Genomic DNA, 65,075 nt, shown 5'->3' on the forward strand with positions numbered 1-65,075 from the left:
ACAGGCCTGCATTTTCTTTCGCCCCTGCGTGCCCGTGGCAATCCACAATGTCAAGCAGCCATGATAACTGCAAGCCCAAAGACTTGCTCCTGCTCTCCATGGGAAAGGGCCAGCCCAGAACCAGGGACAGTAGGACATCCTGTCACAGAGAAACTGACAAGTTGAATCTGACTCTGGTGTGAATCCTGGAGAGACTGGCCAATTTCACAATAACAGTTAAGTTCTCCACAACTCCACCCCTTCCACGGAGCCCTGCCAGCTCTCCTCAGCCCATTATAGCCAGACCCATTACCAATAACCACAAAGACTAACATTTTCAAAAGTGGCCTTTTGTTGTGTGTGAGACTGGTTTTGGGTGATCAGCCTGAAACACTTGAAGCCTGATTGTCAGAGGTGCTGAGCATTGAGTTCAACTGCCATTGTGGTGCTCAGCACTTACGGAAGAAAGGCCTTCGACATCTCAGGGTGCGCACCCAAAGGCAGTAGCTACTTTGTAAAATTGTGGCCTAAATGTCTTCTGGTGAGCTGCTCTGTGGCCTGGAGGGCCCTTCCCCTTCCCAACTCATTTTGGAGGAGTCCGGGGGCAGCTCCTCCCTCTTGCAAGGCCTGCTCCCCACCCCAACCCCCTCACCTAAGCTACAAAAGTCATTATTATGGTGCCACACAACAGGTCTGACCTCTCATTCTGCATTGGTGGGCCAAGAAGTAGTCTGTGCCCCATGGCTGCTTCTGCTGCAGAACCAAGAACAGGGCATAGAGCCTGAGACATTGCAGATCTCCTTGCAGCAAGGGGCAGAGACTGACCCGTTACTGTGAAAATCTGGAAGCTTGGAGCTGATGTGTAACTCTCCATGTCACCAGATGGTGCTGCAAAGTAGTTTTCCTTCAGGATAAGGTTACCGTTTTCACACATGGTACGTAAAGTTAAGCACCTAAAGCCACTGGATTCTCCGAGATGCTGAGCACTCACAAAACACACTGAAGTCCAGGGATCTGTGGGTGCTCAGCACCAATACAAATCAGGCCTTTTTAGAGTACATTCCTAAATACAGATTTAGGTGCCTAACCTTAGGACTCCGCTTTTGTAAATGGTGGTGGTGACCCGTAATCGCCTTAGTGTCCCTGTCTGTGAAATGGGAATAACTCTACTTACCTACGTCCCAGTGATGTGATGACACTTGTGACACACTTTGAGATACTTGAACAGAAGGTGTATTCCCAAAGAAAGATTTTATGTGCTCATTGTTCAGGTTCCTAAGTGCAGTTCAAGACAAGACAAACCACTATAAGTATCACTAAACAAAAACAGAGAGCCGTTAAAATCCATAGAAATCACAAGCTGTAGCTGCATAAACAATTCTGATACCACCTGTTCACACACAGAACAATTCTCACCGAGCAGGCCCAAGCACCGATGCCAGGTCCCCTCGACTGCAGCATCTGAACACCTCCCCAACGAACTACTATCACAATTTTACAGATGGGGAAATGGGGCAGTGAGAAACTAAGTGACTTGCCGAAGGTCAGACAGGAAGCCCATGGCAGAACAGGGAACTGAATCCAGACCTTCAACATCTCAGCTTAGCACCTAACTACTGGACCATCCTACCTTTCACAAGGGTTCACAAAACCAAGTCTGATTAAATATCTCTTCCCCTCCCAATTGCTCAACCTTCGGTCTCAGATGATATCACAATCCCTCTAATTCTTCAGTCAACTGTATAATACTCTAGCAGAAGCAGAGTAGACAAGACCTGATACACCTCTACCTCGATATAACGCTGTCCTCGGGAGCCAAAAAATCTTACCGTGTTATAGGTGAAACCGCGTTACATCGAACTTGCTTTGATCCACCGGAGTGTGCAGCCCCGCCCCCCGGAGCACTGCTTTACCGCGTTATATCCGAATTTGTGTTATATCGGGTCGCGTTATATCGAGGTAGCGGTGTATTTCTAATACAAAAAACAAGCCAAAAAAGGTATTTTAAAAACAGTGAGCCAGGACTTCCTTGTACATTACAAAGAGCAGGGAAGAGGGCATTGGAATCTAGACAAATTGGAGGATTGGGTCAAAAGAAACCTGATGAGGTTCAACAAGGACAAGTGCAGAGTCCTGCACTTAGGACGGAAGAATCCCATGCACTGCTACAGACTAGGGACTAACTGGCTAAGCAGCAGTTCTGCAGAAAAGGACCTCGGGATTACAGTGGCTGAGAAGCTGGATATGAGTCAGCAGTGTGCCCTTGTTGCCAAGAAGGCCAACAGCATATTGGGTTGTATTAGTAGGAGCATTGCCAGCAATGCTCTTACCTTAAGAATCAATGTGCTTGCTTAGACAGAGCTGGGTGGTACCTTGTACCTGCTGGCAATACACTGTTCATAGCTTTGGAGAGAAAGCAAAGCGCAGGCGCTGCCTCTAGGCAGACTGGCTTGCTGGGGGTATCACAGTGTAAGGCAGGCAGCTGTGCAGCCTTAAAACCCTCATCAGAAGGGAGAGAGAGACACAGGTCTCCACCCAAGAGAAGTAACAGCTGGGGGCCAGAAACCTTAAATGCCCTTGAGGCTCCATGGAGAGCGAAATACAGGTGCAGTTACCCTGAAACTATGACAGGAACTAAACTCTGCTAGATCCATCCTCAAAAATCTTGTTTGAGGGCAGGAGGTTTCTTCTCCCAGTTTAGGGAGGGATCTGAGAGGGAAGAAGTGCTGTTAGGGGCTATATTTGCTTGGTCCTTGGTGGGGGGGAGGCAGATGTACAGCAGACGGGTGAATTTGTCATTGTGTTTCCTTATTTCCCTCTTAAATGGTACCCTACTTGTATCTCAATACAGCTGACTCCTTTTACATCTCCCCTTAGCAAAACGCCTCCTCATGTTGCAGCGTCTGAGTCCCTGGGATGGAGGTGCCAGACACTTCCTCCCATTAGCTTCACCTTCACGCCAAACAGTCATTTGTTATTTACGGAACTGTCGCTTCCTTCACGCAACAGCCCTTCCCCGGGGCTAGTGCTGACACAGAAGTTGTATGGAGGTCCCTCAGTGAGAAGATTAACAGGCAGGTGGTGATATTCCTGGCTAGCAAGCCTGACTTTAGGACTTTTGAGTCCCCATTAGAGTTGTTCTTGGAAGGTGGCATTCTCTCAATACCTGTCCTTCACCCACAGCAAATCCCTCCAGTCTCTTCTCCCTTGTTTCCTTCCACCCTGCATTGGTAATGTTTAAGAAACAGCTTGCAGGACACTGTGCGAAGAACACACACAGCTGCAGACCCTACATCCCCACAATAAAATTGTGAGCTACCTGTGAATCCAGAACTCCCTGAGCCATAGAGCAGCCCAGATCGTGGGCTGTGCTGTGGCTGTTTTACACTACACCAGTGGTGCAATGTGTCCCCAAAGTCAGCACAGTCAGCCACAGGAAAACCACTTGAGTGTAGCCCTGAGCAGTGGCGGATAAGCCACTGGGCCAATGCGGCCTGTGCCCAGGAGCCCTGGCCAATTGCAGGGTTCTGGAAAAAATCTTCCGCCAGGCAGCAGAAGCCTGGAACGCTGGCCACCGGGCGGGTGGGGCAGGGGAAGCCCTCCGTGGCAGCAACGCCGGGTAGGCATGTCGTGGGAAGCCCTCACGCCCCAACCCTGTCTCCAGCAGAAGCTGTGGGATGGGGGAAGCCCCCCCTCCAGCATCCCGCACCCATCCCCAGCAGAAGCACTGGGGGAGCAGGGCAGGAGAAGCCCCAGCACCCCAACCCTGGTCCCGCACAGAAGCACGGAGGATGGTGGGGAACCCCCAGCAGCTGGACCCCTGCTACGGCCCTGGGACTGGAGGAGCTCTCATGCCCCGCTACGGCCCTGGGGCTGTGGCACGGGTACAGAGCTTCTCCTGTCTTGGTGGCTGCAGCAGGGGGCAGAAAGGAGCAAAAAGGGTTGCAGGGCTGCAGTGGGGGGAGCCAAATGAGGGGGGACCCTGGGTGGAACAGGGGCGACACCCCTAAGGAAAGGGCAGAAAGGGGTCGGGCTGTGGGCAGGGTCGCAGGCAGAAGGGGTGGAACTGGGGCAGGGCCACAGGTGGAACAGGTGGGGAGGGGACCCCCACTTGCTCTGGCCCAGGGCCCCACGAAATCTTAATCTGCCTCTGGCCCTGAGAACATGTGGCCAGAGCAAAGGGTGTGTGGCCAGGATGCCTCTACACTTTGTGGATCCCTGGTTGCCATATGATCTCCTTGGAGACACTGGCAGCTGCCCAATTCAAAGTAACCTTCAGACAGCTCTAACTTACACCAAGGAACCACCCTAGCTCACAACCACCTTTGTATCCCCCGCTTCAGAGTTGCATTGCCTGCTCCTCAGCTGCAGCTGAGTATCTGGTCCATTACCTTTATGCACCACATTGGTGCTAATCATGTCATGTACAGAGCTGGACAGAGTGCATCACTTATTGGTTTTGCCAAGAGCAGAGTAGTGTCCATCTTGACAGAAAAGCATTCATTCAAGGAGCCACCCCGCATATCTCTGTGAAGCAGCGATGGCTGCTCTCCTTCCTGGCACTCCTGTGAGACTGCTCCTCTGACCACATCTGAGGAGATCTCTGCAGGAAGGAGAAGGGATTCCTGAAGGAGGTTAACTAACTGGAGGGGAGAGAGCCTTGTTGAGGTGTAAGAGGGAGGCAAAAGCCATACGTCCGCTTCCCTCAGCACCACTCCTCCTTGATCAGATGGTGACATGCTGAGTGGCACCATTGGTGGGCTGTGTTCTATGCTGTCTGCCAATCCCCAAATATTGAGGCTTGTATTCCCATGCTCTCTGCCTAGGCCCCCCAGCTTATCAATTACTGAAGTTAAAGAGTGATTGGGAAAATATTATTCTGGAAAAAGGCAGCATGTGTTCTCTGAAAAGAAGACAATCCCTGGAGTCAAGTATCAGAGGGGTAGCCGTGTTAGTCTGGATCTGTAAAAGCAGCAAAGAGTCCTGTGGCACCTTATAGACTAACAGATGTATTGGAGCATGAGCTTTCGTGGGTGAATACCCACTTCGTCGGAGGGTGAATACCCACGAAAGCTCATGCTCCAATACATCTGTTAGTCTATAAGGTGCCACAGGACTCTTTGCTGCAATCCCTGGAGTATGTCTGTATTGTTAATGCTGAGTCCCTCCTATTATCTTTCTCCTCCATGTCCTGGTCTTCCCTCCCATGACCTTCATGCCCATCTTTCTGCACAGGAGTGACTGCATTATGTTAGCATCATCTCTTCCAGAAAAGATCTCCCTACCATGAGTCATCCTCAGATGACTTTTCCTCTACAGATACCCGACCTCTTCTGCACCATCCTGTAACTGTACCACACCCTCTACTCTCATAAGGGGCCACCAATCCATGGCTGCTTAGTTTTCCCAGTCAAAGCATGGACAATAGACTGGTACTGCCTGTCACAGAGTTCACTCACTGCTAGGGCACCTCCTGGCTGCTCTGGGGATTAGCTCCTACCAGATCCGATGCCCACTTCTGTCACTCATTCATGTGCCCTGCCATCTCTCTCTCTCGCTCGCTGTGACTCAGGGTGCTCTCTCTTCATGGCTTGGCCCTCTGGCCAGGACACTGTGTGCTTTCCCCTTCTGGGGGTTATCAAAGTCTCTCCATCCAAAATGGGAGTCTTCTTCCTCACTGCCCAGACTGTGTCACTTCCCCAGTGGCTGGTACGGAAATCTGGGCCTGTCTCTTCTCCAGGTTCCAGCTCAGGGACCTTCTAATCAACAGCCAAGGTCTGCAATGTCCCACCTTGATGCCATTTCGCTGAGCCTTTTCCCACTCTGTCTCTCTCAGGCGTTTGCTCCGCCACACTTCTGGATAAACCCTTCCCTAGGGCCTGGATTCCCTGGGGGTTTCCACTCTCCCTCCTGAGTTTCCTTCCTTCCCCCATAACATCCCAAGAGTGGATGCAGGCTCCCTCACTGCAGCCTTTTCTGCTGCCAACTTCCTGGCTTTATACCAGCAATGCCTGTTCCTTCTCAGCTGAGGTTACTTAGGCCACCTAATTCCCCTCAGGTGTGGCCTATCCATTTAATTGGCCCCTTCTCAGCCTCATTAACCTTTCCTAGGCTATTGTGGGGTGAACACCCCATCACACTACCATGCTGTAGACTGCTGTATGCTGCCACTGGCACAAGTGTCAAGGGAATAGGTGTTAGCAGAGCGGGAAAATGTGAGGAGTAGGAAACTGTAGAAGATAATCATAGAATCATAGAATATCAGGGTTGGAAGGGACCTCAGGAGGTCATCTAGTCCCACCCCCTGCTCAAAGCAGGACCTAATCCCAACTAAATCATCCCAGCCAGGGCTTTGTCGAGCCTGACCTTAAAAACCTCTAAGGAAGGAGATTCCACTACCTCCCTAGGTAACCCATTCCAGTGCTTCACCACCCTCCGAGTGAAAAAGTTTTTCCTAATATCCAACCTAAACCTCCCGCACTGCAACTTGAGACCATTATTCCTTGTTCTGCCATCTGGTACCACTGAGAACAGTCTAGATCCATTCTCTTTGGAACCTCCTTTCAGGTATGAAAGCAGCTATCAAATCCCTCCTCATTCTTCTCTTCTGCAGACTAAACAATCCCAGTTCCCTCAGCCTCTCCTCATAAATCATGTGCTCCAGCCCCCTAATCATTTTTGTTGCCCTCTGCTGGACTCTTTCCAATTTTTCCACATCCTTCTTGTAGTGTGGGGCCCAAAACTGGACACAGTACTCCAGATGAGGCCTTACCAATGTCGAATAGAGGGGAATGAACCCCATGGCAAAGCACCCTGTTCGTATAGTTTTTTTTCTCTGTTGAAATTTATGGATTTTGCTGGGTCAATTTCTGACCGGTTACTTTTTAATTGGTGTAAACATTTCAATACATCTCCAAGAGGGTCATCCTGTCCTGGTTTAGATTTAATCAATTGTCCTTAGTGGTGCCAGCCTTCACCTCAGGGTCGTTAATCTGCCCTTTCTTTATTATGGATGCGCATTGATGGTGTCGTTAAGTCTCTTCACTCCTTTTTCCTTGACCATTTGGCTATAACAATGGCCTTCACATCTTATCTTTTCCTGATGCATACATTCCTCATTCACACAGTCTTTTACAATTAAAAGTATACAGCAGTTGTTATGTTGAGCAAGAAAAGGCATTGTAAATTAAGCCTTCCTAAATCTTATAATTAAAACAATTTACATTGGGACCCAGGCCTTTAACGTTCCTCTAATCTCAACATGGACACAATAAAGATCCTGTCTCTTACTTTCTAAACCTTAAAACAAAAAAATGTACGGTTAACTAGAGTGCCTAATTTGTAATACACATAGGAAACCATAGTAGACATTATAACTTATCCTAAAACAAAAGGGTGACCATAATCAGTCATAAGGATTGTTCTGGTCTGTCATTCCTTTCTGCTATTCAAAAAGGGTGGCTGACAGGATAAAATCAAATTATACATTAATTCTCATAGTACAATTATAAAATCCTGCTCCTACATAGGCGCAGTGAGAAATCAGGTGGTGTAGCCTGATATCATGACCATAAACCCCTGGTCTGTGGTGACAGAGGACCACCAGTCCCTGAAGAGGGTTAGATGATTCCCAAAAGATAGGATCGGTTCTAGATCTGAAGAGGTGGGCTCATATCTCTCAACAGTCCCACCAAAATTAATGCTTCTGTGATGCTGGTAGTGACGGGTGGGTTGCTGAGTGTGGCTGCTTGTGTCAATGAATATGTCCTTTTTAGAGGCTCCGTGGACCTCTAATGGAAGAAGGGTGGCGGAGCATGAGATTGCTGTCTAAAATGCTCCATTTTAAGGGCCAGAGTGTAGACAGAGATCACAGAGTTGCTCTTCTTCAAGGTGTGAAGAGCCTCATCTCTTCTTGCACTAAAGAACTCTGAACCTTTGAATGGTATGTCCTCAATGGTGGATTGTATTTCCCAAGGGAAGCCAGAGCCTTTCAACCATGAGGTGTCCTCATGACCATCACTATGACCACTGATCAGGAGGCACTGTCTGCAGCATCCAGCGAAGTCTGGAGACTGGACTTTGCCATGAATTGGCCTTTGTTGATTAAAGAGAAGAGCTCTTCTCTGGTCTCTGGGTGGCTGTCTGTAAAGGCTGCCAACTTTTTGAAGACTTGGAAGTCATATCTGGCCATTAGAGCATGATAGTTTGCACCCAAAATTATAGTCTTGCTGAGGAATACGACTTATGGTCAAATAAATCAATTCATATTGGTACTCAGTCTTTTGGTGTGGCTTGGTTTTGCTGTGACTTCTTGTGTGCAGAAGTCATGACCAGTAAAGATGGCACAAGGTGCGTATAGAAGAATTCAGCTCCATTAGGGAGGACTTGGTACTTTTTGTCCACCTTGCAGGAAGTTAGTGCTGCTGTGGGTGGTGTTTGCTGGGTCCATGTAGAATGTCCATTAACTTGTGGATTGGCCTCCTGGATCTCTTCTATGGGGATCTGTAATGCTGTTGTGATTCTCCTAAGTAGGTCCTGAACCCCTTGAAGTCATCCCCTTGAAGTTGGGGAGTGCTGGAAGGACAATGGCCTTGTCAGGAGAGAATGAGGATAATGTCAGCCAGCAGTGGGTGCAACCTCTTCTGGTACCTCCTCAGGAACAAGTGAAGGCTGATCTGGTGAAGGTTCCAGAGCAGCCAGGATGGCCAAGACTGTGGATGGAAGTGTCCTAGGTACACAGGGTCAGACCAAGGTCCCCAGTACAGCCACATTGGCATTGAGAGTTATGGACCAGTGGCTCCACATTCCATGACCTGATTGATGGGTGTCCCAGTGCCTGTCTCCAGAAAAGTCTCTAGACCATCTGTAAGAGACTGAAGATCTAGGGAAGTTCATGTGCTGCAACCTCTCCGAGTTGTGACTGTCATCTCAGGCCATTGAGGAAGAGTATGTCAGCTCCATAAGTGGTGTTGTCAATCTTGGAGTGGTAAGTAGAGTCACTGAGGTAGTCAGTGCCACAGTTGCTGAATGTTTTGGCACCAGCAGGGAAACTGATGTAGACAATAGAGGTGATTCAGGCTCCTGCAATATAAGCATATCTGCCAGTGCTGTAAATCTCTCTGATGCCATCTGGTGCTGTAGACAGTCTATATGGTGCTGTGGTCTCTTCAAGTAGCAATGTCATCCCAAACTGCTGGGGTTGCTGAGCCTGATGTAGCAATACCACAGAAGCTTTTGCTGGTGCCAAATGTGACATCAAGAAGAAAGAGCCCCTGACTGAAAGCAGCTTCATCAGTGACAATTGTGATGATTCCTCAGTGTGCCACTTTGGTGCCAAGGGAGCTTTGGTGGGAACCACACTGGGCCACAAAATCTCGGTGGAAGAGTGGTTTGGGGGAGGAGATCTCCTTTTGGATTAGCTCTTTGTAGGGGATCTGTCCCGGAACTCCCTGAGCCATAAGGGAACTCTGAAGTTCTTTTATTGGGCTTAGTCACTGAAGCTGAAAAGGGAGCCCCATGAGTCAGTGAACCCATGCTCATGCCTGAGGCGCCGTCTTTCTAAGTTGCTGGGAGGTGCGCGACCCCCGCTCCGCCCCAGGCCCCACTCCCCCCTGCCCCCAGGCTCCCCCCCACCTCTTCCCGCCCCCCCCACCCTAATGGTCCCCTGCCTGCGCTCTGTGCCGCCCGCCCAGCACCTCCCGCACGCGGGGGATGGGGGGGGGGGGGGACGAGGAGCTGATCAGTGGGTGCTGGTGGGTGCTGAGCACCCGCTATTTTCCCCTGTGGGTGCTGAGCACCCGCTATTTTCCCCTGTGGGTGCTCTATCCTTGGAACCGGGAGCCAAGCAGGGCCTGCCCAGGGTGATGCCAGCTGGGTACCCTCTGGGGCCTGGCCAGGGCGGAGGTTGGGGCCACGTCTCTCTGCCCAGGGTAGGGAGCGGGCAGCACTGACACCAGCCGGGCGCCCTCATCCCATGACGTCATGCAATTCACATTCATCGTTCAGTGCCGGGCCCGGCCCCGCGGGCAGTGGCCACGGGCCGTGTCACGGGTCGCGGCAGGCGCTGGGGCAGCGGCCTGCTCGGGCTGGGGGGCTGCAGCAGGGCCCTCACCTCACAGCGCTCCAGCCCTGCTCAGCTAGGCCCCGCCCCGCCCCGCCCACACGGTCCTGAACCGATTGGTTCGGCCGCCTGCCAGCCATCTTGACGCAGTCTCCCATTGGGCGCTGTCTGCGGTGGTCGCGATGTGCCCGCCCTCCGGCGTCCCTGGCGGCCGCTGATAGGCGGCCGCGGGAGCGGTGCTCCCCACCCCCACCGCGCCGCGTCGGTGCCTGGCAGCCAGAGGATCGGCCCCGCCGCCATCGCCATGGGCACCCGGGACGACGAGTACGACTATCTCTTCAAAGGTACCGCGGGCGGGCGGGCTCGGTCTCCCCTCCCCCTCCCGCCCCGCGCCGGCCCCTCGTCCGCCGCCTCGGCCCGTCGCCCGCGGGCGGGGCGGAGCGGGGCGGGTCGGGGCGGCTGGGCCGGAGGAGGCGCAGGCCGCTGGGCAGGTTCGGAGCGGGGCGGGCAGCGGGGCCTGCGGCGCTCGAGGGGCCGCGTACCCCGGGCCTTGGCCGCCTGCGGGGGGTGCGGGGCGGTGTGTGGGATCGGCCGCGGGCAGCGCTCCGCCTATGTCGCCGGTACCTCCCGCCTGCCCGCGGCCGCTCTCTTGCTTCCCCCTGCGGGAGGGGATGACGGGGGTGGCCCGAGCGTGTCCGCTTTGTTTCGCCCAAGTCGCGGGGCTGGTGGCGGCTCTGGCCGGGTGCACAGAGCACCCGTGTCACTCCCGTATGTTCTTCCAAGCCCCTTGGAAAACCCAGGGTTTGTACTGTAGTGAAGAATGTGTTCCTAGCTACGCGCTTGGAAGTAGAGGAAAAGGGGTGAACACATTTTTTCTGTTTTTAGGCTCTGGCTGTCTCTCTGTTTTTAAGCACTTTAAAGTGTGTGTTTAAAGCTTGGCTACCTAAGGCTATGTCTACACTACGCAGCTTTCAGCGACATGGCTGTGCCGCTACATCTGTGCCACTAAAAGTCGGGCAGGGTAGCCTCTGTTTGTTGGCTCTCCTGAAGACCAAAAACTTCCACCCCCAAGGAGCGCACCTGCCAACAACACGCTAGTCACACTGGTGCTTGTCTTTTCTGGGGATGGGAGGTGTTAACACCTCTGAAAGACAAACGTTTTGTCGTTCACTTGTCAGTGTAGACATAACCTTAGAAACAACAGGTTAGCATCCATTTAAATTTTCCAAAAAACTACCTTTGGGTTGAGACCCAGCGCAAGAAACTTCAGCTCAAATGTCGCTAAATAAAAATGGGGGTTAGAGTAGAAAACTCTTATCCACTTTAACTCTAGAGTCGCTGTAATAAGCAGAAATTCCTTTATTGCTATCCCAATAGTGTTGCAACTTTCTAACTACTGGACAGCTTTAAACTGGGATTGCTCAGTATATATTTAATTCCAACATGAAATTAGTACGTTAACGTCATAAAATTATCTGAAGCTGGTTGCTGAGCCTCTGCAGAAGTTTTTAGTATTGGCAATTTCTCTCTAGAGACTGAAATGACTTTGTGCTCTCATCCAAAAAATATTGGTGGTGGATGCTCTGGAGTCTTAAGGGGGTGTGTCTGTGAACACAAATATCTCATTGTCACAACTTCACTGGCAGTAGCAATGATGGTTGCACTAGTGTAGACTGACTGCTGGCCCCAGCAGATCTGTGACACTGGCAACAATGTTGCTACCACCAGTTGAGTTGCAACAGTGTGATATTCTAGGAGAACAAGCTGTGGGTTGATGACATCTAGGTGTGTAGTTGATTTTGGAACTGGAGTAGGATGTGTGTGTTTTCTCTGATGAAAACCTTCCTGAGGATTTGAAGTTGATGTGTATTGTTGTAGGACAGTTGCAAATAGCAGTACTCCAAGTGGTACTCCAGGACTGTAACAGTGTCCTCACAGTGAGTTAGTGTGCTGTAGATTCACACACTGCCTTGCCATGCTGGAACTTGCTATATAGACAAGCACTTGTTCTTTTCATTGGTGTCCATGCATATACATTTTGCTTACCAGGGAAAAAAATGAGTTTTTTCCATTAGCAGCAGTTTACTGTGTCTCTTACTTTCATGTAAAGTTAATATGTATTGCACTATATGACCCACTCATTTTAAGAGCTGCCAAATAGTTGGAAAAACTTTTTCTTTTCCCCCACCTCCCTTAAAGCACAATTGATTAGCTTCCAAAGTATGCTAAGCTGCCAGGCCTGGTACTAAATCCCATCAGCTTTCCAAATGACTCAATATCCTAAGACTTTAAAGCTTGACAGCTGTCTTATTCTTTTCCCTCTCAAAAAGAATTTGATTAAGTTGATGAAAGTACGCCACATTACATGGATCTTGTTTTAAAAAATCTATGCTGTTTAGAACTATCTGAACTTAAATTAGACTTTAAATTTTCAGGGGGGACTGCTTTTGTATTGTAAAGTACTTTCTAACATTGTTTACTGAGGGGGGACCCTGTTCTATGTGACTGAGAGCCTAAATTCCTTAGGGTGGGGACCATGTCTTCTATGTGCCATATGGTGCTGGAAATGCACTGATGTTGCTTAGATATTTTTTTATTATTAATTTATCTCTTGGCCCAGCAGTAAAAAAATCTGTTGTGCTGTTCCCCTTCTAGCGCTGGGATCATTGATACCAGAGAAGGAATAATGTAGTGGCTCATGATTCTGACCTGGAAAGAGATGGGGCTGCCGCTAAGGCTGTGCCCCCAGAAGTAATAAGATAGTGGGTAAGACCAACTTCAGTCCCCACTTCCTTGTGAAACCATATATCCGGTGTTATGCAGGCACTGAAGAAATTATTGGTGTCTGAGTGAATTTTTTGCGGGTATTCTGACCTGCCCTTACTTTTATCTGTTCACTGGCTTTTTGAGTTGTTTCTGCCTCTGTTCCAGCAGCCATACACATGGTGGTCTGAGCAGGAAGGAGATGATTGCATTTCTAGAAGGATTTTTGAATTTTACTCTCTATGTTGAGGGGACAGAATACGCTAACCACTTTCTCTGAAAAGGACCTGGTATTTATCTCCTGGTGCATCTTTAGGGTACAATTTAACTCTAATTTTAGTTTTACAGACACATTTTGCTAACGAAAGATATGTACTAATAATCCTCCCAACTTACACATTGGAGTGGCTCTTAGTAGAACTAATGAGGCTTAAAAACTTCAGGTTTTAGAGGGGTAGTGAAAAATACAGTAAGCAGGTATAAATATACAGCACTAAAATGGGAGTTGTCTTACCAAGTTGTGGTGGGGGGGGGGGGTCAGTGCTAACGAGGCCAATTCAATTAGGGTGGATGTGGCCCATTCCCAACAGTTGACAAGAAGGGGTGAATATCAACATAGGGAAAATTATTTTTTGTAGTGACCCAGCCACTCCCAGGTCTAATTTGATGGTGTCAAGTTTGCAAATTAATTCCAGTTCTGCAGTTTCTTGTTGAAGTCTGTTTCTGAAGTTTTTTTGTGGCAGAATGGCCACTTTTAAGTCTGTTGTTGAGTGTCCAGGGAGATTCAAGTGCTCTCCTACTGGTTTTTGAATGTTACAAGTCTTAATGTCTGATTTGTGTCCATTTATTCTTTTGCGTAGAGACTGTCTGGTTTGGCCAAAGTACATGGCAGAGGGGCATTGCTGGCACATGATGGCATATATCACATTGGTAGATGTGCAGGTGAACGAGCCCCTGATGGTGTGGCTGGGTCACTACAAAAAATAATTTTCCCTCTGGTACTCACACCTTCTTGTCAACTGTTGGGAATGGGCCACATCCACCATGATTGAATTGGCCTCATTAGCACTGACCCTCCTACTTGTTAAGACAACTCCCATCTTTTCCTGTGCTGTATATTTATACCTGCTTATTGTATTTTTCATTCCATGTATCTGATGAAGTGGGTTATAGCCCACGAAAGCTTATGCTCAAATAAACTTGTTAGTTTCTAAGGTGCCACAAGGACTCCTTGTTGGTTTTTTTTTTTTAAACTTCAGAATCACACTTCAACTGTTAAAATATTTACTACTCTAGAACTTCCTTTATAAAATCTTGACTTCAGTAACTTTTTTTGTAGGCAAAAATGGTTTTCAGCAGCTTTAAGAAAAATCATTTAGCAGGTGGAAGAATTTTAAATTGGGCTTTTCTCTCTTCACCTAGTGACCAAGAGGAAAAACAGCAAAGTTTTATGTGAAATTATTGCCTAAACCGACTGTTCAGAATTTGAAAATGGCTGAGAAACTTGAGCATGAACTGTTACAGCCAGCTCACTGTTTGTGTGTTCCCTCACACAAAAGAACCCCACCCCCATCTAACCCCCCTGCTCCCTGTCCCCTGACTGCCCCAACCCTATCCACACCCCCGCCCCCTGGGACCCCGCCCCCTATCCAATCCCCCCTGAACCTCTGCCCCATCCAACTGCCTCCCTGTCCCTTGACTGCCCCCCAGGACCCCCTGCTCCATATCCAATGCCCTGGCCCTCTTACCATGCCGCTCAGAGCAACATGTCTGGAGCTGCGCCTCCGGGCCGGAGCCAGACACGCTGCTGCACTGCCCTGCATGAGTGCGCAGCCCCGCTGCCCAGAGTGCTGCCCAGAGCGCTGCCCGCGCAGCGGTGTGGCTGTGTGGGAGGCGGGACAGCAGGGGAGGAGCTGGGGGTAGCCTCCCTGGCCAGGAGCTCAGGGGCCGGGCAAGACGGTCCCGCGGGCCATATTTTGCACACCTGGTTTAGACTCAAATACAAATACACTCAAATAGTCTCCGTTTTGGGTCAGGACCCCTACAATTACACATTGTGAAATTTCAGATTTAAATAGCTGAAATCATGACATTTACTATTTTTTAAAAATCCTATGACTCTGAAATTGACCAAAATGGACCTTCTCATGGCCAATGATTGGTTAACCTCAAAAAGCTCCATCTATTTAGCTTATCACGATAAGGCATGTTTTCAAATCCTTTACTCATTCTTGTGGCTCTTCTCTGAACCTGCTCCCAGTTTATCAATATCCTCCTTGAATTGTGGGCACCAGAACTGAACACAGGATTCCAGTAGTGGTCACACCAGTGCCAGCCACAGAGGTAAAATAACCTCTCTGCTCCTACTCTGGATTCCCCTTTTATACATCCCAGGATTGCATTAGCTGTTTTGGTGGCAGCATCACCCTGGAAGCCCACCCCAAATCTTTCTCAGAATCACTGCTTCCAGATAGTCCCCCGTCCTGTAAGTATGGTCTACATTCTTTGTTCCTGAATATATATAACTGGTATTTAACCATGTTAAAACTACGGCTGTCAAGCGATTAAAAAAAATTAATCGCAATTAATTGTGCTGTTAAATAATAAGAGAATACCATTTATTAAGTATTTTTGGATGTTCTCCACATTTTCAAATATATTGATTTCAGTTACAAAACAGAATACAAAGTGTACAGTGCTCACTTTATATTTATATTTTATTACAAATATTTGCACTGTAAAAAAAGAAACAAAAGAAATAGTATGTCAATTCACCTAATACAAGTACTGTAGTGCAATCTTTTTATCATTAAAGTTGAACATACAAATGTAGAGTTATGTACCAAAAAAAATGCACTCAAAAATAAAACCATATAAAACTTCAGAGATTACAAGTCCACTCACTCCTCCTTCTTGTACAGCCAATCGCTCAGACCAGGGTCTGCAACCTGCAGCTCCGGAGCCACATGTGGCTCTTTGGCTGCCCCCTCGTGGGCAACCGTTTTTTGAGGGGATGCAAGGTGGAGGCTCTGGCTGGGAGGTGCTTACCACAGACAGCTCCCAGCTGGCAGTGCAATAGGGCTTAGCAGTCTGCCTGTCTGCCCTGGCCCCACGCCGCTCCAGGAAGCAGCTGGCTACTGGCACGTCTCTGCGTGCCCCTTGGTGGGAGGGGGGACAGCGGGTCTCCGTGCACTGCCTGTGCCTGCAGGCACCGCCCCTTCAGCTCCCATTGGCTGGTTCCCACACACCCCCTGCACCCCAATCCCCTGCTTTGTAATCAAGGAAGACTGGCACCTGCATGCAGGGGATTTGGAGTCTATTACAAAGCCAGGGTGAGGTTCACATAAGCACTGCAGCATGGGTATAGTTATTGTGTCGTCTCAGGTATGCAATGCTCCTGGCACTCTATGATTCAGAAGGGCAGAGACCACTCAGCCTCCAGGGAGTGCATTACTGTGACCCCCTGCCAGGATACTGGCCTTATTCAGAGCCTCACTTGAGGGACTATCAGGTTACTTGCAGGCCCTGTAGCAAATGTGTTTTAACAAACCGAAATCTGAATGTATTTGCAGGAGAGATGGGTCCAAACTTGTTTGTATGTCAGTAACATCAGTAGGCCCCAACTGAGATCAGGTCTCCATTGTGCTAGGTGCTGTACAAATGCAGGGGGTGTGCCTACATTGCAATCAGGAGAATGATTGCAGCTCTGCTAGCTTTAGTTTAGCTACCCTGGCTAAAGATATCTGTGAAGATGCAATGGCATGGACCCAGCATGGTTTAACACTGCCCACAGCCTGGGTACGTGGCCGCAGTCTGGTACAGTCCTTGCTGAAGCACCTCGATTCTAGTTGCATTAAAAGTATTGGCGAGTAGTAATAACTTGAATATGTTCAATTATTATTAGTTGATAAATTCTAACTCTACTAGGAGCTTTGCGTGTGATACAGCTCTCGAAATATTTTGGTTAAAGACAAAAACAAAAAAAGGTTCTTCTTTGAAAGGTTGCCAACTCCTGGCTCAGACAAACAAATTTGTTTACATTTGCAGGAGGTAATGCTGCCTGCTTCTTGATTATAATGTCACCTGAAAGTGAGAACAGGCATTCGCATGGCAGTGTCGCAAGATATTTATATGCCAGATGCACTAAAGATTCATATGTCCCTTCATGCTTTGACCCCCATACCAAAAGGACGTGAGTCCATGCTGATGACAGTTCTGCTCGATAACGATGCAAAGCAGTGTGGACTGACGCATGCTCATTTTCATTATCTCAGTCAGATGCCACCAGCAGAAGGTTGATTTTCTTTTTTGCTGGTTCAGGTTCTGTAGCTTCTGCATCAGTGTGTTGCTCTTTTAAGACTTTTGAAAGCATGCTCTACACCTTGTCCCTCTCAGATTTTGGAAGGCACTTCAGATTCTTAAACCTTGAGTGCTGTAGTATCTTTAGAAATCTCACATTAGTACTTTCTTTGCGTTTTGTGAAATTTGCAGTGAAAGTGTTCTTAAAGCAAACAACATATGCTGGGTCATCATCTGAGTCTGCTATAACATGAAATATATGGCAGAATGCGGGTAAAACGCAGAGCAGGAGACATACAATTCTCCCCTAAGGAGTTCAGTCACAAATTTAATTAACACATTAAAAAAAATGAGCATCAGCATGGAAGCATGTCCTCTGGAATGGTAGTCAAAGCATGAAGGAGCATATGAATGTTTAGCATAGCTGGCACGTAAATACCTTGCAGTGACAGCTACAAAAGTGCCATGCAAACACCTGTTCTCACTTTCAGGTGACATTGTAAATAAGAAGCAGGCAGTATTATCTCACGTAAATGTAAACAACCTTGTTTGTCTTAGCGATTGGCTGAAGAAGAAGTAGGACTGAGTGGACTTGTAGGGGCTGAAGTTTTACATTGTTTTGTTTTTGAGTGCAGTTATGTAACTAACAAAAATCTACATTTGTAAGTTGCGCTTTCATGACAAAGAGTTTGCACTATGGTACTTGTATGAGGTGAATTGAAAAATACTATTTCTTTTATCATTTTTACTGTGCAAATATTTGTAAAAAATAATATACACTTTGAAATTTATTAAATATTTTGGATGTTTTTCAATGAGTAGTCTATTGTTTAACAGTGCGATTAAAACGGCAATTAATCTCAATTAATTTTGAGTTCATCACGCGTTAACTGCGATTTAATTGACAGTCCTAGTTAAAATGCGTTTTGTTTTCTTGTGCTTAGCTTACCAAGCAACTTAGTTCACGCTGAATCAGTGACCAGTCCTCTTTATGTACTACTCCCCCAATTTTGTCATCTGCAGATTTGAGTGGTGGTTTTGTTTTCTTCCAGGTCATTACTACAATTGTTAAATAGCGCAGGGCCAAGAACTGATATCTGTGGGTCCCTACTGGACACATACCCGCTTGATGATGATTCTCCACTCTCAAGTACACTTTGAGATCTATCAGTTAGCCAGTTTTTAATCCATTTAATGTGTGCCATATTCATTTTAAATCATTCTAGTTTGTCAATCAAAATGTCTTGTGTTACCAACTCAAATGCCTTACAGAAGTAAAAGTAATTGTGTTCACATAATATACTTAGATCAACCAAACTTGTAATCTCGTTTAATATAGCAAGTTAGTTTGACAGGATTATTTTCCATAAATCCCTGTTGATTTGCATTAATCAGTTATCTCCTTTAATACTTATTAATCAATTCCCATGTCAGCTGCTCCATTATATTGCCTGGGATTGGTCAGCTGACCAGCCTATAATTACCCTGGTCATCCTGTTTACCTTTTTTAAAAAATTCACACAACATTAATTTTCTTCCATCTTCTGGAACTTCCCCAGAATATCGGCATTAATGGTCCAGCAAGCTCCTCAACTTGCATCCAAGAGTTTTAAAAGAGCTGACTATTTTGACCTGCTGATAAATTTACCTTTAGTAGCTGCTGTTTAACACTCTCCAGTGGAATGAAAATTGTTAATCACCATGTGATGAGTCTGTATAATCTGTATTTTCCCCAAATACAGAACTGAAATATTGAAAATTTCTGCCTTTTCTGCATTATTTCTGATGATTCTACAAATAGTAATGGACCAGATCCTCACACTGATATCTTTTTGTTCCTAGTATATTTTTAAAAACTCTTCCTTATTGTCCTTAACTCTGCTGGCCAGAGATTTCCCCTTGTGCTTCTTTGCATCCCTTAGGAATTGTAGAAAATGAATAACTACTGATTTATATTCATTACTGTCAACCTCCCCCCCTTTTTTTTTTTTTTTTAATAGCTGCCTTCGCTTCCCCTCTAACCAGCAAAGCCTTCTTCCTCAATTGTGGCTTTTTGGGCATCTAGTAAAGTGCTCTTAAATGATTCCCAGTTATCATTCACATTCTTCTGATTGGTTGCAACACTTCTTCAGTTAGGAGACTGTCCTCTAAGGTATCTTTTACTTTATGCAAAAATAAAGAAGGTTTTCAAAGCCAAAAAATCCATTTATTGAAAAGAAACACAACTGCTTGGGAAACAGAAAGGGCAAGGGGGTGGGGTAGGGAACGGTACAATCACAGATTTGTGTATGTCCTGTCTGGAGTGCTGTGCAGTGAGTGCTACACTTCAGGATGGCTATACTGCATAGGGTTACCATATTCAAACATTTAAAAAAGAGGACACTCCACGGGGCCCCGGTCCCGCCCCAACTCCGCCCCTTCCCTGCCCCAACCCTACCCCTTCTCCGCCCCCATTCCAACCCATTCCCCAAAGTCCCTGCCCCAACTCTGCCCCCTCTTCTGAGCACCCCGCATTCCCCCTCCTCCCTCCCGCTCTGATCTTGGTTGGGGGTTGCTAAGTGCTTCCCTGCTCCCCACTCGCCCCGTAGCCCCTGCAGCCTCTATGCCCTTGCCTGCCCTGCTCCTCCTCACCCTGCAGCCTCTGCACCCCCCCGCCCCTGCAGCCTCTGCGCCCCCTGCCTGCCCCGCTCCCCCTGCAGCCTCTGTGCCCCCCCGCCCCTGCAGCCTCTGTGCCCCCTGCTCCCCACTCGCCCTGCAGCCTCTGTGCCCCCTGCTCCCCACTCGCCCTGCAGCCTCTGTGCCCCCTGCTCCCCCCGCACACCCCCCCGCCACCTGCCCTGCTCCCCCTGCTCACCCGGCAGAGGGAGAAATGCGGGCTCCACGTGGACTCAAACACTTCCGAGCTGCTCTGTGGGGGAGGAGGGAGCGGGGGAGGGGGAGGGACTCTGGCTGCTAGAGGCCCTAGTGGCTGCGAGCAGCTTTCAATCAGGCCAGGCGTCCAATCAGCCGCGCCGCACTCTGCAGGAGGGGAAATCCCGGACATTTCTACTTCATTAGAAATCCCCCCCGGACGGCCATTTAAGGCTGAAAAAGCCGGACATGTCCGGGGAAACCCGGACGGATGGTAACCCTAATACTGCATGGTGATGGGGGTTGAGTGCAGTGGGTAAGGGTCGTAGTTTTCAGGGTTGGGTGGTGACAAGAACCCGGATGTTGGGGAAAGTGGGTTGGAAGTGAAATGGGGGCACAAGGGAAAGAGTTTTGGGACAAGGGCTGCAGGGGGAGAGGGGGGGCCTGGTACTCCATGTCTACAAGTGCCTGGATAGTCTGCTTGGTGCTCCATTATGCTTATCAGCCAATCCGTGCTTTTCTGCCGGAGCACCGTGCTTTTGTGCCGGCCCTCCTCATTCTGCTGGTGGATCCTCCTTTCGCTCTCCCGCCACTCCTACACTTTTTGATTTTCATTACTTGAATGCTGCATTACTTCATGCAACATGTCTTTCTTGCTTCTATGGGGCCTCTTTCTGATTCTTTGGAGTCTTTCGGCCGGTGATAACACTGACGGCTGAGATCTCAAGGTTGCATCTGTAAAGGCAAAATGCAACACTTAACAGAGGCAGCATTGTTCACACCAGACAGAGCAATGATTCCCCCGTACTTAAGGGCAAGCACAGTTTACACAATCGCATAATTCGCCCGTCCCAAAGCGAGTGCACATAAACCCACGGGAGCCCCAAAATGGTGAGTAAGCCCAGGGTCAAGCGTGACTGATTGTTTCACGGCCATACTGTCCTCTGGGTTTCTGTGCCATGGGGAGAGCCAACAGCGGCAGGGAGCCCCTATACTGAACACTGTCCCCACATTTTCCTCAGGAGTTCATCCTGGAAGATATCTCACTGCTGAGGGTGACCTGGGAAGGAAGGGAGGCTCTTCTACTGCAATGCGGCTTCTGCCCTGGCCCATATGCAGCTTGCCTGTGTGCAGCAATGGTTCCCCCACCCCTCATGGCAGAGTGGTGCGGACAAGTTAGCCTTACTGGGACAAGGACCACAGTGGCTCTCCTGAGAAACCTGCACAAGCACATTGCCCAAGTTCTGGATGAGACCTTTGAAGAGATCACTGAGGCTGATTACCACGATGTGAGAGAGCACATCAATGCCCTATCTAGGCATGCATGCAGCCCTAATCCTCCTCGCCCCAAGAGCCCCCACCGAATAACTTCCTTCCCAAAATAAAAGCCGCTTACCGGGAACCTCCTCTGGTGTTTGTCCTTCCCCCAAGCACCAGCCGCCGCGACAGGCTACCTTCCTCCTGGCTTGAGAACAGCTCCTGGCTGCATACATCTGGGGATTCTGGGGTGCCTTCCTCTGCCTCAGCATACTTTGCTGCTGCTTTGCTGCTGCTCCTCCTCCTCCTGCCTTGTTGAACTGGGCTCTGAAGTGTCCATGGTGGTACTGGGAGTGGAGGTGGGGTTACCCCAAGTATCGCGTTCAGCTCTTTGTAGAAACGGCAGGTCGCGGGGGCAGCACCGGAGTGGTTGTTTGCCTCGTGGGCTTTGCGGTAGGCATTCCGCAGCTCACTTTAATCCTGCACTGCAGTGCATCCCGGTCATGGCCCCTTTCCATCATGTCCCTTGATATCTGCCTGAAGGTATCGTAATTCCTATGGCTGGAGAACAGCTGGGACTGGACAGCTTCCTCCCTGCAAACACTGAGGTCCAGCACCTCACCATTGCTCCATACTGGGGATCGCCTGGCGCGTGGAGGCATGGTCACCTGGAAAGATTCGCTGAGAGCACTCCATGCCTGGCTGAGCAAACAGGAAGGGGATTTTCAAAATTCCCAGAGAATTTAAAGGGCAGGTCTGATGGTTGGTCACCTGAGGGCAGGGCAGTAGAATTCAAAGTGATGACCAGAGTGGCTAGAACAGGCATTGTGGGACACTTCTGGAGGCCGATCAGAGCGCATTAACAGGACAGGTCGTCCATGCTGGCGCCATGGCACTCCAGCGGGGGTGCATCAAACGTTATTCCACTCGCCGAGGTGGAGAACCAGGAGCGCTCTAGCCGCGGAGTCAGAGCGCTCTACGTGCCTTGCCAGTGTGGCAGGGGAGTGAGCTAGTGCGCTTGGGGCTCCTTTATTGCGCTCTAACTTGCAAGTGTAGCCAAGCCCTCAGTGTCTGACTACTCTGGTTTAGTAAATAAAAATAATCAGAACTGAATGTATTTTAAAAGCTTTTGTAACTTTGTCAAGACTTCCCTCACTCCTTGGTTCTTACTCTGCATCCCAACTATTGGGGATATTTCATATACTCAGTCACTTAAATTGTTTGAAACTGATTAGTGCAACTTTCTTTAATTAATAGTCGTTTTTTTTTTCCCCCCATCCAGGCTTTCGAAAAAATAGTACATCAGTTCTTGTTCATGTCAACTAAATAAAACTTGGAATTTTTAGGCAAAAACCACTTTTAAGTGGCATTCTAAAAATGTGTATGTATAGTCTTGTTTCCCTCCTTCCCCCTTCAAATTTCCAACATCTCAGTTGGCAGAGGAATATTTGGCAAACGTCAGGTGGATTAGTGCTGAGTTTTGGCAGTGTTTTTTGTGGGATAGGAGCCAGGGAAGGGGGTAGCTTCAAAATAGGGTTTTTTCAGTCACTGATTAGTGAAAATTTTAAGGCAAGAGGAGGCCATTAGATCATTTCATAGTCTGACCTCACATATAACATGATCACATTCTATTTCTCAAATGACAAATATCTATAGTATTACAACCTTAAATACACATTTATCATCTTGGAATACCTTTTTCAATTTTTGGCTTCTGTGGTGTGTAGCAGGGTTGTCAACAATATTTGTATGAGGCTCTTAGGATCAACAAACCCTTTTCTCTTCCAACTTCTTTACCAGAGTACTGGTGGGACAGGCCTTCTCTAGAGGATGGAGAGGGCATTTCTTGCTAGCTTGATCCTTTCTTGGTGTAAGAAGCAAAGACCAGTAGTTTTTTGTCCAGGTGAGTGAAAAAGCATTCGTCCTCCTGTCCTTCCCATCTTAGGCTTTGTCTACACTGCAAAATTTAAATCATCCTAAGTTAAGTCAACATACAGCTCCACACTTGCTCCTTCTGTTGGCGGTGTGCGTCCTCCTCAGGAATGCTTCTACTGAGGAAACTGACAGTGTGGAGCAATGACAGCCTGGAGCCCCCACGCTGGGGCTGACAGTCCGGTGGGGGAAGAGCCCAAGCCTGGCCGCCTCCCAGTGTGAGGGATTGGGGGAAGGAGAGCCCAAGTCTGGCTATCACCTGGGCTCTCCTTCTCTCCTCCGTCCCCCCCCCCCCCCCCCCCCCCCCACTTCCTCCCTAGTCCCTCATCAGGAGGTGGCAGCAGAACTCTAGGCTGTCGGGAGATGTCAGCCAATGGGCAATGTAAGTAACGCAGTGTCAGCGTAGACGCTGCGTCATCCTAACTACATCAACCTAAGTGCTCTGCCTCTCATGGGTGTGGAGTTAAGTCGGAGACGCAGTCACTTTCATAAAGGGAACACAGCTTGCTCCTAAGGTAATCATGGACCTGATATGTTTCTATAGACTTCATTTCCATGTTCAGATCCAACCTTTGACAGTGAGGTAATCCCTTATTAGCATATATCGGCCACTGTGACTGAATTTAACATCCAAAACAACCCTATCTGTTACTGGGGTCTTCCGGTTCTTCAAAAAGTTTGGAATGTTTGTCACAGAGGGCTGATGCCCTCATGTCACAGAGTCTCAAGGATCCTTTGCTGCTGCTGTAGACAAGGATTGCAATGGTGGGGATGAAATATGATTCTATGATAAGTCGATGTAGTGGGCGACTTGCATTGGCAGGAGCAGCATTGTAGTGTAGACAATTAGAGCTAGATCAACATAAGCTGCCTTATGTCAACTAACTCTGTTGTGTAGATCAGGCCTTGGAAATATCTGAACCACCACTCCTTGCGGGGGGGTCTGTTATCTAGGGTTGCTTAAAAATCTATGATTTAAATAAAAACTAGATTTGTTTAAATTGGATTTATTTAATTTTTTTCTTTTTAAAAATCTGTTTAATTTTAAACTTGAAATAACAACCTGTGCTAAGTCTTAAACCTCTTATAGTATATTTATGTTAAATAAAAAATAATTCAAGCAGTACATGTTTACTGCTGAAGTTTTAAAGAAAGTCAAATCACCGAACTGGTGGAAGTCACAGTTAAGCACCTGGAACATGCAGGAAGAATATTTTCTTTATTTCAGTTCATTCAAAGCTGTAAAAGCAGGAAAGCTTATTTTCCGCCTCCAATCTCTGAATTAAAGAGAACAGGAGTACTTCAAGTACTCCCGTTCTTTTTGTGGATATAGACTAACATGGCTGCTACTCTGAAACCTGAATTAAAGAGGTCTGTGACGATGAAATTAAATTTTTATTTCTAAAATCTTCAAGGGTACGGGGACCAGAAACAATCAGTTCAATTCACTGATTACAGATAATACGTCCTTTAATAAATTAAAGTACAAAATATGTTCTCAAACTTCTTATGTATCCAGAAATATTTACTAAACTAATGAAAAGTTTTTTAAATGTCTTGTGCATTTTTAATTGAATTTAAGTTACCATCCAAATGCAACTTAATACATATCATGAGTAGAGAAATTAATCATCTAATAATAAAAAAATCCCATTTTTTAACCATACAAAAAATTAAAAATTAAGAATTTTAAATGTATATAAAGCAATATAATTGCTTAAATGTGTATGGATATGGTGTATGCTCCTGACTAGCAGGCAGAAGTACCACATTTAGTGAAGAGGAAGTCTGTGAGGTGACCTACGACCCACCCACTATAATTCACCCTTGCAATAACGGGATGTCCCACGTGCAGTCTGTCTGTGCCTCTTTGACCCTTCAACTTCAGTAACCTCTTTTGGAAAAGGGGTGCATGATGCTCATATTCTTTGCTGTGATTAGTGAGGGTGGCTTTTGTTAATTTGACCATTTCCATTTATTTATTGCTTGCTAACTTGTGCACTCCCTAATGTAGGGATTTAAAAAAAAAAAGTAGTCCTTGTACCTATAATTTCCCCTCATGGTCCCACAAGAGCATCAACTTTAGGCTCCTCAGCCATCACCTCTCTTGGATGGAGACCTTTGTCTTTGTCCCTCCTAACCAGGGTTTTTCCGGGCTTCATAGTTCCTTGCCTGCACTGAGAGTTGCTCCAGGAAGGCAGACTGCCAAACAGGCCTGTTTCTGCACTTTGCTACCTCCTCAGGCTATAAACAGTGTAATTGCCGCAGTTAAGTTACCACACAGCTCTTTCTAAGCAAGTACATTTATTCTTAAGGTAAAAGCATTAGAACGTTAAAAAAAAAACCAACAACAAAAAAACCAAGCTTGCATGGTTAACAGAGATCATCTCCCCAAGAGCTCCAGTTGGTGTCAGTCCTTTCAACCATTCCCTAAGGATTGGGGCCCTCCCCTTGGACAAAGCTGATGCTGTCCATTTTGCTAGATCAGAACAAAGACTGACTCAGTTTAAACTCGGGCTCTCTAGTCCTTCCTTTGTCTGTTGGCCTCTGGAAAGTCCATTTTGAACTAATAAAAGGGAGCCTCCCGGGGGGGGTGGTACCTCACTCTGGAGGTGTTACAAGGTGAGGGAATTTGCCTAATTACCCCCGCTGTTCGTAGTTCCTAAAGGGATGTGGTTACCCTCCCCCATGGAATTATATATAATCCCTGTCCCGTAATGATACATAAACTTAATATGGTAAGATCTCACAAAGAGATTGTAGGCAATTGCCTAAAATGTCTAAGTCCCTGTAATGTTCTGTTAAAGAAACTTGTGTGACAAATTTGGCTGAGAAAATAAGTTGTTGATTTGGGGGAGAGGGGATTGTATTGGGAGGTCAGCAACTGACCAAAGAATAAAGGAGCAACCTGTTTATCTTCTTCGAATGTGAGCACAGGTGCAAGCCAGGACTGGGTTTATATCTGAATACATGTAATGTTCAGTGTAGCTGGTCCCAGATTTAGGAAATGGCATTGGGAGCTGGCATTTAATTTTCATCTAATTGCAAGTATTTTTGTAAAATTGATAGCTCTGCTTGTAGTAAAGATCTCTTCAGTGCTGTTTATACCAGTGGTTTGCAACCTATTTACCACTGTGGTAAGTGTTTTATGTGGGCCATAGCCAATACAACCTGTATGGCCCTGAGGATGTCACATGGACCGCAGCTGTGTGCTAATTGGACCCCAGGTTAAGAACCGCTGGCTTATACCATTTCTCTACAAAGTTTAGTTGGAACCTTGCCATGTTCAGATGGAGACTTTCTAATGGTCATTTACCAACAATGATGTAACCTACCAGAAACTGGCTGCTGGATGAATTACAATTTTACACTATGAAACATGAGTTTGTTTCTTTCAGATCTTGCTCATAGTGGTAAGTGTCTGACTTTCTTTCTTTCTTTTCTGCCTAACTTTATGTGAAGCTCTCACTTATGCCTAAGGATACGTCTCGGAATGAAACCTGTACTGAAGGGATTGCAAATAATTGTTTGTTTTAGGGGTTTTGTACTCCGCATCTGGGCAGGCAGTGAGTGGCTGATAAAATTGTGTTGACTGGGAGTAGGGACGAGTAATCTTTGGTCACGTTTCACATGCAATGAGTTGAAGTTTCCCAAGTCATAAAATATTATCATTAATTCCTTCCGCAAATATCAAGATAAAGGATTAATTTTGATATCTTCCAGTTGTGTTGATTGGGGACTCTGGAGTAGGGAAGAGTAATCTTCTGTCACGCTTCACTCGCAATGAGTTCAACCTTGAGAGTAAGAGCACCATCGGGGTGGAATTTGCCACCAGGAGCATCCAAGTGGATGGGAAGACGATAAAAGCCCAGATCTGGGACACTGCAGGGCAGGAACGATATCGTGCCATAACGTCAGCGTGAGTATTACCCAGCACCAGCTCTCTTCTGCTCCACTTCTACTGTGGGTGGAGATGCATGAGAAGGAAAGAAACCAGTTTTACTTTCTACTCCCATGATTAATCTGCAGACTAAATCTGCAATCAGTGAGGCTCAATAGAGCAGTGGTTCTCAACCTTTCCAGACTACTGTACCCCTTTCAGGAGTCTGCTTTGTCTTGAGTACCCCAAGTTTCACCTCACTTTAAAAACTACTTGCTTACAAAATCAGACCTAAAAATACAAAAGTCACAGCATACCCATTGAAAAATTGCTTACTTTCTCATTTTGTTTGTGTATGAAATGTTAGTTTGTACTGACTTCGCTAATGCTTTTTATGTAGCCTGTTGTAAAACCGTGCAAATATCTAGATGAGTTGATGTACCCCCTGGAAGACCTCTGCATACCCCCAAGGGTATGCATATCCCTGGCTGAGAACCACTGCAGTAGAGAACCACTACAATGCTACTTTTACAGTCACTTTTCAGAGTACAAACACACTATAAAAAGAATGACTATATTAAGACTTGGGGGTGGGATGGGGAGGAGTCTAGATGAATATGGTGGAAAGTATTGCTCAGTTGGAATGATACTGTATTTAAAGTAGACTATGCCATTTAGGGATGTAAGAGTTTAACCAGTTAACGGATAAGGTTGATGCTTATTGGTTTCTGTTAATAATTAAACTCTGTCCGGGGTCCCTCTCGGCTGCCAGCCACGTGTGCCTGAGGAGCCGTGGGCCTGAGGGTGGCAGCAGGGAGCCCCGTGTAAAATGTGGGGGTGCTGCAGCACCCCCTCAGCCCTAGTTCCCCAGGTAAACATTTAATTGTGTAACTGATAGAATTTTAATTGGTTACACAGTTACCGTTTTTACATGTTATTTACATCCCTAATGCCCAGGGCCGGCTTTAGGAAGTGCGGGGCCCAATTCGAACATTTTTGGCGGGGGCCCCGGCAGGGATGACTTTAAAAAAAAAAAAAAAAAAACCCTTTCATTTCTTCCATGTATTATTTACTTTCCATAACTATAGAAATAATAACAAAATTATATATTATGTACATTGCTGGCTGGAGGCGGGGCAGGGGCTGGCTGGAGGCAGGGCAAGGGGTGCGGGGCTGGCTCCGGGCAGGGGCTGGCTGCCGCTGCGGGCAGGACAGGGAGTGCAGCAGGGGCTGGCTGCGGGCAGGGGGTGCGGGGCTGGCTGTGGGCAGGGCAGGGGCTCCCCTGCTTCTACTGCCCCGGTCCTTTAAATAGCTGCCAGAGCCCTGGGGAAGCTGCGGGGCTCCAGCGGCTAGTTAAAGGGCCGGGGCGGTAGAAGCAAGGGGAGCCCTGGACTTTTTAAATAGCCCCCAGAGCCCCGCAGCCCTACCCCAGGGCTCCAGAAGTGGGGCTCTGGTGGCAATTTAAAGGGCCTGGGGCTCCAGCCCCTGCTGGGAGCCCCAGGCCCTTTAAATTGCCCCCTGGGGAAGCCGGCCACTCCGGTACGGCATACTGGCGGCGGCGGCAAGGGCACGGGGCCCGATTCAAGGGAATCGCCTGAATCGGCCTAAAGCCGGCCCTGTTAATGCCATTAGGTAACCCAGAAAGTTCTGTCTGATTCTCTCGCTGCCTAAAATGTACTACCTTCATTAGGTGTTTTAGTCACATTAATAGTAGTCTCTCTTAATAAATGGGCATTATTTGATCCTTTAGTCCAGGCATGCAGGCCCAAACAAATTTAGAAGTGCCCATTGACTTGGTTTCCAATTTGAGACAACTGGGATTTGGTTTTCAGAGGTGCCAACCATCACAGATTCATTTGAAGTCCGTTGGAGCTGTGGGTGCTCTACACCTCTGGAGTCACTGAGTTAAGCACCCAAAAACTGGAAGCCAGTTTTGAAAATGTTGGCTTCTAAGCATTGAGCATGTCCCTCTAGACACCTAGTTCTGAGATCCTTTCAAATAAGAGGTCTTCTCAAAAGTGAAGGATGTCTTGATATTATCTGCTGGCATTGCTGAAGGTTGCACACTGCTGAGATAAGTGCATGGTTTATCCATTCACATTAATTTACAGATTTGTATTGCAATAGCTCCTAGAGACCTAATCAGGCATTAGGCTCCATTGTGCTAAGCACTGAGCGTGCACGCACACAACAGAAGATGGTCCCTTCCCCATTGAGCTTACCTACCATTCCCTCCCCCAAAAGACAGGCAGCATTTTTTTGTATTTTAAAAAGAGGATAAGTAAAAATTGTGCAATCTGCTTGGAGTTTTTTCTTATAGTGGTGGTTCCTCACATGCCCCAAACTAATGCAATCTGTAGGCCTCGCTATAGAAACTAGATCCTGACTACTGCAGAGAATGCTGCGCCTTGGTGGAGTGTAGGCATATACTACTCTTTTTTGAAATAGAGCATGAGAGAAACAAGTAAACTCAACCTGAAGACTTAAACTTGAATCTAATTGGGGAAAGAAAATATTGTGTTTTAAAAAGTAGACTGTTCAGATCCCAATCTCAATTTGTCTGTCACATACAGGCAGAATGCTGACATCCCAAAACACAGGACTTTCCTCTTTTAGAGGAAGACAACTAATGTGGTTGGGAGACGGGTTATCTGAAGCCACATTCTGATGAGCTGATTGGACCTTTCTGATGTCATCAATGGACTTTGTCACTGAATTGTGGACAAAAAGCATCCGTGTCCATTGTGTTAAATTGGATGGGTGTGGGGCTGAAATGTTGACTATTGCGGTTATGGCATTCTTTGGGGACAGGTGTGAAGAGAGGAAGTTGCAGGAGCAAAGAACCCCTGATTAAAGGAGAGAGTGACTATTTTAAACTACCCCACCCCAACTGCCAGGTGGTGGCTGTGGGGGTGTGTGGGGGGGTGTTTTGTTTTTGTTCCCTTTTAGCCACTCAAGTCACTTGCCCTGTAAAAGTTAAATGTTAAAGGAATTGAGTTGAAATTGGCTGCTGTGACAAACTTGTTGAAAGGGCAGCTCAGGTTCTGGGATAATGGGCCAAGGGGAAAAGGGTCCAAATACCCCAGAGAATCTCTTAAATAAAAAAAGAAAAAAAAAAGATGGGGAGAGGTTAGTCAAATGTCCATATTGGTCCTTTTTTTTTTCCTAGTAACTTCTTTTCATAGATCTTTCCACTATGAAATGTAACTATTACAGAAACTCAGCAAAACTTTTGAACAGAAGTCTCCTGTTTTTCTTATTCTTTGAAACAATACTGAGTTTCTCTTTATGCTGCTAATATGTCCTGCTTAAAATAGCCTCCAGATTCGTCAGTGTTTTATTAACTACATTTCAGTTTTCTGAAAATCCCATTTTTAAAGTTTAAACTGGCTTTTCTCTTTTTAAAGAAAACAAACAAACCCTTAGTGCCCTTTTTTGAAAATAAACATTAAAATGGGAAAACTAACTGTAAAATGTTTGTGTAGATCCCTGAGCTGAATTCCTTCTAATGCAGTGTAATCTTTATGGTTTCAGCTATTACCGTGGTGCCGTTGGGGCCCTCCTTGTCTATGACATTGCCAAACATCTCACCTACGAGAATGTTGAGCGTTGGTTAAAGGAGCTCCGGGATCATGCAGACAACAATATTGTCATCATGCTGGTGGGAAACAAGAGTGACCTGCGCCATCTGAGAGCTGTGCCCACCGATGAGGCCCGGGCTTTTGCAGGTTTGTGAACTGCGTGTTTTATCTGTTAAGCTGGTGTTTTACCTTCAGCATATGGTGTGTGGCAGACTCAAGTACTCCATCTCGGACAAGGGGCAGCCTTCCATTTGGAAGTTCTGACTTGAGGGGTGATTGTTTTTTTTTAAAAATAACAACAACCTGGCAATGGAAAAAGTGCACTTAAAGGTCGAACAGCAGTGTTTGGTTGAACTCTTTTGAGACCCAGAGCTAGGAAGATGTCTTGCAAACCAGTGATGATCCTGTTCCAGGGCTGCCTGATACCTGAAGCACAGACTCTTCCTATTTTCTTGTCAGGCTGGGAAGAGTAACAAAGATCTGGATGAAAAATGTTGCTAATGTAAAAACCAATCCCAAAGGATCTTGAGCGATGAATAAAGAAGAACATAAAACACCAAAAAACTAAACTTTCTCTGAGTATTACATTCACTAAAGAGTGAAACGTTTGGGTTGAACAGAGATTTACCTTTGGCTGTGGAATGGTTTAAAACCCTCCCTGCCTTGGTGTTGGCTAACACAATGTAACTGAATAAGTCACAAATCTCAAGAGACTAAATGGGTCTTTCCCCTGCGTGTGCTACTGAAACCCAGTGCAATATGGAATGAGAGGCTGCAGCTCCTACTTCGGCTGTTCCATCATAATTAATGATGGGGGCAGGGTCTGCAATGCAAACTTCCAATTTAAGGTCTCACATTTTGGCAGGCAGTACTGTAACGTCGTATGTGCAGCATTTAAACGTTGATGGTGGCAGTGGTACATGATCTCTGTGGAGGGAAGGCACTCCCAAGGGCAGCGAGTTGTATGGGCCCGTGGTCCCCAGGCTCCAGCAAATTCAGGGCCCAGAGGGGCCCAGCTCCACCAATGTTAGGGGCCGGGTCTCTCCCCCAGCCTCACCTGCCGCCCCTGTGTGCTTTTCCCCAAGCGTCCCTGCCTGCCTGGGCAACTGCCCTGCCGCTCCATGCTGCGCTCCCTCGCCAGCTGCTGCCGGCTACAAGGGAGCGGTGCCGGGGGCAGGCTGAGGCGGCTGCTGCGCCTGTGGAGGGAGGAGGTGCATGGCGCATGCCTCTTGCAGGCAACTCTGGGGGTGTAGGGGGATGGGCTTATCCTGGCTGGACTTCCTGAGCAGCAGCCTGGGGGGGCTTGGGTGAGTGTCATGCCAGGGAGGGCCCCCCCCTTCCCCAGAGTTCGCTGCTGCCGGTGGGGAGAGGGCTGGGGTGTGTGTGTCCTCTCTGGGCCCCCACCAACCCCAGGGCAGCCTGCCTGCTGCACCCCAAACCCCCTCCCCATCTCAGCCTAGAGCCAGCACACCTCCTGCAACCAACCCCCGCTCCCAGAGCCAGCACCCCAAACCCCCCTGCATCCAATACTCCAAACCCCCTCCTGGACTCCAACCCCTTATCCTAGCCCAGAGCCCACACCCCTCCCGCACCCAAACTCCCTCCTAGAGCCTTAGGGGAGGTGGGGTGGGGGGAGGCACTTGGACCCGTTCTGGGTACCACCAAAAATTATACAAAGCTGCTGCCTCTGGGCACTCCTGTTTCATTGTTTCCTGCCCTTTCTAGTGTGCTGTCTCCAGGGAATTATTGGATGTGGGATAACAGAAGTCCTGCTTTTTTCCAAGTCAGTCTCTCTGGGAGTGGAGTGAGGATGAATCTTGCAGTTGCACAGTCATGTAGATGGGTCTGTGCTATTGCTCAGAGGTACTTCTGTGTTGCTGGCAGCTGCATCACACTGGTAGTTTCAAACTGCTGTTGGCAACTGTAGAGGAATAATAATGGGCAGGGCAGGGACCCTGTTGCTTGGCAGCAGAGGGACTGAAAGGAGGGAGATGTGCTCAGACTCTGGGGGTTGCTACTGTTAATACGACTATAACTAAATAACATGGGGTGCCAGATTCATTTGAGCAAATAGTGGAGCTTCTCCTGTCACACAGAAAACAAGACTGGAGCCAAGGCCGTCTAAACCAAGAAATCTAAGCTAAGGTCTAGAATTCAAAAGTGCTGCTAAAGTCTTTAACTGAATGATCTATTCCTTTTTACAGAAAAAAATAACTTATCTTTTATTGAAACTTCTGCCCTGGATTCCACAAATGTCGAAGAAGCCTTCAAGAACATCCTCACAGGTATGGCTTTGCTTTTTGACTTGCATGTCTGCAGTATGACACACTAAAGGGTTTTATGTGGGGAAAAGCTCACGAGAACCTCTATAGGAAAGGCACCTATCAGCTGGATCCAAGACTGGAGTCTTGCATGATGGTGGGTACAGTGGAGACAGACCATTAGGGACAGCAGGTAACTTGTGGGGGAGGGATAGCTTAGTGGTTTGAGCATTGGCCTGCTACACCCAGGGTTGTGAGTTCAATCCTTGAGGGGGCCACTTGGGGATCTGGGGCAAAATCAGTACTTGGTCCTGCTAGTGAAGGCAGGGGGCGGGACTCGATGACCTTTCAAGGTCCCTTCCAGTTCTAGAAGATGGGATATCTCCATTTCTGAAGCCCTTTTGCTGGTTTATGATGCCAAGAGGACCTGGCAGGGATTTGTGCCCTTGCAGTTGCTGCCGATGGATACCAGTGAACAGAAAGGTTCTTGTTGTTTTATTTTAAATCGGGGCACTAAGGGCTGGATTTGGTTTTGCTTGAACTCGGATATGTGATTTTTTCTTTCTTTAAGGGGACCCACCAACTGCATTTCCTCTTCTGGAGGCCCACCATTATATATACACTGAGTGTGCCGGTGCATACACACGCCATTGTCTTTAAATTTAATCTGAATTTAATTGACTCTTTTAATGTTTTTTAATTCAGACACGAAAGAAAAGGACAACTATGTGCTATCCACACGAATACTGTACATGCTGTCATACAGGGCTGCGGAGCCCCATTTAAAAGGGGCAGTGGGGCGGCCTCCAGCTTAGCCTTGTCCCTGCTCAGCTCCTCCCAGCTCCCTTGCTCTTGCTCTCTCAGCCCCGCCCTCTCGTGAATAGAGAACTCTGTTAGGGCTTGTGCTACTTTCTTTACGGGGGAGTGGAGGACAGGCTACATACAGCAAAACAAAGGAGAACACAAAACATCCTGCAGGCTGTTCTTTTCCTGGCAGAGAATTAGCCTCTCAAGATCCTTTTTATGTCTGGGGGACCCAATTGAAACAGACACCAAACACGGATCCCCTCCCGGCAAGGAGGGGGGCACACAATGCCAGTCTTCCTCCGCATCAAGGCGAGAACACTCCTGCTGCCCTGCTCCCAGACCCTCTGCTTGGCTCCCCCCAACCCTTTGCTCTTGTTCTCCCAGCTCTGTCCCCTTCTGCAGTTCCAGTCAGCACCTCTGTCTCTGTGGCTGGGTCATGATCACTGCTGACTGTCCACTTGCTGGCTCTGGCTGCATGCTCCAAACTGCTGCTGCTGCCTGAATCCTGCTGCCCAGGTGGAGTGAGAGTGGGCTCCAGATGACGACAGCAGCAGCCAGCGCAGAGGAAGCAGCCAGAGCTATCTACCAGACAGTCAGCAGTCTCTGCATGCCCTGGAGGCACTTCCTCTGTGCTGTGGCTGCTGCCATCCAGATCCCACTCCTCCCGCTGCTGCCTGCTGCCCAGGGGAAGCGAGAGTGCAGTGGGGGAGTGCCTCTGGGGCACATGCAACCCACCTAGACCCTTCCCGCCACCCACTGGCGGGTTGGGAAACACTGCACTAGTGAAACGGTGGAAGTGTTGAATCTTAGACCAGTCTACACTAGAAAAGATTTTCTAAATATAGCTATACCAGCAAACCCTCTCAGTGGAGACGCAGCAAAAGGGTGCTCTTGCTGGTGTAGTTCACCACATGAAATAAGCTATACTGCCAGAAGCACTTCTATGCCAGTATACATGCATCTACTCTAGGGCTTTTGCTGGTATAAAAAGCCACTGTTGCTACACTGGCAAAAGTTTCTAATGTAGACCTGGCCCTAAACAGGAAGTGATTAACGCTGTTTAAGGTGAGATTTTTAACAAAAGCACCTTCCCAATCATGTTTCACTCCCATTTTAGGATAATTCTACCAGTTCTGTAATTCAGCGTAGTTGATGAGACTTGAATTTCTAACAACAACGTTCTTTCATTAAAAGCTTTTTGGAAAGGCGGGACAGGCCCAATTTTGTTTTCCTCTGCTGTGCTGGTGACTTTTAGGACCCCCTGCATTCTATAAAATGTCAACATTCCTGGCACATTCATAAAATATTTCGTGCCTGCAAGTGCTGCTAATCTCTCAAGTGCTCTAGTTCCATACCAAATTGGGATTCAGGTTTGCTATTGTAATTGGGAAGCTGGTGAAGATCAATGTCTGGGACATGAGACATATGAAAGGGAAGCCAGAAGAAGGAACACTAGTAAAACAACATGAAGCTGTCCTTTACATATAAAGCTGTCCCTCCTTTTAATAATAAAAAAAAATTGTATCTGGTAGGGCTCTATCTACCACTTATTTACCTTGCTGCAATTGCTCCAAAGCACAAGTTACTCCTGGGGGAATTCTGCACCACTGCACAATGCAGAATTTATGCAAAATTAATGTTCTGTGCAGAATTTCACTTTCCCCCCAGAGAATTTGTGCTGCAGAGCTGCTGGATGCCACTAGGGGCTGCTGGACCCTGCAGAGCCTGGCTCCCCAGCTTGCAAATAGAGGCCATTGTGGGGGATGGGGACTGGAGGGTTCCCAGCAGCTGCAGTTCCCAGCATGCCCTGAAAGAAGGAGGTGGTGTGTGGAGCACCCAATCTGGTGGGGGTGGAGGCCCTGTGGAGTGTCAGCCCTGCACAGCCCAACACTGAAATCACCACAGGGTACTCCATATAAGTCCCGTCTGACCATCATCAGGCTGTCTCTCCCTCTGGATCTCTGGGGGTGTAGGGGGTACAGGTGTCTGGGTCGGGGGGGCACCCCACAGCTGGATCTCTGCAGGGGGAAGGGGGTGTGGGTGTCTGGGCCGGGGGGGGTACCGTGCAGCCCCCCCCCGTTCCCCCCCCCCCCCCCAACAGTGTCCTCTGTTTGGGAACCTCTATATGGCAACACTACAGGTGCAGGGTGAAAAAATGAGATTAGACTAAAAGACTGGAGGGGCAGAGTGTTCCCCCAAGATGTGCCCAGCTGCCGCATGTGACGTACTCAGACTGAGGCACGTGACAAAAGCATAACAGAGAATCAGGAACTGGGTTGTCGTAGGGGTTTCTTTAACTCGCTACTCCGGGGGAATTAAAGGCCCCGGGGAATTAAAGACCCCAAGGGACTAAGTGTGTGTGCAGCAGAAAGAAAGGAAGGAGACCAAGGGAGTCTTGCACTGGAAGCTGCTTACCAGTGACCAGACCTTCCTGGTGCCCATCTCTGAATCAAAGGGGGAAACATGAGAGAAGGAAATACAAACTTCTACAGATCTGCACAAACTTGCCTATATTCTGGCAGTACCATCTCTATGCAAGGGCAGGTTAGTGGGTGACCAGAGCTAGCTGAACGCAGTGAGAACAACCTGAACAAGCCTCCGCCACTGTGCCACAAAGAGTAGTGTCAGGATCTGGCTTCGTGGAACATATATGTGGATCCTCAGCCAGGACAGTCAATAGGGAACAAACTTTGTACTAAACCCTTTGGGCTACAAGCCAAACTCTAGGAAATCTCTCACACACAGATGAAAGATCATACACCAGGGGATGAAGGGCGTCTGCCATATGTAGAATATAGTCCCCTGTCCTTAAAGGAAGGACCTAATAACCACCTACGTCCTTTTCAATCATGATTCCCGAACTCTTTTTTTTGCCATAGCATCACACTGGGCTAATGTGATATTTGTATGTATAAAGAAGGAAATATCAAGCGGGTGTAGAATTGTTCCCTATAGCGTGTCTCAACAATCTCTACTGCAGGGGTCTCAAACTCAAATGACCACAAGGGCCACGAGGACTAGTACATTGGCCCGAGGGCCGCATTTACTGACACCTCCCCCCTGCCACCCTTGGCCCCACCCCCACTCCACCCCTTCCATGAGGCCCCACCCCTTCCCTGCCCCCATTCCAACCCCTTCCCTGAAATCCCTGCCCCCAGGGGGTGCAGGAGGGGTGTGGGGTGTGGCGGGGACTCAGGGCAGGGAGTTGGGGTGAGGGGTGCAGCAGGGGGTCAGGGTGCGGCAGGGGGCTCAGGGCAGGAGGTTGGGGTGTAGGAGGGGTGCGGGGTGCAGTGGGGGGTTCAGGGCAGAGGTGCAGGGGGCTCAGGGTAAGGGGCTCAGGGCAGGGGTGCGGGGTGCAGGAGGAGTGCGGGGGTTCAGGGCAGGGGTGCAGGGTGCAGCAGGGGGCTCAGGGCAGGTGGTCAGGGCTCAGGGCAGGGTGCAGCAGGCTCAGGGCAGTGGGTTGGGGTGCAGGAGGGGTGTGGGGTGCAGGAGGAGTAGGGGTTCGGCTGCAGGAGGGGTTCGGGGGGTGGGCTCCGGCCCAACGTGCACAGGGGGCAGGGCAGGCTGCCTGCCTGCCTGCCCTGTCCCCGCGCCGCTCCGGGAAGCCGACGGAACCTGGGGAAGGAGGGGTGCAGGGGTGTGTGTGGCTATTGCTTTAGGCACCGCCCCCAGCAGCTCCCATTGGCCATGAACGGGGAACCGTGACCAATGGGAGCTGCTGGGGGCGGTGCCTGAAGCAACAGCGCCACACACCTTTGCGCTCCTTCCCCAGGTTCCGTCGGCTTCCCGGAGCGGCGCGGGGGCAGAGCAGGCAGGCGGGGAGCCTGCCCTGCCCCCGGTGCGCATCGGGCCGGAGCTGCTCTAGGTAAACGCTGGGGGAGGGCGGGGTGGGGGGCTGCAAGGAGCTTGCGGTATTGCAGGGGAATGGGCCTGGGATGTAATCTGGTGGGTTTTTAAAACCTGAATTTCTGTAGCCTTATTGAATTACACTCAGGAGCTATGTGTAGAAGCTGATGGGCCATTTGGATGGGTTCAAGGTTCCCAGTATATCCAGCATAGAGACCCTGGTGGGCTGCATGTTCTAGAGTCTTTCAAAAACCCAGCAGGGTTTGGTGGTCCGTGGATCAGTTTGAGAACCTCTGGCACAGAGAGTACACTTATAAAGTTTGCGGACGATACCAAACTGGGAGGGGTTGCAAGTGCTTTGGAGGGTAGGATTAAAATTCAAAATGATCTGGACAAACTGGAGAAATGGTCTGAAGTAAATAGGATGAAATTCAATAAGGACAAATGCAAAGTCCTCCACTTAGGAAGGAACAATCAGTTGCACACATGCAAAATGGGAAATGACTGCCTAGGAAGGAGTACTCTGGAAAGGGATGTAGGGGTCATAGTGGACCACAAGCTAAATGATTGAACAGTGTAACGCTGTTGCTTTTTGTTTTTTGCAAACCTCATTCTGGGATGTATTAGCAGGAGTGTTGTAAGAAAGACACAAGAAGTAATTCTTCCGCTCTACTCCGCTGATTAGGCCTCAACTGGAGTATTGTGTCCAGTTCTGGGCACTACATTTCAGGAAAGATGTGGACAAATTGGAGAAAGTCTGGAGAAGAGCAACCAAAATTATTAATGACCTGTGAAGGAAGATTGAAAAAACTGGGTTTGTTTAGTTCGGAGAAGAGAAGACTAAGGGGACACAATAAGTTTTCAAGTACATAAAAGATTGTTACAATGAGGAGAGGGAGAAAAATTGTTCTCTTTAACCTCGGAGGATAGGACAAGAAGCAGTGGGCTTAAATTGCAGCAAGGGCAGTTTAGGTTGGACATTAAGAAAAACTTCTTAACTGCCAGGGTGGTTAAGCACTGGAATAAACTACCTAGGAAGGTTGTGGAATCTCCATCATTGAAGATTTTTAAGAGCAGCTTAGACAAACACCTGTCAGGGATGGTCTAGAACAGGGGTCTCAAACACACGGCCCGCAGAGTTATTTCCTGCGCCGCCACCCCCCCCCCCAAGCGCGCCCCATCCCCACTCCTCTGCCTACTTCCCAGCGCTTCCTATCGCCAAACAGCTGTTTGGCAGTGCTTAGGACTTTCCAGGAGGGAGGGGGAAGGAGTGGGAATGTGGCATGCTCAGGGGAGGAGGCGGAGAAGAGGTGGGGCTGGGGCGGGGATTTGGGGAAGGAGTTGGAATGGGGGTGGGAAGAGGTGGGGCAGGGGGTGGGGCCTCATGGAAGGGGTGGGGGCGGGGCCTCATGGAAGGGGTGGGGCAGGGTGGGGGGCTTTTGTATTTTTATATGAAAAGGTGTCAGTGATGCAGCCCTCGGGCCAATGTACTAGTCCTCATGTGGCCCTCGTGGTGATTTGAGTTTGAGGTCCCTGGTCTAGAAGATAACCTCATGAGTGCAGGGGACTGGACTAGATGATCTGTGTCCCTTCCAGTCCTACAATTCTATGAATCTATAATAACACAAACAAAGAAGCTTATTTCTAAAAAAGCTTGTAACTTGACCATGTTCCTTCCAAAGTGTTACGAGGCCATTAATCCTCCTGCTTCAAAAGGGTCTGCTGTGGGTAAACACTAGGGCTGGTCAGACTAGATTACCCTTGAAACTCTTCAGTACTACATTCTACAATATCCTTTCTGTGGAATGTGCAAATACCTTGTTGGAGCAATGGGTTTGTCTAGGCTCTCGCTAATGAGTCTGTTCTCATTTACAGAAATCTACCGCATCGTCTCACAGAAGCAGATTGCAGATCGATCTGCACACGATGAGTCTCCCGGCAACAATGTAGTTGATATCAGTGTCCCGCCAACCACCGATGGACAGAAATCCAACAAACTCCAGTGCTGTCAGAACCTGTGACCTGTAGATGCTGTCTGTGCCCCTTGCATCGTCTGTGCTTCAGTTAGAAACTTGTGTGGGCTTCTTTCAAATATTTCCTGTGATTCAGTGACTCCCTGTGTTCTTCTCCACACCCCTCCCCAACTCCCTTCTTTCATCTTAGAGCTTGAATTGTAGGGCTAACATTCCCTTGCCTCTGAAATTCCCTTTTGAATGTGATGACTTTTGGGCTTGAAATGTAGGCACTGATCTGGTAGACATATTTGTTGTGGAATATCTGCTGCTGGATGTTATCCCATGAAGCACTCTCCTCAAATGTATATTTTTGTGTGGGAGAGGAGGCATGGGGACTTGGTTAGAACGGCCGAAGAAATAACTCCATTTAGGTTTTCATTTATCTCATAGTCAGACTTTTTCACAGTCTCTTATGTTTCTGTAAACATGGGGGAGAAATTAAAAGATAACTAGTCTACCAAATGTTCTGTTTTCTGTCCAGATGAAGTATCAGTGAGGTTTTTAGTGGCTGCACACGAGTGGTGTTGAAAATAACCTCACTTATTATGTAATTCCCCTGAATGCAGAGTTAATCTGGCTGTGCAGTTTACTGTTTCTTGCCTGGGAAATCTTCTCTACTCTTAATTTGTTTTATTTGGGATCAATGAAGTATGTCTGCATTGCATTATTTGCCACGATGGATGCCTGTTCAGCTCTGGGCAGGCAGTATGAAGTGGCTTAATATTTATTCTTGGCTTTGTTAATGAACATTAATGTACAGTAAGTGCCAGCATATTAATTTTAAGGTCCTTTTGCAAGCTGTAGAACTAGGTTCATTTTATACTGTAGATCAGTGTCTGGAGGAGAAATCCTCTCTAGTCCCAGAATTTTTTTGCATGCTGCTTTCTCACTAGGTCTATCCCTAAATCCGTTTGAGTGAGAGTAAAGCAATATTTTCCTGTCATGTACATACCTGCACTCGTAAGGTTTTTTGGTTGTTGTAGAGAAACCCAATACTTTATACATTTTGTAAAACTTACACAGAACCATAGCATCTTGGATTTTCTTTCCATTATCATTCACTATTGACCTTGTGCTTAATTTTTTTTCTTGACCTCTACTAAACTGTATAAAATTCCACGTAATACACACTGTCCTGCTACTTCACTCTTAGCCTGTTTTTTCTGAATTGCAGCTTGTAACTTCCAAATATGATTGATTATCTGTCATCAGGAGGGCTAACAACTATATAAAACTGGCTGAATGGGAATAATATTATCACAAACTTGTCAGTTGCTTGCTAGCTTGTGAAAATCCTCTGTGGGGAAGGGTTCATCGGTCACCAGCTCTGGTACTGTTGCATCTTTGCAGTAAACAGTGTTGTGTTGAAAGAGAGTACCAGGTGAAATGATCAAAACGAAGCGTTGGGAGCACCCGCTGTTCTTGGGAGGCTAGCTAAAGCAACTTGCTTCCAAATTCTGAGTCCAGGCCTCACTTGACACATCCTACCTTGCATGTCAGTGAGTTGTTGATTTTTATGTTACAAAGTGAATCTGAAATTGTACATTGTGTGCTTGGGGTGGGGTGGAGAGTTAACATTCCAGTCTCAACTGTTTTGTATTTGGTTATGTAATAAAATTAAGGGCAGTGAACTCTGATGGCTTTTCTTTATAAGATGTCCAGCCAAATGCATTGAATTTTACAAATAGAAGGCCAGAGTTTTAAGCTAAGCAGTCACATGGTCTCAGTACTTCATAGTTTTACATACATTATTTAAACTTAACCTGTTTTCTAGTACATTCACCACAGTCATTGGCCAGGGTTCATTTCAGGCTGTGGGACTATGCTCTAGGTGAACGATCCCCATCTCATGGGGAAGGTATTGATCCCTCCTGGGAAGTGGTGGGGTGCTGTCCCAGTGCTGGAAGCACTCTCAGCACATGACACTAGCACTAATAACATCCTGAGAACAGGACTCCTAGCAAGCCTGAACTGGAACCATCTCCTTCTGGTGTGTCTGAGCCATTGTGTGACTTGCAGTTGGTATTTGGAGGCTGGCAGGGGAAGCACATCATGCATAATATATTGAAAACAGTCTCACAAAGGTTTGAAAATATTCCTTTCAAGAGCAGGCAGCCACTCTTGGAGCTGGAGTGCTTGGGTTTTGTTTTTTTAAAAAGCTCTTTCAACAGAACACTTGATGTAAAGAAGTGAGGAGCATTCCCTGAGTACTTTGATGGCATGAGGAAGAATTGTGCTGTTAAGAGGCCTTAGTCCAGGGTAATTTACTAATATGGTGATTACCCTGCAAAGCCTTTGTTTCTAAAGGTGAACTTCACCTGCCTCTCCTCTTGTGAGCTGGTGAGGGCTTTTCTGGCTAGTCTGAGAAGAGTTGAGAGAAGCAGTAGGTGTCATAATTGGTTAAATTCCTAGGCTCTGGCATAGAAACATTTTTACTCCTGGGATTTGTGCAGAGCTCTGGGATTTGGCTCAAAGCTCTAATAAAAAATCCTTGTCCAGGGCTCAAGTACAACCAAGCGTCTTGCTTACTGAAGAGATCTTGTGCTATTTCCACCTGTCTGAAGAGGTCCTGGCATAACGAGCTGCTCAGTTGTGCTCTCCCCTGGTGATGAAGCGTGACTACACTGCCCACGTCACAGCGCTGCTGCGCCCGTGCTGTAACATGGGCAGTGTAGACAGACCCTTAGTTTTCTGGCTGCACTCCAGCCCATACTTGACACAAAGTTGCTTTTGTCTGCATTGGTCGGTTGCTGCATTAGCCTAGGTCTGGACTGTTTCCCACAGGCTGTTCTGCAATTGTTTGCAGAGTCAGCAGAGCACAAAACTCTTCCCCCTCCTGTGAGGATGAGATGATTTTGCCTAAGGTATGCCAGAGGCCATTAGTACTAGAGAACGGGCACTTACTGTAGTCTTAAGTCTTATTAGCTCTTAAATGTCTTCCCATGCACAGATAGGAAACCTTAATGGGGCTACCTTGTAATCTAAAGTACCATGATTCTCCCCCATGCCAATCCCATACACTTCTGAAATTTACTGTGATTAGAAAGCACTGCAGGTGCCTGCTCTTGGAGTCCATGCAGAAGAGAGCTAGACAAAGGAATTCAAAGGAAGCTTTCTGATACTCAGACCTGGAGCAGCTAGAACAAACCTTCAAATAAACTGTACAGTAGTGCAGACTATTACTACACTTTCTTGACATGAAAAAATTGAACTCCGCTTAGCTGCAGCATAACTCCATAGGAGTCCCTGGCATAACCTCATTAGCTTCATATCCCAAATTTGTAGTGCAAGGAAAAACACTTCTGTCCTTAGTCACTTGTCTCCAATGGGGGCATTTGCATGTCAGTGAGAGCAAAATTTGTCTCATAAATTAAAACTCCTTTTTACAGAAAGCTGCCTGCTCAAGGAAGCAAACAGGTTCTGTGGGAGTTAGTTAAATCTTCACAAAGCTTGTTCCCCAAGTCCCTGCTTCACCCAGACACTGCAAACAGTGTTAGCTTTCAAAACTTAGTTAAAACTAACTTCAAAAACATCTTCCACCATCAAGTGTGGATGGTCTGGTCGTTATCTCCATTTTGAAGCTCCCTGCTGAGTTTAAATTTATTTCTGGCTTGGATGGGGCCATGATAGCAGCATCTTTTACTAATTAAATAACTAGATAATCACTGTCTATTGAAGCTATTTTGGAGAGGAGGCAGAAGACCAAAATTAACAAACACCCAATGTTTGTCACTGAACACATGCACAGCGGAACCTCATTACGTCCTGTTCTGATCAGGGTTCTCTTGTTAAATCTCACATTCATTTCTGGCACATGGGGAAGTCTCAGTAACTGCCTACATGTCTGAGTTCAATGACATATAGCAGCTCTCAGCCGGTTTTTATGGAGTTCACCTCCGATGTGCAAAGCAAGCAAGTGTGGTCCAGTGGAAAGTTTAAATCACTAAAATTGTTATTGCAAAACTCCACAATGACTGTCTGCTCTAATTGTTGAATCCCTTTGTTAAAAGGACTCTAGGTGTGTCTGCTGTAGAAGTGTTTGCAGAGGGGAAAGGAATATGATTTCCTCTCTTTCCTTCCCCACAGCTCATCAGAGCTATATCAGAGGGAGCTGGCTATACGTGGTGCCTCTACAGAACCCCCAGCCTGTGGGAAAAGACCTAGTATATTTGTCCCTTTTTTTTTTTTTTTAAGATCAAAGTGGGAAATTCATATGAATCAAGAGATATCTTCACACTGCAAGACAACTGTTCTTTCAAGTGGAATTGTTAGGCTGCCATCTTGATTTTGAGGACCGGTCTGTGCCTTTGCTATTTGAACAGGTCACTCATTGAAAGAAGCCAACTTGCTTTGAAAATCTGCTTCTCTGTTTAGCCAGTAATATTTTGATTTCTGTGTGCTAGCCCTGTGGGCACAGAATGCTGTCATGGCCTTGATCTATCAATGGTGTGAAACTGAGTCCATCTGTGATAGGAGAGTCTCCATTCTGAGCGTAAAGGAAGAATACCTTCCTTAGACATTTTGATCTCAGTAGAAAAATACAAACCTAATAAGGTATTTCATAGGCACCTACTGAGGCCTTTTCCCCCCTTCCTAACGGTAAAGGAATCTACACTAATTAAGGGCCCTGCTTTTTAAAGTGGCAAAAGTCAGGCAATTTGGAGTGAAGGCTGAAATTGTCCTTCACTGGTCTACAGCCTGTTCGGGCTGAGCTTGGACTCTCATGGTTTCTAGAACAGACCCTTAACAGGACTGTAATGTAGAATTTTGTAGTTCAGACTGATGAGCAGTGGGGTATTTCCAGAAAAACCTTGTGATCTCCAAGGCTGCTTCATTACAGTTATTTACACTATCAGGCTTTGTGGGCTATAACACTGGACCTTTATGCAACTGAGAAGAGGTTCCTGTCACTTACTTTTACTCATGGTTAATGTGTTCAGTTAAGTGCAATTCACTTTGTAAATATATATATGCATCACTTGATTTTTGTGCATGGTTATTATGTATTGTGGATATAAAGATTGCCAAACCAAATTGTGTGTAAATTATTTTGTTCTAAACATTCTTAGAATAAGATGGGAATCTGTTGCCTTTGGAACTAGCAAGGTAAAAGGACTGAACTACCAGAATTGAGGTTAACAGATATTACATTGCCTTTGCTAGTGATCTGAATGGTGGGGGGGGGGATGTCTGATTAGTAGGTGGTGCTGAGTCAAGGGGAGTTCACAAGCACACAGCTATTAATAACATTCCTTGAGAGGCCATTGGATTGACCCTTATCCCTTGGAGCAGTGGGAGCCCACTACTCTCTCTACATTGTACCACTCCCCTTCCAGCTGAGCCTTTGGAACCTGTTATGATCCCTTCTTACTCAGCCTGACCAGTGGGGCTGCTGAACAATAGCAGACACTCCAGCTCAATGAGGAACTGAGCGTGTTAACAGCCAGTGGTGACCTGGTGTGGGTAAGGGGGAATCCAGCTAGAAATGCACAGAGCCATGAAGTCAGCGGGAAGATGTTCCGTCTGTCCTTTACACTTGTTCAGATCAAGTAATTCAATCTTGTGGTTATTTTTTAGTTGGTTCTGCAGCAGCAGGTATGATTTCACACTCCCTGTGTATTTTATACAGAGCTACTGTAGTGTCAGTGAGAATCTGCCTTGAACATGACCTGCCTGGGGATTTTATGCTCTCTTCTACCCTCCCCCTCTTTTTTTTAAAGATGGATAAAGAGGGCCTGAAAGCTTGGAGCCTTTTGGGGCTTGTTTTGAGCGAGGGTTTTGTCACACACACATTGATCCTAGCACTTTGCTTCTCCAAAATCTGTGTGCGTCAACATCTTATGGCTAAAAACAGACCTTTAGCTTATACAAATTTGGGTAGATCTTTATGAAGTGCTGCCTGATGTAGAGGAGGGCTCCCAGTTTGTCCTCAAAATGCCAGTTAATGAATTCTCTGCTCCTGCCCTCTATCCGGCCTCATTCCCCAGTAGTTATGCACCCCAACCTCCACATCAATTGGCTTTGTCCTTCCAGCCCTCTCATTTGCCCCAGACCATCATCAAGGGTACCCACCCAGCCCCATGTCAACTTTGTGTGCATGTACATCCCTGCTATCTAACCTGTTGCCCTCAAGCACACCTGTCTGCTTCCAGCGGCTGTGAAGATCCTTCACCCCCTGGGAGGGTGGGGGCAGTTCCAGGGTTCTTTGTGCAGGTCTCCAAGATCCGAGGTGGTGGTCAGCTCTAATAGGGGGCTGTGTCTTCAGCCTCCCAGGCCTGGTCCCATGCAGTGAGGGAAGAGAGCTGCCAGCTTCTAGCGGTTGCTGCTTCCCCTTTCTGGAAGTGGCTTTGGCTGTGCTTTCCCCTCCCCTATACAAAATGGCTGTGGGCCCCGCAGGGGGTATGCTCTATTAGGCTCAGGCAGTAACTGCCATTGGCTGCTCTTCCTCTGGAAGGAGGGAAGCCGGCCCACCAGAGGTGGTTCCCCCTGGGCAAGTCTGAAATCTGCAGGAAGGGCTGGAGCTCTTTGAGGCACAAGACAGACTGCAGTAGGGGCCAAAATCACACGAGTTAACGATAAAGAATTCCGTATCTTGCTGCATTCTGAGTGCACAAAGTCCCTTTAACTGCTGTTCTTCCTTTGTGGCTTTAAGACCAAAGTAATTTAAATTTCCCTGAGCATCTTTCCTTTTCCAATTCCATTGTTACAACAAAATTGGAAACTCAGAAGCTGGATAGTCCCCATGTTAATAAAAAGATTGCTTCTATCATTTTGTTGCAAGCTAATTTGTTAGCAAAAATTGTTGTCATCTTGCATATGGTTAAGTGAAATCTTACATTAGGAATGTGTAATTTCAAAACTAAAGGTCTGGGGCAGAAGAGAGATTAGCAGTAGCTATAGTAGGATCTTAGTCAGGGGCAGGGGAACAGGGAGCTATAGCCTCATCACTTTTAAAAGGGGGGGCTATGCCCTCACACTTTTTACCAGCTGTAAGGGCGAGCGATGGGGGCAGGGCCTGCGGGGAAGGGGTGGTGCAGGGGGAACAGGGCCATGGTGCAGGCACTGGTGACCTCCCCACTTCTAGGGAGCTTCCACCGCGCCTGATCTGAGTTGCATGGCTAGCTAATGTAGCGACAGTCAGCCATAGCATCTGAGCTGCCCAGGGCTGTTCTAAATTGTAATCGGTGTAGAGCTAAAGCTATGTTCAGTTCCAACTGATTTGAACAAAGTTCATAAATCCCTGCCTTGCCGCTTGCCCTGTACTAGAAATGCCCCCTTATGCATCCATCTTGTGCCCTGAATGAGGCAGTGGGGTACAGGGGGAAATATGTGATCATGTAACTGAAGGACTGTATCACAATGCATACACACAACGGGGCAAAACATGTAATTTCCTACTTCTCTCCTCAACCCACCCTTCTTTTAAAGGAGAAAGATAAAATCATGCAATTGCAACAGTCCCCTCCTTCAAGTATATGTCCTACCATAGGCTGTGTATGTGCTCCTGTGCTCTCAACTGGAGATTGTAAACAGCAGCATCTATGCCTCTCTAGAGCAGCACCTTATGCTCCCATACAAGAACTTCTCAACCAGCTGTGGCTCAAGATGGAGCAACTGCATTGTCTGCTGCTGTGATCCTCAAAGCACCCCAATATCAGTTGGCACACAGTTTTCTTGCTATTACATGGCACCTTTTGGGTCTATATCACTGGAAAACGAATAACTCACTGATCATTAATATTCTCTCATGGTGTAAATATGGTAACCCAAAGGACCTAAATATATGCTGGAAATGTTATCAAACTGTATTTGGCAAGCAGCCCCCAGGACATGCCTGTTCCTGAGAAAGGAGTGTAGTTCCACCTGCTTGAATGTGTTTCTGATATAAATTAAGAAAAGTGTGACCAAGAAAAACACATTTACATACAAGAGAAACAAAGTCCTCAGGAGAGCAGGTGGGGAAAGATGACCGCTTAACAATCTCAATGAGGGATGGAAACTCCACCCTGAGGAAGCCTTCCTGCCCCTTGATGCAGAGTCAATGATTTTGGAAAGATACATTGGCAGGGGGAGGGGGGGGAATTGTAGCCTTCACCGGAGGAGACAAAGGCACCCAGCACTCAGAGCTCTGTGGAGGGCCAGGGCCAGAGTCTAGTCAGCCAGGCTGGAAAAGAGACTTAGTGAGAAACATCTTTGAGCAAGAGACTAGTTTGTTATATCAGAGTTTAGTCTTAGCGGTGTATTTTTACTTTCATTTTCTTGTCAGCCTTTCTATCTTCATTCCTTATACCTGGTATCACAAACCTTTCACTTTTTGTTTAATACATTTGTTTTACTTCTTTTAATCAAAGCACTGAACTGATTTATAGTAGAATGCGTGTTAATGCCACTTTGGGTATGTCTACACTACGGGATTACTCCAAATTTACAGAATTCGATGTTGGGCAACCAATTGTATAAAGTCAAGTGCATGCGGCCACACTAAGCACATTAATTCGGCAGTGTGCGTCCATGTACCGAGGCTAGCGTCGACTTCCGGAGCATTGCACTGTGGGTAGCTATCCCATAGTTCCCGCAGCCTCCCCCACCCATTGGAATTCTGGGTTGAGATCCCAATGCCTGATGAGGCAAAAAACATTTTCGCGGGTGGCTCTGGGTACATCCTCCCCCTACCTCCGTTAAAGCAACAGCAGACAACCGTTTCGCGCCTTTTTTCCTGGGTGAACTGTGCAGACGCCATACCACAGCAAGCATGGAGCCCACTCAACTCAAGACAGCAGTCATGAACATTGTAAACACCTCATGCATTATCGTGCAGTTTATGCTGAACCAGGACCTGAAAAACCAGGCGAGGAGGCGGCGGCTATGGCAGCACGGCGATGAGAGTGATGAGGACATGGACACAGAATTCTCTCAAACCGTGGGCCCCGGCGCTTTGGAGATCATGTTGTTAATGGGGCAGGTTCTAGCTGTGGAACTCCGATTCTGGGCCCAGGAAACAAGCACAGACTGGTGGGACCGCATAGTGTTGGAGGTGTGGGACAAGTCTGAGTAGCTGCGTAACTTTCGCATGCGTAATGGCACTTTCATGGAACTTTGTGACTTGCTTTCCCCTGCCCTGAAGCGCCAGAATACCAAGATGAGAGCAGCCCTCACAGTTGAGAAGCGAGTGCCGATAGCACTGTGGAAGCTTGCATCGCCAGACAGCTACCGGTCAGTCGGGAATCAATTTGGAGTGGGCAAATCTACTGTGGGGGCTGCTGTGATGCAAGTAGCCAAAGCAATCACTGAGCTACTGCTACCAAAGGTAGTGACTCTGGAAAATGTGCAGGTCATAGTAGATTGCTTTGCTGCAATGGGATTCCCTAACTGTGGTGGGGCGATAGATGGAACCCATATCCCTAACTTGGCACCGGAACACCAGGGTACCCAGTACATAAATCGCAAGGGGTACTTTTAAATGGTGCTGCAAGCACTGGTGGATCACAAGGGATGTTTCACCAACATCAACGTGGGATGGCCGGGAAGGATTCATGACGCTTGCGTCTTCAGGACCACTAATCTGTTTAAATGGCTGCAGCAAGGGATTTACTTCCTAGACCAGAAAATAACCGTTGAGGATGTTGAAATGCCTATAGTTATCCTTGGGGACCAAGCCTAACCCTTAATGCCATGGCTCATGAAGCCATACACAGGCAGCCTGGACAGTAGTCAGGGGCTGTTCAACTACAGGCTGAGCAAGTGCAGAATGGTGGTAGAATGTGCATTTGGACGTTTAAAGGGTCGCTGCCACACTTTACTGACTCGCTCAGACCTCAGCCAAACCAATATTCCCATTGTTATTGCTGTGTGCTCCACAATCTCTGTGAGAGTAAGGGGGAGACCTTTAAGGCGGGGTGGGAGGCTGAGGCAAATTGCCTGGTCGCTGATTACGTGCAGCCAGACACCAGGGCGATTAGAAGAGCACACCAAGAAGTGCTGCGCATCGGAGAAGCTTTGAAAACCAGTTTCATGATTGGCCAGACTACGGTGTGAAAGTTCTGTTTGTTTCTCCTTGATGAAAACCCACCCACTTTGATTGACTCATTCCCTGTAAGCAACCCACCCTCCCCCTTCGATCACAGCTTGCTTTCAAACGAAATAAAGTCACTATCATTTAAAAATCATGTATTCCTATTATTTGATTCTAAAAAGAGGGAGAGAACTGACAAGGTAGCCCGCGTGGGGTTTGGGAGGAGGATAGGAGGGAAGGAAAAGGCCACTAAAAAAGTTCAAAATAATGACAGCCTTTTGCTTGGGCTGTCCACTGGGGTGGAGTGGGAGGGTGCACGGAGTCTCCCCCCCCCCTGCATTCTTACACGTCTGGGTGAGGAGGCTATGGAACTTGGTGAGGGGGGAGGGCGGTTATACAGGGGCTGTAGCGGCACTCTGTGATCCTGCTGCTGTTCCTGAAGCTCCACCAGATGCCGGAGCATGTCCGTTTGCTCACGCAGCAGCATCAGTGTTGCATCCTGCCACCTCTCAGCTCGAGTGTCTCTCCTGTCCTCACGTTCACTGGCATCTTTTCTGTACTTTGATACCGTGTCCTTCCACTCATTCAGATGAGCTCTTTCATCGCGGGTCAACTGCATGATTTCCGAGAACATGTCATCTCGCGTCCGTTTTTTTCGCTGCCTTATCTGAGATAGCCTTTGGGACGGAGGAGAGAGGCTTGAAAAATTTGCAGCTGCGGGAGGGAGGGGAAAAAAGGGAGAAAAGATACATTTTACAGAACAATGCTTATACTCTTTCACGGTGAACAACACTATTCACATTACACAGCACATGTGATTTTGGTACAAGGTCGCATTTTGCATCTTAATATTGAGTGCCTGCGGCTTTGCTGTTAGAGATCATAGACGCAGGTCCAGGCAACAGAATTCGGCTTGCATGCAGCCATGGTAAGCCATTGTCTTTCGGCTTCTGCAGCCTTCATAAAAGCAGCACCCTCCTTTCCCACATACTAAGCAAAGCCCGTTGAGCGCTGCGGTTTTCCTGTTAACGTGCAGCAGCAGAAACCAAACTAACCCCCCCCCATCCAATTCTCTGGGATGATCGCTTTATCCCTCCCCCCACCACGTGGCTGGGATCAGGGAAGATCCCTGCTAGCCAAACACGAAAAGCTCAGTGCCAATGACCCCCCGCCCCGGCTTGGCTAACTGCAAGGAAGGATTTCTTTTCAGCCACAGGCAAACAGCCCAGTAGGAACGGCCACCTCTGTCCCCTTAATTAAATCTCCGTATTTCAACCAGGTTACCATGAACAATATCACTCTCCTGAGGATAACACAGCGAGATAAAGAACGGCTGTTGCTTGAATGCCAGCAAACACCGGGACCATACGCTGCCAGGCTTTGTCATGCAATGATACCAGATTACTTGCTACTAGCATGGCATGGTCAAGTGTCCTACCATGGAGGACGGAATAAGGCTGCACTGCCCAGAAACCTTCTGCAAAGGCTTTTGGAGTACCTCCAGGAGAGCTTCATGGAGATGTCCGTGGAGGATGCTCCATCCCCAGACACGTTAACAGACTTTTCCAGTAGCTGTACTGGCTGCGAATGCATCCCAAGTCCTCAGGGCAAATTAATCATTAAAAAACGCTTGCTTTTAAACCATGTTTTATATTTACAAAGATACACTCACCAGAGGTCCCTTCCATGGCTTGATGGTCTGGGATAATGCCTTGGGAGTGTTGGGAGGGTACTTCAGTCAGGCTGAGAAAAAGATCCTCGCTGTTGGGGAGAACAGAGTGCTGTGTGCTCTCCACAAGCTCGTCGTTGTCCTCCTCCTCATCATCTTCCCCGTCCGCAGAATCCTCAGGCATGGCTGAGATTACCCCCTCCTCGGAATCCACGGTCAGGGGTGGGGTAGTGGTGGCGGCCCCCCCTAGAATTGCATGCAGCTCAGCGTAGAAGCGGCATGTCTGCGGCTCTGACCCGAACCTGCCATTTGCTTGTCTGAGCTCCTTAACTTTCACGCGGCACTGATATGAGTCCCTATTGTGGCCTCTCTCCATCATGCCCTTGGAGATTTTTTCAAATGTTTTAGCATTTCATCTTTTGGAACGTAGTTCTGCTAGCACTGAATCCTCTCCCCATATAGCGATCAGATCCAGTACCTCCCGTACGGTCCATGCTGGTGCTCTTTTTCGATTCTCGGACTGCATGGTTACCTGTGCTGATGAGCTCTGCGTGGTCATCTGTGCTCTCCATGCTGGGCAAACAGGAAATTAAATTCAAAAGTTCGCAGGGCTTTTCCGGTCTACCTGGCCAGTGCATCCGAGTTCAGATTGCTGTCCAGAGCAGTCACAATGGTGCACTGTGGGATAGCTCCCTGAGGCCAATATCGTTGAATTGCAGCCACACTAACCCTAATTTGAAATGGCAATACCGATTTCCACGCTACTCCCCTCGTCGGGGAGGAGTACAGAAATCGATTTTAAGAGCCCTTTATGTCGAAGTAAATGGCTTTGTTGTGTGGACAGGTGCGGGGTTAATTCGATTTAACGCTGCTAAATTCGAACTAAACTCATAGTGTAGACCAGGCCTTAAGGTAATAAGCTGCTAGGTACTGTCTCTTTAAGGGAACAACAAATGAATAACTTCTCTAAGCATTCAGCAAGACAGCTGACACTACTAGGCAGATGATTTGGGGGAAATTTGGAACTGGGAGGTTGTGACGTTCCCCTCTGTTGTTATCTGGACCAGTGATCTGGTAGGTTACTCCAATCCTTGACTCTGGGAGCCAGCCTTACCCTGCTCTGCTGTGAGAACCTCCTCTCCTGGGCTGTTCACGTACAGCTTCTGGCATATAAGCTGCTCCCTGGTACTTGCAACCGAATGACACTAGCCAATATCTCCGGTCCGAGACACTATCCTAGGAACCTCTGTCTTGCAGTGTCCAGTTATGCCTGGCACTCTAGTTGTCTCCATTGTCTGAAACACTCACATCCCGTTGAAGTGTAAAGTCTGCGTGGGGTTCAAAGGCAGGTCTTGTAAAGATAGAGAGGTTAGGTTGAAGCTCCTCTTAGTGGAACACTCCCTAGTCCAGTAGGGGCCACTCACTTGCACCCCGAACATTGGCCTCAATCTCTCAGGCTACTCTGCTGACTTCTGGAGCCTCAGAGGTGGTTCCAGAGATGAAGACCTCTAAAAGGAAGAAGCCCGTCTCATCTACCAGAGACTCTAGAAAGTGGGATATGTCACCTCATCGAGCCGACTCTTGGGAGACCTCACATCCCATAATGGGTCCCACTGAGGCTCCAGCTGATGCCAGTACCGAAGTTTTTGTACCACCTAAGAAGTCCTAACCAGAGAAGCCTTCAGCTAAGCAGCACCAAGAAGCCCCTATCTCAGTAGCATCTCATCTTTTGGCACCAAGATGCATCTAAAACTGGAGACCATCCAGACTGGCACTTGGCTCCCCCCCCCCCCCCCGGCCCAGTACCATCTTCGGAGCATCAATGCTCCAAGCTCAGAGACTTGGACTCATCAGCATCTCCAGTAGCACATGCAGCATCTGCAGCTCTGCACTGATCCCCATTCCAGGTCCCTTTACCAACTCAGGCTAGAACTGTAAGCTACCATAGTCCTCCAGCACCCTTCAGATTCTTTTCCCCTGAGGATAACCTCATCTTGGAGGAACCAGAGTCCTTTCTTCTAAGGAGCACCACAAAGGCCCCTTCTTCTTCGAGTGATTGCTCATGTGTATTCCACAGTAGGTGTGCATGCTCACCACGTGCACCGGTGCCAGAAGTTTTCCCCCTAGCAGTACCCGTAGGGGGAGAGCGCCCGCGGCGACACCTGGAGTGGCGCCTGCCTGGCGCGGTATAAGGGCAGCTGCATGCTCCCCCCACCCTCAATTCTTTCTTGCCGCCAGTGAAGGTGCGTTGGAACTGCCCTGCTCCAGCTTCGCTGTAGCTTGTCCCCAGAACTGTTCATTTGTTTAGTACCTGTAGTTAGTTAGCGGAGTAGTTAGTTTTAGTTAGTCAATGAGCCCGGGCTGGGGCATGCCCCGAGCCCCGGGATTTAAGTCGTGCGGTTCTTGTCGGCATTCTATGCCAAGAAGCGACCCGCACACAGACTGTTTGCGCTGTTTGGGAGAAACCCACATCAGCGAAAGGTGCAAAATTTGCAAACCGTTTAAGCCCCGGACTGAAAGGGAATGAGACATTAGGCTCCGGGCCATTCTGATGGAGTCGGCGCTGACCCCGACCCCGGCACGCCGCTCCGAGCCGGTACCGCGCACCGCGGTGTTGGTACGCGGCGATCAGCCGGCGCCATCGACCAGTCAGCACCGCTCCCTGTCCATGGGACACGCCAACAGGACCAAGAAGACTCCCTCCTCGCAACGGCACTGAGGGAAGTCTGGGAAAGAGGCTAGGCCCATGTCAGGCAGTCCTCGATCCCAATCGGGTCCCAGTTCTCCGACTCACGTAGAGCGGAGTAGCCCGGCCCCTTCAGAACAGGCCTCTCTGGATGTCCAGATGCCTTCCACACCCGAAGCCCTCCAGGCGGCCCAGGACGTCATGTCCATGCTGGTGCCCAGAGCTCTACCAAGCTCGGCCCCGTGCTCCAGAGACAAGCCGCAGTTGGGATCTCCGCAGTCGCCCCCAGCTCGGTACTGGTCTCGATCGAGGGAATGTTACCACCCAGTGTCCGCTCGGGGCAGAGTCCACGTGGATCACCCCCGACGCCGACTAGACTGTCGGGCTGGGTTCGGTCCGTCTGGGACTTGTGGCACCAGTCCTCCTCAGAGAGCAGATATCGATGGGACCGCAGAGGACGTCGTCGGTCTCGTCCCGGAGAGGGTATCGCAGTCGGTCACGGCACGGTCGTCGACACCGTTCCCGCTCGGACTCCTGCTCCGAGTCTCCACCGAGACATCACAGCCCCAAGCGTCCATCGCCAGCATTTCACCGTCGCGGGTCCGTCCGTCAAGGCCATTCGCAGAGCAGCTATTACCTCGGCACCGGTCCTTCACGTCGAGATCGCGGTCCTGTGACCGTTGCAGATCCTAGCACCGCTGCTCCTCTCAGTCGAGAGACAGCAGCGGATCCTACGCCACCCAGGTCTCCATTCGTAGTTGCCCTTCGACGAACCAGACCGGCCAACCCATACAGCCGGCCCTGCCAGTGCCACAGCAAGTGCAGTGGCACTGAGTGTTGTGGCCAGCCCAGTGATACCAGTGGGCACAGTGGCCTCCGGCGCAGCCGCTGGTGGGAGCTCGCTCAGTGGGCGGAGCTTTGGAGGCGCCGTCGGCCTCCATCTCCAGACCCCCAACAAAGGAGTTGGTGGGACGCACATCCTCGGCACCGTGCCTGGAGTCAGACCAGGTGGTGGATCCTCTGGTGCCAGACGACACCCTGAGCACCGTGCCGGCCTCTTCGCCCTGCCTGGATGGGGCGATTGCAGCCCCGCCCCCCTCCATCCCGCAGGAGGACTTCAGGGCCCACCAAGACCTCTTAAAGTGGGTAGCAGCAAGCCTCTACCTCCAGGCAGAGGAGATGGAAGAGGCTGCAGGCTCCCTGTTCAATGTGTTGTCCCCATCGGCACCGGGTAGGGTGGTCTTGCCAAGCCATGAAGGGGTGGCTAAGATTTCGAATGTCCTGTGGCAAACACTGGCCTCGTTGGCCCCTATATCAAAAAAGGCTGAGCGAAAGTACTTCGTACCCGCTAAGGGGCATGAGTACCTATATACCCAACTCCCTGGTGGTCGAGTCGGTCAACCATTGGGAACGACAAGGTCAGCCAGACCCGACCCCAAAGAACAAAGACTCTCTGAGACTGGACTCTTTCGGTAGGAAAATTTATTCGTCTTCGAGCTTCCAGTTACGAGTGGCGAACCATCAGGCTCTCCTGGGCCGTACAAATTCAGTCTGTGGGGCTCCCTACCCAAGTTTGAGGACTCCCTCCAGGAGCGTGATAAGAAGGAGTTCAGGGCGCTCGTGGAGGAAGGGACATCGGCAGCTCAAGCTTCCCTGCAGGCTGCCTCAGATGCTGCAGACATGGCCGCGCGATCGATGGCCTCAGCAGTGTCCTTGAGACGAGAGTCATGGCTCTTGCTCTCTGGGATGTCCAGCGAGGTGCAATCTTCCATGCAGGACCTCCCATTTGATGGGAAAGCTCTGTTTGCAGAGGAAACAGATACAAGGCTGCATAGCATGAAGGACTCCCGCACGACCCTCCAGACACTGGGTCTATATGTCCCGGCTCCGGCAAAACCTAAATTTAAGCTGCAGCAGACTTCTACCCTGGCTGCCCTCCTGAAGTACAAGGACGCCCATAAGAAGCAGTGGGACTATAAGAGATGCCCTCATAGGCAGTCTTGACCTGCCCCCCAGCCTGGACCCTCTAAGGGCAAACAGGCAGGGAAAAGGCATTTTTGACGGGACGCTTGGGGGCATCCCGCCAGTCCTCGTCACGGATCCAACCCCAATAAAGTTTCCCTTTGCCAACTGGTTGTGTGCTTTCCTCCTGGAATGGTCACGGATCACCTCTGACCAATGGGTCCTCAACACCATCTTCTGGGGTTACACCCTCCAGTTTACCTCCTCCCTGCCCAACCACCCCCATCCCTCCTGAGGGACCCCTCGCACAAAGCCCTGCTCGAGCAGGATGTGGGGCGGCTCCTGGAACTAGAAGCGATAGAGGCGGTGCCCGAGGAGTTCACAGGCAAGGGGTACTACTCCTGTTACTTTCTTATCCCGAAGGCCAAAGGGGGGCTCAGACCCGTACTGGACCTACGGGGCCTAAACCAGTACATGGTGGAACTCAAATTCCGCATGGTCTCCCTGGCCTCCATCATCCCCTCCCTGGATCCCGGGGACTGGTACGCTGCTTTCGATCTACAGGACGCGTACTTCCACATCCACATATTTGAGGGGCACAGGCGCTTCCTCCGGTTTGTGGTAGGACACAATCATTACCAATTTATGGTCCTCCAGTTTGGACTGTCCACTGCCCCCAGGGTGTTTACAAAATGCATGTCGGTGGTAACGGTCTACCTCAGACGGCGGGGAGTCCAGATCTTTCCCTATCTGGATGATTGGCTAGTCAAGGGCACCTCCCGGTCGCAGGTGAGGAATCCTGTCTACGTGCACCTCCTGTCCACGTGCACCGCCTTGGGCCTGCTGGTAAACAATACCAAGTCCAAGTTCGTGCCAGTCCAATGCATAGAGTTTATCGGGGCACTCCTGAACGCAGTGTCAGGCAAGGCCTCCCTCCCGCCAGACAGATTTGAGACCCTGAAGGGTCTCATCGACTTGGTCACAAGGTTCCCGGTTACAACAGACAGGGTTTGCCTGCAGCTCTTGGGTCATATGTCAGCGTGCACGTACGTGGTCCGTCACACCAGACTCAGGATGAGACCCCTCCAGCTCTGGCTGGCCTTGAATTTCTCCCAGACCACGGATAGGATGAACAAGGTCTTCACAGTGCCACACTCTGTGATCACCTCCCTCAGGTGGTGGTCCACCCCAAGCAACATGCTCCAAGGGGTCCCATTCAGGGAGGAGGTCCCATCGTTGGAGCTGCTGTCCAACGCATCGGACCTGGGTTACGGTGCCCACATGGGGAGCGTTCAGACCGAAGGCCCGTGGTCGGCTCAAGATCTGACCCTACACATAAATGTCAAAGAACTCAGGGCGGTGCGGCTGGCGTGTATGGCCTTCCGCTCGTGCCTGGAGAGCAAGGTAGTCAAGGTCCTCACGGACAACATGGCCTCCATGTTCTATATCAATAGGTAAGGCGGGGCCCGATCCCCCTTGGGCTGTGGAACTTCTGTATAGCCCACAATATCCACCTGAAGGCCTTCCACTTATCGGGCGCCCGGAACAAGAAGGCAGATCGCCTAAGCAGGGTCTTCTCCTCGCAACACGAGTGGTCTCTCCACCCGGAAGTGACCGAGCAGCTCTTCCAAAGGTGGGGAACTCCCCAGGTGGACCTGTTCGCGACTCGACAGAACCGGTGATGCCCCCGGTTCTGCTCCAGGGGGGGCCTGGGGAGGGGCACTATCTCCGATGCCATTCTCCTGTCCTGGTCAAGCAGACTTCTCTACGCCTTTCCCCCGTTCCCTCTAATCAGCAGGGTCTTGGAAAAGAAAGGCGGACAAGGCTTGGGTCCTCCTGATCGCCCAGGCGTGGCCCAGGTAGTACTGGTACGAGACCCTCACGAGCCTGGCAGTAGCTCCGCTGTGGCTGTTACCGCTCCACTCAGACCTGCTCTCACAGGACCAGGGCTGCCTCTTCCATCCCAACCTAGTGGCTCTCCATCTCACGGTGTGGTTGCTCAATGGTTAGGGGGAAAGGAGAGGGCGTGCTCAGAACAGGTTCAGCGCATCCTCCTTGAAAGTAGACGGCCCTCCACTCGCTGCGCTTACTTGGCTAAGTGGTCACAATTCTCTAAGTGGGCGGCGGACCAGGGTGTCTCCCCAGTGTCCGCCCCATCCAGCTTATCTTTGATTACCTCCTCCACCTGAGGGCCCAGGGCCTAGTCCCCTCGTCGGTCAAGGTGCACCTGGCGGCCATATCGGCCTTCCATCCACCGGTGCAAGGACACACGGTGTTCTCCCACACTATGACTGGCCGGTTCCTTAAAGGTCTGGAACGCCTCTTCCCGTACTCTAGACCCCTGGTTCCACAGTGGGACTTAAACCTGGTCTTAGCTCGTCTCAGAAGGCCCCCGTTTGAACTGTTGGCCATGTGCTCCTGGTCTCACCTCTCGTGGAAGGTGGCCTTCCTGGTTGCTATCATGTCAGCTGGACGAGTTTCGGAGCTCAGGGCCCTGACCTCCGAACCCCCGTACACGGTCTTTCACATGGACAAGGTCCAGCTCTGCCCACACCCCGCATTCCTTCTTAAGGTGGTTTCCGCATACCACATGGGTCAGGACATTTTTCTACCGGTCCTCTGCCCCAAGCCTCAGGCATCCAGTGAGGAGCGCTGTCTCCACACACTTGACATGCGGCGGGCCTTGGCTTTCTACCTCAAACGGACTAAGCCATTCAGGAAGTCCTCGCAACTGTTTATCGCCTCGGCTGAGCGCGTGAGGGGCCAGCCGATCTCCACCCAGAGGCTTTCCAACTGGATCACTTCGTGCATCCAGTCCTGTTATGAGCTGGCGGGCGTTTCCCTGCCGCCCATTGTGAGGGCACACTCAACCTGGGCATAGGCCTCGTCGACTGCCTTCATGGCCCACGTCCCCATCCAGGGCATTTGTAGGGCTGACACGTGGTCTTCAGTTCACACGTTCACCTCGCACTATGCGATCGTCTCCCAATCCAGGGATGACGCCGGGTTCAGCAGGGCCGTCCTCCATCCTGGGAACTTGCGAACTCCTACCCACCTCCAACAGATGTAGCTTGGAATCACCTACTGTGGAATACACATGAGCAATCACTTGAAGAAGAAAAGACAGTTACCATTTCCGTAACTGGTGTTTTGAGATGTGTTGCTCATGTCTATTCCACATCCCACCCTCCTTCCCCTCCGTTGGAGTTGTCTGGCAAGAAGGAACTGAGGGTGGTGGGAGCGTGCAGCTCCACTTATACCGCGCCAGGCAGGTGTCACTCAGGGGTTGTGGGGGGCACACCCCTCCACCCCCCCACGGGTACTGATGGAGAAAAACTTCTGGCACCGGTGCACGTGGCAAGCACGCACACCTACTGTGGAATAGACATGAGCAACACATCTCAAAGAACACCAGTTACGGAAAAGGTAACTGTCTTTTTTCCAGTTCCACCTTGGCAGCTGACAACAGAACCCTCCTTCATCACATCACCCTCCCCATCTCCCTTTTCAGCTCAGTGATGACATCTTCAGACTCCGAGATCTCCATATAGGGCTCTGTTTTGGCATCATATAACCATATTCCTCTAGGAACCTACACTTCCTAGAGCCCATCAGATGTCCTAGGTCCCTTGTACACTAGTACCGTTGGGGACCCTTCCCTAACCACCTCCTCAGTGGGCTTACTGGAAGCCCTGGGCATGTTACAGAGACCAATTTTATAGAGCACTAGCCCAGAGGAAATACTATCAGCCAGCACCACAATACTCACAGGCACAGCAAGACCACCTGCAGTGCCATGTGTCCCCTTGCTATCCTACGAGATGCAATAGGAGCAGGAGCCACCAAACGAAGGCTTGCCCCGTTTGGACAAGTTCTCCTCATTCCCTGAAGAGGTAGTAATAATGCCACTGCCCACCCACATTGATGACTTTGGGGCTTTTCAAGACTTAATGAACCACCTAGTGAAATCCCTCCAGATTCCTTTAGAGGAGATCCAGGAGCCTCAAGATTCCCTTGACAGGTTCCCCCCAGGGTGACACCTGGAACTGGGGTACCACTGAGTCTCCTGACCAATGTTCCCTCTAATTTTTTCCATCCACGTGTGGAATAAATTTTGTTATGTGCACCAAGGTATGTGCGGATTTGAGCCATCAATAGAAACAAAAAACCTAGATATAATATATATTTTTAAAAAGTTACCGTAGGGATATTACTCCAGCCAGGACCACTTAGGCATTTTAGAAGTCACTACTCAAAGAATTAAATTTAAGTGTAAGAAAAATAAAAAATATGAAATGCACAGACCAGGCAAAACATTAAAATAACACACTTTGAAAGAATAAAATTACAGAGACTATATGTACATTGCAGGAAGTACCAAGAAGTAACAACAACAATAATACAAGTATGTGTTGGGAATTGAGTGTGAAAGAGACAGAGACTGTCTGTGTGTGTGTGGGTGTGTGTGGGTGTGAGAGAGACAGACTGAGCTGGCTGCTTGCACTCAGAAACAGTGCACTGTCTCTTTAAGAAAGGCACTCAGTCACTCATCCTTCACCACACCAGCTATGAGTCCTGACCCAGGCTGTGTTCCCTCTCCCCTGCTCTGTGGAGATAGGGTACAGGGGCAGGGGGACATCCTGACATCAGCACCCTCCCCGCTCTGCACAGCCAATAGGAGGGTCCTGGGAGCAGCTGCAGAACGGAGCAATGTGGGGAGGGGGCACCCGAACACATGCTGCCGGCTGTGCACGCTCTGCTAATCAGCTGAGCAGTATTTGAATCTCTCTCCTGGGCAGCCGTGCAAGCACGCAGCTTACAGGGAACACACCCCCTGACTCACCAGCCTGGGCTCCCAAAGCCCTCCAGCCAGCACTTTCACCAGCATACATACAGGTAGGGACACACCCAGCTGCAGTTACATGCAGGCTCTCTGACCAGCCTCTGCACAGGAAGGCTACAGACAAGGCAACTCCCACCTCCCCAGGTACACCCCCCCTCTGGAGTATAACCTCAAAATTATACCCTCTTGCACTGCACAGGGAACTGTTCAGCATAAGCTCATGAAGTTCGCCCCCTCCCTCAATGTGGAGAGGAATATGCAATAGCCTTTGCCTCTTGAATTATGATTCCCACATACTTCACTCCAACTCTCTGGTTTAGATAAAGCAAAAAAAAAAAAAAAGTTTATTAACTACAAAAGATAGATTTTAAGTGATTATAAGTGCTAGCAAGCAGATCAAAGCAGATTACCTAGCAAATAAACAAAAAACACAAACTAAACGTAATATACTAAATAGATTGGATACGAATAGCAGATTCTCACCCTAAGAGATGATACAAGCAGGCTGCAGATTCTTAAGGGGCAAGCTGCACTTGCTTTACAACTTGCAATCCACAGGTATCTCATTCACCAACTAGAAATCTCATTAGCCTGGGTCCAGCACTTCCCCCAGTTCAGTCTTTGTTCCTCAGGTGTTTCCCAGAGTCTTCTTGTGTGGGGTGTGAAGAACCACAGATAATGTCACTCCCTCCCTTATATAGCTTTTGCATATAGCGGGAAGCTTGGTTCCCAGACCAGTCTGTGGAAAAATACTGACATCCTAAGATGAAGTCCAGAGACATGTGGTCTGATCACATGTCCTTGTAGAGTCATAGCAGCCATTACTTACAGACTATTTGGAGCATGCACTTCATGGTAACTGACTGCCACTATTTCACCCACTTGCAAGTGGGCAGATAAAAATTGTTACATTCCGGCCAAGGGAATGGAGTACTACTTTTTCTATCCCAGCTCCAACTCCCTGGTTATGGACACAATCAATTAAAGAAATTGTCAAGCATGCTCCAGATCCTCTCCGTCCAACAGGGAGTCCAGATGCCTAGGATCTCCTGGGTAGGAACTGCTATGTGTTGTTGGCTCTTCAATTTTGAGTCGTAAATTACCAGGCCTTGATAGCAAAATATGATTTTAACAGCTGTTCATCATTCACTTATCTTATTGAACATTTGTCAGAAGACCAAAGCGAATATTTTCAAGCCCTCATTTTGGAGGGTCCCTTAATCAACAAAGCTACCCTACAGGTCGCTCTCGATGCCGCTGACATGGCTTCTTGTCCTTAGCCACCATAGTGGTTATGCAGTGAGCATACTGGATCTAGAGTTCTGGCCTCCTGAAGGAGGTGTAAAACACTGTGAGGACTTCTCCTTTGAAGGGCCCAAATTCTTCAGCAGTGACATGGACTCCTGGCCCCACTCCCTTAAAGTCTCAAGGGCAACATTGTGGTTCCTGGGAATATATGTGCTTGCAACAAAGAGACATTTCAGCAGGTCTCAAATCTGAAAGAGGTACAGTAGCCTGGAAAGGTTGAGCGCCACTGCTCTAAGAGACCATTTTGACAATCTCATCAAGGGCCTCAAACAACCTCTACTGCACAACTCTGCCATCTCCCCCCATTTTGGAGACTGCCTGTCCTACTTACTACCTACCTGGGAATATATCACCTCAGACAAGTACATGCTGGAGGATTGATCGCTAGAGGATACTCCATTCATTTCCACTCTATTCTCCCCTCCTAACTCCTTCACCATCCCTCATCAGGGACCTCTCTCACGAGGATCTCCTAAAGCAGGAAGTCTAGTCCTTCCTGCATTTTGGGGTGATGGAGCTGGTTCCCCCCAAATTTGTCCAAAGATGGTTCTATTCCAAATGCTTCCTGATTCACAAAAGAAAGAGCAGCTGAAGGCTGATATGCGATCTCAGAAACTTGAACACCTATGTCCTATTCCAGCACTTCAGGATAGTAACGCTAGCCACCATAATCTCATCCCTAGATCCAGGGGACTGGTTTGTCTCCTTCAACCTCCAGGACATCTACTTTCATATTGCTAGTGTCCTCTCCCACAAACACTTTCTATGCTTTGTCATAGGCTCGGAATATTACCAATATTTGTTCTTCCCTTTGGGCGCTCTGTGGTAAGGGTTTTCATGAAGGTCCTCTCAGCAGTAGTGGCTCACTTGCATCAGTGGGGCATCACAGTCTTTCCATATCTGGATGACTCACTCCTCTGGGGCTGCTCCACCCGCGAGACTAAGTCAGCAACCACGAAGGCCCTAGCCCTATTTCAGCCCCTGGGCTTTCACATCAATCTAAGGAAGTCTACACTAACCCCAGTCCAGTGGATAGACTTCATCAGAGCCACACTAGACTCCCCATCCACCAGGCTCATCTCCCCAAGGAAAGATTCCTCACTATGACCAGCCTGATCTCTACTCTAAAGCACAGCCCTCAAACAACTGCAAGGTCCTGCCTAGAACTCCTGGGCCACATGTTGTCATCCATATTTGTTACACCGCATGTGAGACTGCACCTCAGATGTCTTCAGGCTGAGGTAAGGACTATGCAGACCCCAAATAGGCAGGGTCTTTCCAACTAATCACAGAGCCTCAGGTGGTACTAGACTCTCTCAGGTGGTGGAAAGACCCACTGAAGGTTTGAGTGGGAGACCATTCTCACATCCTCCACCTTCAAAAATTCTCATGACAGATGCCTCTCTCCAGGGTGGGTGGGCCAATCGACAAGAGGTCACAGCAGACGGCAAATGGTCCCCCAAAAGAGATTGTTCCATAACAGCATCCTAGAACTAATGGCAGTCCACTACACCTGTCAGCACTTCCTTCATGACATACAGGGCCAGTCTGGCTGGACAACGAGGAAGCTATGTACTACATAAACCGTCAAAAGGGAGCAAGATCTTTCAGTCGTTATGCACAGAGTCACTGAGACTATGGAACTCATGCATCCCTCATCACATTGATCATCTACCCAGCCTTCAGAACACAATTATGGATTGCAAGAGCAGGCATTTCCATCAGGACCACGAGTGGGAGCTCAATGACTATCTCCAGAGCATCTACCAAACCCGGAGCTTCACACATGTATACCTCTTTGCAACATCAACCAATGAGAAACAGTTAAACTATTCTGCTAACATTCAGTCAGTTCTCTGCTCCAACTGAGGATGTGGCTACAACGCCTTGGGAGATGTTCTGCTAATATCCTGGCTCCGCTCTACACGTACCCACCTATACCTCTAATCTTCAAAACTTTGCTTAGACTGAGACAAGGAGCAAGTGTTAACCTCATAGCACCTTAATGGCCAAAAAAAGGGCAGTAGCTGGACCTCCTTCACGTCTATGTGGCAACCCTTCTCAGCCATCCCTTCAGGCACCCTGAACCATCCCAGCGCCCCAGAGGTCCTCGGGCCCAGAGTTAAACATTCGGTCCGTTCTCTTGTCCAGACGGAAATGTTCTATTGTGGGTAAGTTTTGCGTCCATGGGGTTGGGTGTGGGGGCTGGCAGAGGCCACGGGGGAGGTGACAGCTCAGCCGCAGCTGGACCGCACTGCCTGGGGCTCAAGCCCGGCCTGGCTGCAGCCCGAGGGCCCAGGCGCGGGCCTAGCCAGGGCCTGCGGCCCCCAGGCACTGTGAGGCTGAGAGAAAGGCCCCGCTCCGACCGGCCTCGCCCTGGTTTCTGGCGCGCGCCTCGCAACGGCTCCCTGAGGCAGCCCCTCTCCCGGCGGGGCGGGGCTAGGTGGAGGAGGAGAGGGAGGGGCTCAAGCCCTTCCCCTACTCTAGGCCCCGCCTCCTCCAGCCCGGTACGGGGCCGAGCCTGACCTGTCCCCGCCACTCGGCATCCTGCGCGTCTGTGGCTAGATTACGCTCTTCCCCAGGCTGCTAGTAGCTAGTGGCTATGTCCATCAAGGTAATACCATGACGTCTAGAGTCGGTTCTAGCAGACGATTGGGCGATATATCTATCCTTCTGTGTTGTCCCGTGCGCTGATTGGCTGGTATGGGTGTGGGCGGGGCTATCCGCGGGCGCTGCTCCCTCCGCCGTGACAGCAGGAGGGAGGCAGTAGGCGGCGCCCGGCGGCCGCTGGAGCCGGGATATGGGGCGGCCCAGGCCCCACTGAGATTCAGCCCGGGGCACCGGGACCGCCAGGTAGTCGTGCCCGGCGGGCGTCGTGTGATAGGCCCTGGGTGCTACTGGGACGGTGAGGGGGACCCTACTGGCGGGATGTGCGTGACTGCGATGGGCAGAGGGAGCTGAGGCGACCCCGGGAGGGGGTGACTGGGATGGGGGAGAGCCGAGGGGAGCCCGGGGATGGGTGATTGGAGCTGAGGGGGACCTGGGGAGGGGGTGACTGGGATGGG

At 48.9% G+C, this 65,075-nt stretch overlaps 2 protein-coding genes across 6 annotated transcripts in view; both read left to right on the forward strand.

The window, feature by feature from the left end:
• The first annotated feature begins 10,287 nt into the window (after positions 1-10,287).
• RAB11B (RAB11B, member RAS oncogene family) lies at positions 10,288-41,167 on the forward strand. 2 transcript variants are annotated; one of them, XM_024218981.2, is made up of 6 exons: positions 10,320-10,383; positions 23,009-23,111; positions 26,864-27,059; positions 30,555-30,748; positions 32,806-32,886; positions 39,391-41,167. In XM_024218981.2, the coding sequence occupies exons 2-6, from the start codon at positions 23,039-23,041 to the stop codon at positions 39,534-39,536; spliced, it is 690 nt and encodes a 229-aa protein (XP_024074749.1). In that variant the 5' UTR covers positions 10,320-10,383; positions 23,009-23,038; the 3' UTR covers positions 39,537-41,167. The 2 variants fall into 2 exon arrangements, with proteins under 2 accessions (XP_024074750.1, XP_024074749.1); XM_024218982.2 differs by lacking the exon at positions 23,009-23,111 and having other exon boundaries at positions 10,288-10,383.
• Positions 41,168-64,761: 23,594 nt separating this feature from the next.
• MARCHF2 (membrane associated ring-CH-type finger 2) overlaps positions 64,762-65,075 on the forward strand; it is a 90,254-nt gene continuing 89,940 nt past the window's right edge. For 2 of the 4 annotated variants that reach the window (XM_026659689.2, XM_026659688.2), the window contains exon 1: positions 64,762-64,915. The gene's annotated coding sequence lies outside the window, so the exon portion shown is untranslated. The remainder of the gene's footprint in view (positions 64,916-65,075) is intronic. The other 2 variants (XM_026659690.2, XM_026659691.2) reach the window with 2 other exon arrangements.

Source organism: Terrapene carolina, unplaced genomic scaffold (assembly GCF_002925995.2).
Source record: "Terrapene carolina triunguis isolate 2854851 unplaced genomic scaffold, T_m_triunguis-2.0 Scaffold662, whole genome shotgun sequence".
NCBI lineage: Eukaryota > Metazoa > Chordata > Testudines > Emydidae > Terrapene > Terrapene triunguis.

Bases quoted from the DNA above. Each gene is read 5' to 3' on its own strand.
- RAB11B (XM_024218981.2), top strand. From the start codon at position 23,039: ATGGAGAGGGCATTTCTTGCTAGCTTGATCCTTTCTTGGTGTAAGAAG. The intron at 27,060-30,554 runs GTGAGTATTACC...TTATGGTTTCAG, and splicing joins TATCGTGCCATAACGTCAGC to CTATTACCGTGGTGCCGTTG. The intron at 32,887-39,390 runs GTATGGCTTTGC...TCTCATTTACAG, and splicing joins CTTCAAGAACATCCTCACAG to AAATCTACCGCATCGTCTCA.